Below are 72,089 nucleotides of genomic sequence, written 5' to 3' on the forward strand. Positions count from 1 at the left end.
CCAAATCAGTGATCAATTAAGGCAAACATCAAACAAAGTGTAGAAGGAGTAGAAGAAGAATTAATCCAAGCATGCACACATCTATATCATATAAATGTCAGCTACACCTTAGGAAAACACACACATACATCACTGACGTCTCTATAAAACTGACACATACACACTCTATTTATAGGACCACTAGCCGCACACGTGTGTACAACCGCACACGTGTGTACAGCCGCACACGCGTGTATGGCCGCACATAGAGTGTGCAGCCGCACACACGTGTATAGCCGCATACAGAGTGTGCAGCCGCACACGTGTGTATGGCCGCACACACTCGCTAACATACTACAACCAACATAACAAACCCCAAGACCCTACCAAGACCTATACAAGATGAATGCCTAGCTCAAACCAAAAAATTATGACCTAACAAACTCAAAATAGCATTAACAGAATTGCCTACCATAACATCATCAATCTAAGGAGAAATTCTAACCATGTACTTGGCAGCATCAAAGACGAATGTCGGCGTAGTATTGGTAGTTAGCAGGGAAGAAAAACAAATACATATATACTTTATCTGCCGCATATTATAGGGAGCGGAAATTAGATATTCAGATCTTGAAAAATTAGCATTGTCCCTAGTAAATGTTGGCAGATGACTAAGGAGGTATTTCTTAGCACATACTAAAGAAGTCCTTACGAATGTCCCATTACGACAAGTGCTACTAAAGCCATAAAAATCAGGACGATTAGCTAAATGGGCCATGGAATTAGAGGAACATGAAATCATTTTCCAACCCCAAAGCAGCATCAAGGCACTAGCACTAGCAGATTTTATAGTTGAAATTACTGGTCATGGGGAGGTATCAGTAGTAAGAGAAAGATAAACTAAAGATAAAGAAACAAAGCACACACAAAACGAGCAGTGGAAGTTACACACCGATGGATATTATTGTGTTGAAGGGGTAGGGGCCGACCTGATACTGACAAGCCCAACAGAAGAAGAAATAACATATGCACTAAGTTTTGACTTCCCAGCGTCGAATAACGAGTTAGAGTATGAAGCTCTTATCGCGGGACTACAGCTAGCTATCTAAGTTGGTTGCCAACACATGCATGCCTTTATCGACTCAATGGTTGTTGCTAGCCAGACTAACAATTCATACAGGATTAGAGGAAAAAATCTCACACAAACGCAGACAATGTAAAAGCATTAACAAAGCAGTTCATAAATTTCAAATTAGAACATATACTAAGATCGAAGAACAAAAGAGCGGACACATTATTTAAATTAACATCATCAACATTGTAACAATAGTCAAAATAGGTCAATAACAATCACATGTGATTATACCAATCATGTAATGTGATTTTGTTAAACTAGTACTGTAGTAAACTTACTATGTATTTCATTATAATTCTAATACAAATATGAACTTTCATACATACTTTATAGTATAAATAAAAGTATACGTCTATACAATACCAAAAGTATAGAGAACGTCTGAATCTGACTTCGCGTGAAGAAGTTATGATAAACCGAAAACTATAATTCTCTATAATAAGAGGAATTAAAAATAGACTTAGAATTAGCTATTCGAGTCTAAAAGAGAGTTGTAGTACTCGTAAATACCTACGCGTGGATATCAAGAACGTCAAAAAACGGAGTTCTTATACGAAAGTTACGACCTTCCGTAGATTCAGCTGTCAGAAACCATAATTTGACTAAACTCACGATGTGAGCATAGAAACTCATGACGTGAGGATTCATTTTGACACATTTTGGATCTAGAAGGTGCGTGACGAGGATACTAAGTGATAAGATCCAACCTCACGACGTGAACAAGGATTTTTTCACGACGTGAGGAGTCATATGGCCACCTTCGGAAGCTAGAAGACGGATGGCAACTCTACGAAGAGATAAGTTCCAAAATCACGACGTGAGCAAGGAGTTTCTCACGTCGTGAGGGACAAAAATCTTACTATAAATAGCAAGTTCGACCCCAGCCATTCTTACACCTTTACTTCTTTCCTTTCTCTCATTTGCTGAAGCCCTCTTGCATCTCAAGCCCCGACGACCTCGTACCACCGACCGTTTATGCTTAAATTACATAAAATCATGATATTAAGGTGAGTTTGACGGCCTCACTTTCTAATATTTTCGGGGGAAAACGCATGCTAAATATTGTATACATGATAATATTATGTCTAAATGATAGTGTATTAATATCAACATAGGCAGTTATATTAACCGGGATATAGTTGTTCTAAATATAATATTTTGAATATACACAACTATTATCAACTTATTAGCATGTTATTATACAAATCTAGATCTTGAGTTATAATTAAGATTCTATATATATGTTGTGTGCGATATAGTTCCGAAGTTATATTCGGAAGTTCTATATGTTAATTTATAAAGTATGATGTTATTGTTAGTTTTATGACAAGATAAAACCTGGTATGTTATATGTTGTAGTTGTTATTGGTTTTATGTCAAGATAAAACCTGGTTTTACTTCAAGTTATAGCTGTTATACTGCCTAAATGTTATGAAGTTAGGAGTACTGTTTAAAAGCATAGTCTAGTAACTTAGGGTTTTAGACATGAAAATGCTTTTGTTGTTAGGACTATAGAACGCCGTCAAAGTCTACATGAGCTACCTCATTCATCAACTAAGATTGGGGATCTTATAAGAAGTCCTCTGACCTATAACCGTTAATCCCATGTGAGCGAGGAAGTCGTGTATAATTAATATACGGATTGACCACCCCACTTGTTATTGTTAGCTACAGTCAACCATAAGCGAATGTCGAACTTCCCTTTTACTTGTTATTGTTCCGGCGTAGATGAAGCGTGCGGTGTTCCTCATGGTAATCATGAGTGGGTTGTCCTCATGGAAATCATGAGTCGGTTTTCTCAGAGGTATTATGTCATAGCAACGGTTACAGACTCACGGTAGCAACTTGTTAGAAACATTATACTTCGTCGTTATACAAGTATTAATGTTAAGTATAAGTTTCCCCCTACTTATACTCTAGGTACTACTTATATTAAGTAGATAATTATGCCTAGCACACATACTCGAATAGAATTAAAATAGATTTATACATATCATATTTACTCGTATAGAATTGGAATAAGATTTATAAGTAGCAACGTTCGTTTGTATGGAATTCCAAACACTTATATTCATAGTATATGAGACTTATAGGTAAACTACTTATTTGGTAAGTGAACCATTATACATAATATATATACTAAATGTTGGAGAGTAAAAATGATACTTTCAAAACTATACTTTTGAACTTGAGAAAAAGTATTATTTTTATATGGAGTTAAAACCTGTGAACTCACCAACTTTATGCTGACGTATTTTTAAATGCATGTGTTTTCAGGAAGTTGATAACTATGATACGAGAAATGACGTTACAGTGCTCGGTGTTTCCGCTAACAGCCGGGGTGTGACAAACATTTCCTCATATGGCCAAGAAAGTGTTAGTGGAAATAGTCCAAGTTAAAGCAATAGAGGAAACATTGACGATATCAATGATAGAAAAGTCGAGTGATTGGAGGAAACCAATAATGGAATATTTTTTGAAAGGAAAAATTACCAAAAGATGAAAAACAAGCAAAAGTTGAGAATCAAGGCACCATCTTTTGTGGTGCATAATGGAGTCTTATACAAACGGGGATACTTAGCACCTCGTCTACATTGTGTGAATGGAAAGGAGACAAAATACCTCATAAGAGATATGCGTGAAGATGTCGTACGAGTACATAAGGTTACAAGAACAATAGTATGGAAAATAGGAAGGGTGGAGTAATATTAGCCGACCATGTACCAAGATACAGAAGACATAATCTATAAATGTGAAAATTGCCAAAAGCATGCGTCGATACAAAGAAAATCAACCACACCCATGATCAGCATTAGTAGCCCATGACCTTTTGCTCAATAGGGAATAGATATAGTGGGGTCCTTCCCGAAAGCACAATGGAAAGTGAAATTCCTATTGGTATAAATAGACTACTTCACAAAATGGGTAGAGGCCAAGCCGCTAGTCACGGGAACCAGACAAAATATTATAAAATGCTTTTGGGAACAAATCATTTTCTGATTCGAGATACCTTACATACTCATTTTAGATAATGGCACCCAATTCAAAAATAATCCTTTCAGAGAAAGGTGTGAAGAGCTTAGGATAAATCTGAGATTAGCTCTATGGAACATTTAGAACAAATGGTCAAACAAAGGTCACAAACAGAACTATAGTACATGACCTGGTAACAAGATTAGACACAACTAAGGGATGACAAGTCGACGAATTTCCAAGTGTGCTATGGGCATACCAGACCACATCACATACTACGAAAAAGGAAACACACTTCATCTTAGTTTATGGATAAAAATCGAAGCTACCACTAGAATTAATCGTCTTAACAAATCAAACAACAAATTTTGAAATGACAAACAATAACGAGGATATGCGAACAAACGTGGAAGTATCCATGGAACGTAGGGAGATAGAAACAATACAGAAAGATCATTATAAGAAGTAGACAAAAAGCCATTATAATCAATGTGCTAAGGGTATATCTTTCAAGAAAAGTGAGCAAGTACTAAGAAACAACGAAGCAAGCAGACAAGAGCCGCAAGGTAAACTAAGACCAATATGGGAAGCCCCATACAAAATTCAAGAGGCGAATAGAGACGGATCATACATTTTATAGATAATGGAGGGAGAGACAGTACCAAGGTCGTTACATGTAAAAAACTTAAGAAATTTCTACGTTTGAACAAATAAGGAAATGAAGGAAAGGTAGAATGATATAGGTTGATGGGAAAAGGGCAACATTTACGACCACAATCTTTACTTACGACTAAATAAAATTAGGGCAATTAACAAATTCCAAGAATACACTTATTATTCAAAACCATGTAGCTTCGTCAGCTGACTACACTTATATAAAGGTGGGTACTATACTATGACCTAGGCTACATGCTTAGCCGAAGAATACACTTATTCTTCAAAACCATGTAGCTCGGTCAACTGACTACACTCACATAATGGTCGTATACTATACTCTGACCTAGGTTACCTGCTTAGCCCAAGAATACACTTATTCTTCAAAACCATGTAGCTCAATCAGCCGACTACACTTACATAAAGGTTGAGTACAATACTCCAACCTAGGCTACCTGCTTAGCCCATGAATACACATATTCCTCAAAACCATGTAGCTCGGCTAACAGACTACACTCACATAAAGGTCAAGTATTATATTCCGAACTACACTACATGCTTAGCCCAAGAATACACTTATTCCTTAAAACAATGTAGCTAGGTTAGCCGACTACACTCACATAAAGGTCGAGTACTATACTCTGACCTAGGCTACATGCTTATCCGAAGAATACACTTATTCCTTAAACCATGTAGCTCGGTCAGCCGACTACATTCACATAAAGGTCAAGTACTATGTTTCTGACCTAGGCTACCCGTTTAGCCAAGGAATAGGGTTATTCCTTAAACACGGTAACACGACCAGCTGACTACGTGACAACCCATTATTTTCAAGTCTGTAAAAAGTCAACCAAAGTCAACAAAAGTCAAAACTTATTAAATAAAAGTCAAATTAGTTGATTTATTAATTTATTAAAAGCTTATCCAATGTTTTAATATAACTAAATCTTTTATTTGATAAATGTTGCAAAATGGAGAACCAAATGTGATGACCGAGAACCCTCGCATAAGTCAAAACTTTCGGACCGAAAACGGTTCTTGGCTTAGACCACAAACCCTTGCAAATTTCCACTTGTCTTGGATCGAAATTGGATTTCGATCTACACCGAAATCTCGCAAGTTCTATCCATCTTCACGCAAATCAAGAGATGAAAAGCTGCACCGAAAACTCTTCCTCATTACTACACCTCTTGACTGAAATCACCCTTTTTCTCTCAAGAACAAAACCGAGACTCTCATCCTTCTTATCTCAAGTACCATTCGAAATCACCATCTTTTCTTTCAAGTATCAACCGAAAAACCTTGAATCTTCACATGATGATGCCCTAAATCTTCATGTGCTCTTAAATATTTGCATAATTCACCATCCAATCTTCATATCTTCAACCAAAAACACACGAATCTCCTTAAGGAACACCAAGAACATCAAGAACACCAAGAACACTTTCAAATATTCTAAGAAATTATTGTAAGTATTCCCTTACATGATTTAGTGTTGTCTAACACTTAAAATAATATCATCATTATTAATTTAAATGCAATATCGTGTATAAATATTATTAGGATATGGTTGCTTTTACGTATTCTAACCAGAGGATCATACGCTTGCACTTCGCTACCCAAACAAGCACTCACATTCGAGGTGAGTTCATACCCCTATGTTTCATTGTTTTTCAATGTTTTAAGGGGGGGGGGGGATACAAGTAAAACACAAGATATTCTTGTGTTATCATCCAATTGATTTCAAACTGTGTTTAACGGAATCAAACTGTTTTTAAATTGTTCAAACTATTCTGATTACTTAATACTGTTGGTTTTCCCTATATATATATATATATATATATATATATATATATATATATATATATATATATATATATATATATAATTGAGATTTAATAGGCTTAGGATTAGTGCTTACGCCTTAAATCTCGTCTGATTGTGGACTTAAGGAAGAACCACTTGTCCGACTGCCTTTTTAATCTAAATTATATATGCTAGATATGCATATAAGTATAAAATGAATTTAAAATAAATCTTTAACCCTTTTGTATTACGTTGAGCAAAAGGGTATCTTTCTCAAATATTATATTAATGTTTATACAAATTGTGAGATTACAAAGGTTTTCATTACAGACAGAACATACATATAAAATATAATAGGTATAGTTTAGGGAGCTTACATATTGTTTTACTAAATCGGATAACAATACAAGAACGAACATATAAACTATTATAAGAATAGTTTATGGAGCACCCATACAAGGTTATTCCTATGAAAAGGTTAATACGAAACGAAACTAAACACTCTCGTACAATTACTTTACACTACGATTATACTAGAAAAGGAACATACTTTTAGTTCATTTATTTCAAAATGACTTTTCTTTATTCTACAGGTAACCGTCAATATAGCTTTGTGAGATTTACCTTCAAGTACTTATCTAAGTGCCAACGAAAGCACTGAGTTTATAACCACAGTCTCCTGGAGGGAGAGCATGAGTTTGTGTATAGATATATATGGGACTAACAATCCCCCACCCTGACTGTTAGCTACAGTTGGAACGGAAGTTTTGGGGTGATGAATGTCATAACGATTCTGACGCCTGAAGAACGTCGTATCAGGCCATCCTGGTCATTAGCATGGTTATAATAACTCACAATTTGGTATTAACAATACGTAGTGTATGAATACATAAACAACTTGACATAGTTTTAATCAATAGCAAAACTACAAATTCATAGAAGTGTAGTATACTATTTTCTAACATTGAAACTTACATTTATGGAGGAACAATTATCCAGGCATATACATACAAACGAACTACTTTCAGATACAACTACAATACATTACGTAACTAGTAAAGTAAAAACTACATTTCTAAAAAGATATATTTTTGGTAATTCTGGGACTACCCAGTGAATACGTTGGAGTCATATATAATGAAGGCCCGATAGGCATTGGAATGTGTGATTTCCGTCTCATTTCCTGTTCCTTGTTTGGTTATAGGCTTAGGGCAGATCCACACATTCGACTGTCCTTTCGATATTGATTATATATAACTTGTATTTGCTAAGTGCTCGTAGAAGGAACTTATAGGGTCACATTATTTACGTTTCATTTACTAAGAAAATATTGGATTTTTTGGAGGTTCACACTAACTCTTTTCAAGGAACAAGAACATACTCTTTCATATAAAAATGCTTATGAACTCACCAACTTAAATGTTGATACATTTTCAAAACCACTTGTATTCTCAGGGAACTAGTAAACAGGTATACTCACACAAGTTTTAGAGAAGATGGGAGCATTATAGCGTTAAGTCTAAATTTTTGCTATTTACTTTTGGAGTAAATCATATGTGATTCGAATACAATGTAAACACTATTATTAATACTATGGTTGTTATTGTTTGGTTTACTATTTTGCATTGTTATGATACTGTACATGACGTCCTCCGCCCCGGAACGTGTCCGTCGTTCCGGTTTGGGGATGTGACAGATTGGTATCAGAGCATTGTTTATAGTGAACTCAGTATATCAACCCATAAAAGATATACAACTATAAATACAATAGGACAAAGGCACTTTGACCAAGAGTTGTACTTTTAAAATATAATAATATTTTTATGAGAGTATACATACATGCATACATAATAGAACAGTATCACAAGAAAAACAATATTTAACCAAGAGGTGATTAGCATATGCCTAGGAATGGTCGTGGTGATGCAACATGCCTAAAACTTACCTAACTATATATACAAAGGGTCTCTAGAACAAAACATACAATTAAAATACAATAGGAGTATTTTAAGATACTATAAGATAACCATAGGTCTAAAAACTTACCAAGTTCATATATCAAGAAGCTCTAGAATCAAACATATAATTAAAATACTATAGGAGTATTTTAGGCAATATAAATAACTTATGTGAAAATTAAAAGACCCTTACTGGTAGGTCTATAATTGCAAAGTGTATACTCCCAGGGTTTTATATAATTGAGATCTTATAGACCTAGAATTTGTGATCTTCGCTCTACTTCCTGTTCCTTGTTTGGTTGTGGTCATAGAGTAGGATCACTTATTCGAAGGTCTATCCGATCTTGGTTATATACAACTTGTATACACTGTGTGATTATAAGAGGACCCGGTAAGGTTAACCCCAAGAAAATAGAAATGTTTTATTTATCTCATAGATTCTTTCGACACTCCAATTTTTGTGCGAACAACATAGATAGATGTAACCACTCCACTACAACAGTCAACAGAGGAGTCAAGGAAGAAAGAGAAGAGGTTCATGAGGAGGATCCCGAGAATGGATCAGCTGAAGAGAAAGGCACCAGAGTGATCATTATTGAACCTTACCCTAGCAAGAGCAGACATAAGAGGCTTTCCCGAACACTCGGAGTCAGAATCTCCATCACGAAGTAATGGAGATCAGTGACAAATCCCGAATCATGAAGAAGCAAAGATTCCACACACCTACGAAGAACAAGAACACTATGTGGATGTCCAAAGACAACAAATCTTTACAGCTGAAACTAGGGGAATCATAGGAAGGACACAGAGCAGAGGAAACCACTTACCAGACATGTGAAGAGGCCAAGAACCTTATTCGTCATGCTAATAATTGAAAAATAATATAACCTAGGGAGTTAATGATTACACTAATCACACTATGTGTTAGGCTTGTTGCCTCTTTCCTTACAACTAGTAACAATAAACCAGGTCACAAAATTTCATTTAAAGGTGGTCACTAGTAAAAATTCGTAAGTTTATTTTACATACACCTCTGTTATGAATTGTTTATCAAACACTATATAAGTCGGAAAATGATATGCACAGAACAATGATATTTTAGTTCGATTAAGACTCGACTTACAATCACCATAAAAGACTTACCACCAATTCATTTTTTTAAACCGTATAACAGAGAGATGCCGCCCCATAGATATATCAGGCGTGTCGTCAACACAACAACAAATCCACCACCGAATCCACCACCACTGTACGACCATGCTGTGTTCCAGACTGCTGTAACAGCCGCAGTAACTTCCGCTATAACTCAAATCCACGCGACTGTTACCAGTAGATATGGTAGCGGTGCCCATCCACCTAACAATGGAAACAGTCACGGACACTCTAAGGAATGTGTCTACAAAGACTTCACCAACTACAAACCCAAATCCTTTAATGGAAGCGGGGGAGTCATTGCTTTAATGCAATGGTTTAAGAAAATAGAATCAATTTTCGAGATATGCACATGCCCAGAAGGGAGAAAAGTGAAGTTTGCTACCTGCACCCTTTTTGACAGAGCCCTAAGATGGTGGAATGGCCATGTCAAGTCACTGGCCCTCATAATGGCTAACTCGATGGGCTGGGAGAATTTAAAGGAGATGACGACGGAAGAGTACTGCCCGAGGGGTGAAGTATAAAATTTGGAGCAAGAGCTATGGGACCTCACCATGGTGGACTCTGACATAGTAACCTATACCAATAGGTTCAGCGACCTAGCAGCATTATGCCCTGGGATGGTCACCGCGGATAATAAAAGTTAGAAAGGTACATTTGGGGATTATCCCCTCAGATTCAGGGGAATGTAATGGCTTCCAACCCAATTACCTTCGATAGCGCCAAACGCTTGGCCCAAAGACTCGTAGATTATGGAGTCTGCCAAGGCGTGATAGCCCCCACTCTGTCACAACTAGAAATTTTGTGTCTTGTAATCACTACACTCAAGTAAAATGTAGAATCAAAAACTCAAAGAGCATGTATGATGCTTACTCTATGACAACAGAATTTCAATCAAATACACCATACAAGTGCTACAAATAGTCAATAAGCAATTGGAAACCCTAGAAGTTCTTGTTTAGGTCCATTTTCGACTAGGACTTCCTTATTGGACTCAATAGGCCAATAAGCTTCCAATTTGACCATCATGGGATTAGAACCTTTAAATGGGCTCTAATTGGACCCACATTTATTTATTTCAACATTTTGGGCCATATTGGGCCTAGAATGAAATAAATTAAATATTATGAATCATAATTAACTCAAACTAGCCCAACAAAGTGTAAAAATCATATTATATTTTTATTTGGGCCAAAAATCATCCAACCTAACTCTAATATTAGGCTTAGGGGCATTAAAGCCCAATACTCTCTTTTTTCTTTCCAAAATTCGGCCTAAGACAAGCCCAAGAAGAAAGGAGTTGACTTCTTCATGCCACCTCATTTATGTCCACCATACTTCCATGCATGGATCAACATACATCTATGTATGTCAACTCAACCCTCTCTTCTTCTTCCCCTCTCTCATTCTCGACCGAACACCCTCCTACACTCACCAAAAAAAAATTCATTCCAAACCTCTCTAAGTCTTGAAGAGCATTCCTCCCTCCCTCTCCTAAAATTTTCGAGATTTAAAGGCATTCCAAGCAGATTTTTCACCAAAAATCACCCTCCAAGGTAAGGTTATACTAAATTCTATGATCTAGGTTCCTTGATCTATCAAAAATATCTTCTTAACTCATGAGAAATCATGATCTTGTATCTTAGAAACACCTCAAGGCCGAGATCTTCATCAAGGGGTGCTAGGGCCGAAAATCACCAAACTTTCTTCCATTTCACCTCCAAAAACCGAAACCACACCCTAAGGTGAGCTTCATACCCCCCTTATTTTTGGTTTTTAAAAGTTTTGTGGGGGGGGGGGGGGGGGGGAGAATACAAGCAAATGTGTAGATCTATCATTATGTGTATGCCTTGTATGATTTCTATGTTTATTTACATACTTTTGTGTGTTTATGGTGTTGAAACTAGTCAAAAGGACCTAAAAATCGGGATTTGTGTTATGATGCATGAAACAAGTGCTAAAACATATCATTATACATAAGTCATTACTAGAAAAATAACCAAGTTGGTTTAGATGAACACCTTGGGCTAAAAATTACATTTTTAGACTTAAAATGCTAAGAATATGAAGTTTAAGGGCCCAAAATGTCAAAATACAAATTCTGGAGGTTAAGAAGTGTCAAAACAGTTTCATAAAGGAATTTTTCCAGAAATATACACTTTAGAATGTTTAAAATGTAAATTTCTAAACTTAATGGGCTAAAAATGAACTTTTCGGCCCAATAGGGCCCAATATGCGAAATTTTCCAATCTGAGGGGCTGAAACTGTGTTTTTCCGTAAAACAGTGGACTACTAGTGTTCCAAGTCCTTTTCAAAGGTTAAAAATGCTTTTCATAATTAAAAAGGACCAAAGTTGCAAAAATTTTCCAATTTGGGCCAAAAGTGTAAAAATTGCAAAAAAGAGAGGTTACAGCCGAGAAAACTGTATTTTGAGGGACTAAAACTGTTTTCAACTAAAAATGTGCTGAAAAATATCAATTTCAATAAGTTTGGTGTTAGAATGCCAAGAAAAATGGTTTAAGGACTAAACCGAAAATTAATTTATTCAAAGTGTTGAAAAAGTAAATTTACAAAATAAAGAGGGGCTGTAAATAGAAAAATTTCAATGTTAATTCAATACATCCGATGTGATCAAATATTGACACTGCGACTACCGACGAATTACAATACACTACAACACCAAAAATCGTTATCAAACGAATTGATTCGGTCTCGAATCAATAACAAATCCGAAACTACTAACACGACGACAACTCGATTCATACACAGAAAATTTGGGAATTCAATACACACGTGAGAGTGCACAGATGTCGATACACCATATTTGGGCCCAAAAGTGTAAAATCTTGTTTGTTGGGCCTAGCTAGCCCAATGACCTGATCTTTAGGCCCGAAGACATCAACCTTACGAGTTGTTGGGTCTTACATGATCCAACACAGCGTAAAAGGACTTTCAATGGCAACGTGCTGCTGGTCCCCAAGGGTCCTTCAGTACTGCTAGCAAAGTCGAGAATTCACCAATGCGAGTTGGGCTAAGGGCCCTTCGCATTAACTATAGCCTTGAACGACGTAGGGAATTACCTGGGGCTTCGCACTCACTGTTTCCCCTCGGTCGTGGGGCTACATGAGTCCGGGTGGTTGGGTTAAGTGAATAGTGCGAGCGACGCCTAAGGGAATCGTTTGTACGGTTGTCAACTGGTCATTTTCATTAATGTACATTTACAACAATTCACAATCCACAATTAATCCAACATCCCCGGAGCTCAACGAATACACCTGTCGTAACAAAATAACGAAACATAAAATTATTTAATGCAAAGTAATGGGAAAACATCGGGTTTTCCTAGGATTTTCAATTATTACACCTACGAATTACATACCGAGTTTTACAAATCGTACTCTTACATTTATAGAAACAAACAAACATACTTTCGGATCTTCACACCTTTTATACTATACAATTTTCAGAAAATATTGGATTTTCTGGTGGTTTTCAAAACGATACAAAACATTCGATTTCAAACATTACTTATGAACTCACCAACATTTCATATGTTGACGTTTTTCAAAATACTTGTATTCTCAGGTAACAGATAAAGTGAAGGAAGAATTGTACTCTATGACGTTTTGCTGTTGTTTAATTAATATCGAATAATTTACTTTTGGGAATGTAATATTTTGAAACTATGTACTGAATGTAAACGCTACCAGTTGTAATATTCCAATGCTTGGCATTGCATGGTGTTATGTTTCATGTATATTCATTGTGATGGTATTCAATTGAGTCACGACAGCCCCCGGACGTTTCCGCCGTCTAGTTCGGGGGTGTGACAGGTTGGTATCAGAGCTCTGTTTATAGTGAACTAGCATATCGAACCATACATTGATATGCAACTATAAACCAAAAAGGGACTAACATAACTCTGAACAAAACAAGTAAAAATACAACAACAAAACATGTTTGCTTGCATTAGGAACAAGGAACATAACGCCGAACCAAACAAGATAATGCTAGTATCTCGGTTAATTCAGGACTGTTCTTAGTGGTACCAAGGAGTGGATCTAGCCTGATCAACTACATTCTCTCCAAAGTATAACTAACACACGTTCTGATGAGATCGGGATAGCTAGGGAACCTAAAACTATACCCTTTTATCACCAAAAAGAGAACGTCTATTTAGTATATATCATAGACGTGGGAGTGACGATAGTTTATACTTTCCCCCAGTCATCATGGAGGGAGATCAGCTGGGTATCCAGTTCCATCAAGTTCTAGTGGCTCACGGGATGCTTGAAGATGAACCAGAAGGGAATCCAGAGGAAGCACACGACGTCGGACCTGACGAATACATAAACACCGACTACAAATTTGGAGAGACCGACGACGACGTCGAGGAAGGCCAAGACGGGGACAAGGACCACATCCCGCCATGTGAGAACGAGGCACAACCAGACCACCCCGCTCCACCAGTGAACCCTCCAAGGGAGAACCGTTCCCCCGAAGCTGAGATCGCCGCACTGCGACAACAGCTGTATGCTATAGAGGCTCGGGCAGTGCGAGCTGAGCATGAGAGGGATGAGGTTATTGGAGACATGATGGAGATGGCTCAGTTACTGGCGCAACATTTCGGCATATGACCCCGCCAATACGTAGGACGCAGATCGTCGTGGTTAGGGATAGACATATCTTAGTAGGTCGTTAGGAACTATGCTATGTACCCCCGACTCTATGTTTAAGTGACTACACTACTCATAGAGCCGTTATGCTGTCGAACTAGTGTCACTCATGTATGCTCTTATGAGCAAATTTTTCATATATCAAATGCGGATAATATTATTAAACTATTACGTGCTTTGTTATGATATTACAAATTGCTATGTGTTGAGAATCTATGATTGTATGTTGAATGGTAGGAATGTTTTAGTACGTACATTGCACCTAGTCAGTAGGGTCACAACCTTCCAGAAACCCCAAACACTCAACATCTTTCCGTTTCATGACAGAAAGATGCCTTGCCGACCTACTCGCGGAAAACCTGGACCAACCCCACCCGAAGTTGACTCCACTACATTCCAGGCAGCCGTGTCTGCTGCGGTCACCGCAGCTATGGCACAACTCCACCAAGGGAATAACGGAGGAGGCAACAGGCAAGGGGCAGGGAGTTCGAACAACGGGATGAATCAAGGACCTACTAAAACATGTACCTACAAGGACTTTACAAATGCCAAACCACGAACTTTTAACGACACTGGAGGAGTGATCACTCTAAAGCGATGGATCGAGAAGGTGGAGTCGGTATTCGAGATATGCGATTGTTCTGAGCAGATGAAAGTGAAGTTCGCGGCCTGCACTTTTGTCGATCAAGCGCTCACCTGGTGGAACGGACATGTGGAAGCCATGACACTTCCTGTAGCCAACTCTATGCCGTGGGCGGAGATGAAAGAAATGATGATGGCTGAATACTGCCCACGAGGTGAGATTCAGAAAATGGAGCAAGAGCTGTGGAACCTCACTGTGGAGAATGCGAATATCGATGCCTACATATCGAGATTTAGTGAACTATCTCTGTTGTGCCCGGGTATGATCACCTCGAAAGGAAAGAAGATTGAGCGATTTATCTGGGGACTAACATCACCAATTCAAGGAAATGTGATAGCTGCAAACCCCGAAAAATATGACAGTGCAAAAAGATTGGCAAAGAAGCTGTATGACCATAACAACAAAAAGGGTGAGAAGCCAGCGGAGGCTGAAGGAAAGAAGGAAGGTGATGGCAAGAAGGGGAAGAACAATAAGAGGAAGGGGCGCCAGGGCCCCGAGACCTCTAAAAAGAAGCAGACAGTGGCGGTTAACGCTGTCACCGCACCGGTTCCAGCCGCACCACATGCTCCAGCCTCAGCTGCTTCAAATGCTTCAAGACCTTATTCCGGTAATCTTCCCAAGTGCAACAAGTGCAGTTTCCATCACCATGGAGAATGCAAGGAGTTACAGTGCACTAGTTGCAACCGAAGGGGACACACGGCGAAGTACTGCAGGGCTTACCCTCCCCATAACCAACAACAGGGAAACAACAACCACAACAACAATCACAACAACAACAACGTCACCACCGGCAGCAATAATGCAGGGTCTAGCCACACCTGCTATGGGTGTGGAAGGACTGGGCATTTCCGCCGAGACTGCCCTAGCAACAACAATCCAGGAAACGGAGGAACAGGAAGGATGCTGACCATGGGTCAGGGAGAGGCGATTCAGGACCCCGCTGTTGTTACCGGTACGTTTCCCCTAAATCACACTTATGCATGCATCCTATTTGACACCGGAGCTGAGCAAAGTTTCGTAAGCAATAAGTTTAAGCATTTATTAAAACAACAGCCCCAGAAGCTAAATGAAACCTTTATGGTGGAAATGGCTAATGGGAAAACCGAATCTACCAGGGAAATCTACATCGGATGTACCCTAACCCTCAATCAACACGTCTTTCGAATAGACTTGATGCCTGTATCAATTAGGAGTTTCGATGTGATTATTGGCATGGACTAGTTAAGCCCCCACCATGCTGAAATTATGTGTCACGAGAAGGCCGTTCGCCTTCGCCTTCGCCTTCCCAATCACGAAACCCTAGTAATTTATGGAGACAAACCTAGCATGAACCTTCGCCTCATCTCGTGCATCAAGGCACAAAAACATCTACGAAAGAACAACTTGGCGTTCCTGGCTCACATAGTTGATAAGACCAAGGAAGAGGTTAACGTTCAAGACATTCCGATAGCATGTGAGTTCCCAGACGTGTTTCTTGAAGATCTTCCAGGAGTACCCCCGGAGAGACAAGTGGAATTTCGAATCGACCTCGTTCCAGGAGTAACTCCTCTCGCTAAATCACCCTATCGGTTAGCTCCTGCTGAGATGCAAGAATTATCCAGCCAACTCAGCGAACTCTTGGACAAGGGATTCATCCGCCCTAGTTACTCGCCATGGGGAGCTCCAGTCCTCTTTGTCAAAAAGAAGGATGGATCTTTTAGAATGTGCATCGATTACAGAGAGTTAAATAAACTCACTGTTAAAAATCGCTACCCACTCCCACGAATCGATGATCTATTTGACCAGCTCCAAGGAGCTAGTTATTTTTCTAAGATAGATCTACGGTCTGGAGACCACCAAATCAAAGTCCGGGAAGAGGATGTTCCAAAAACTGCTTTCCGAACTCGCTACAGACATTATGAATTTGTCGTAATGCCCTTCGGTCTGACAAATGCCCCTGCTGCATTTATGGATCTAATGAACCGAATCTGTCGACCATTCCTCGACAACTTTGTCATTGTTTTCATCGACGACATCCTCGTCTATTCCCGAAGCGAAGAAGAGCATGGCCAACATCTCCGACAAATCCTAGAAATGCTGCGATCGGAGAAGCTATACGCAAAACTCTCCTAGTGTGAGTTCTGGCTCCGGAGTGTGAACTTCCTAGGTCATGTAGTTAGCCAAGATGGAATTCATGTGGATCCCTCTAAAGTCAAAGCGGTTGAAGGATGGGCAATCCCGACAACACCTACGGAAATCCGTCAGTTCTTGGGTTTAGCAGGCTACTACAGGAGATTCATTCAAAACTTCTCTAAGATCGCCAAGCCACTTACCTCGCTTACACAAAAGGGCGTACCATTCAAATAGACGGACAAAAAAGAAGCCGCATTCCGAACCCTGAAACAAGCTCTCTATAGCGCCCCGGTACTATCGCTACCGGAGGGAACGGAAGATTTCTTGGTCTACTATGACGCGTCGAATCAGGGCTTAGGTTGCGTTCTCATGCAGCGTGGAAGGGTGATAGCTTACGCATCTCGCCAACTAAAGACGCACGAAGTAAATTATACGACCCATGACCTGGAATTGGGAGCCGTGGTCTTCGCTCTGAAAATTTGGAGGCACTACCTGTATGGTACGAAGTGCACCATCTTCACGGACCACAAAAGTCTCCAACACATCTTGAACCAGAAAGAGTTGAACATGAGGCAACGAAGATGGGTTGAATTATTAAACAATTACGAGTGTGAGATCAAGTACCACCCAGGCAAGGCCAACGTGGTAGCCGACGCATTAAGTCGGAAGGAGTACTCAAATCGTCGTAAGAAAACTCTATCTATAACCATTCAATCTCACCTAGTCACTCAAATTGCGGTAGCCTAGTCGGAGGCCATGAAAGCAGAAAACAGGGCAAGCAAAGCATTGCGCGGGATGGAGAAGAACCTAGAGGCAAAGGAGAATGGAGTATACTACTTCATGAACCGTATTTGGGTCCCTAAAATCGGAGGATTTAGGGGGGTAGTTATGAAGGAAGCCCATAAGACGCGATACTCCGTTCATCCTGGTTCAGACAAGATGTATTTGGATATTAAACAACACTACTGGTGGCCTAACATGAAGGCAGAAATTGCTACCTATGTTAGTAAGTGCCTTACATGTGCCAAGGTAAAGGTGGAATATCAGAAGCCCTCAGGGTTATTACAGCAACCGGTAATTCCTGAGTGGAAATGGAAGGGGATTTCTATGGATTTCGTGACCAAGCTACCCAAAACGTCGGATGGACTAGACACCATATGGGTAATAATCGACCGACTGACGAAGTCTGCCCATTTCCTGCCAATCAAAGAATCCTACAAGATGGAGAGATTGACGCGTTTATACATTCGAGAAATCGTGAGACTCCACGGAGTACCAGTGTCTATTATCTCGGATAGGGACAGTAGGTTCACGTCACGTTTTTGGCAATCACTCCATAAGGCAATGGGAACTCATCTCGACATGAGCACCGCTTATCATCCGCAAACGGATGGTCAAAGCGAACGAACCATCCAAACGCTCGAAGACATGCTCCGCACATGCGTGATAGACTTTGGGAAGTCTTCGGATACCCACTTACCTTTAATCGAATTCTCGTATAACAATAGTTATCATTCGAGCATCAAGGTCGCTCCTTTCGAAGCACTATACGGGCGTAAGTGTAGATCACCGTTATGTTGGTCTGAGGTAGGTGATACCCAACTAGCAAAAATGCATACATCAGACAAGGCACTAACAGGACCGGAGATCATTCGTGAAACCACGGAAAAGATCGTCCAAATCAGAGCTCGATTACAAGCATCGCGCGACCGACAAAAGAGCTACGCCGATAAACGACGAAAGCCCTTAGACTTTCAGGTCGGGGATCGAGTACTGTTGAAAGTCTCACCCTGGAAAGGGGTTATTCGTTTCGGAAAACGGGGAAAACTGAACCCACGATACATTGGACCTTTTGAGATCGTCGCCCGAATAGGTTCAGTGGCGTATAAGCTGCAGCTACCCGCAGAGCTAAACAGTGTTCACCCTGTGTTCCATGTCTCTAATCTAAATAAGTGCCTATCGGATGAAACACTCGTTATTCCCCTTGACGAGATCGAAATCAATGAGAATCTCCTGTTCGTTGAAGAGCCGGTTGAAATCATGGACAGGGAGGTGAAGCGTACTAAGCAAAGTCGCATCCCGATCGTGAAAGTACGGTGGAACGCGAAGTGTGGGCCAGAATTCACGTGGGAACGCGAGGATCAAATGAAGCAAAAGTACCCTCACCTATTTTAGCATTCTCAAATCTAGTTTTCAAACAGAATTTCGGGACGAAATTCCCTCTAACGGGGGGATGATGTCACAACTAGAAATTTTGTGTCTTGTAATCACTACACTCAAGTAAAATGTAGAATCAAAAACTCAAAGAGCATGTATGATGCTTACTCTATGACAACAGAATTTCAATCAAATACACCATACAAGTGCTACAAATAGTCAATAAGCAATTGGAAACCCTAGAAGTTCTTGTTTAGGTCCATTTTCGACTAGGACTTCCTTATTGGACTCAATGGGCCAATAAGCTTCCAATTTGACTATCATGGGATTAGAACCTTTAAATGGTCTCTAATTGGACCCACATTTATTTATTTCAACATTTTGGGCCATATTGGGCCTAGAATGAAATAAATTAAATATTATGAATCATAATTAACTCAAACTAGCCCAACAAAGTGTAAAAATCATATTATATTTTTATTTGGGCCAAAAATCATCCAACCTAACTCTAATATTAGGCTTAGGGGCATTAAAGCCCAATACTCTCTTTTTTCTTTCCAAAATTCGGCCCAAGACAAGCCCAAGAAGAAAGGAGTTGACTTCTTCATGCCACCTCATTTATGTCCACCATACTTCCATGCATGGACCAACATACATCTATGTATGTCAACTCAACCCTCTCTTCTTCTTCCCCTCTCTCATTCTCGGCCGAACACCCTCCTAGACTCACCAAAAAAAAATTCATTCCAAACCTCTCTAAGTCTTGAAGAGCATTCCTCCCTCCCTCTCCTAAAATTTTCGAGATTTAAAGGCATTCTAAGGAGATTTTTCACCAAAAATCACCCTCCAAGGTAAGGTTATACTAAATTCTATGATCTAGGTTCCTTGATCTATCAAAAATCTCTTCTTAACTCATGAGAAATCATGATCTTGTATCTTAGAAACACCTCAAGGCCGAGATCTTCATCAAGGGGTGATAAGGCCGAAAATCACCAAACTTTCTTCCATTTCACCTCCAAAAACCGAAACCACACCCTAAGGTGAGCTTCATACCCCCTTATTTTCGGTTTTTATAAGTTTCATGGGGGGAGGGGAATATAAGCAACTGTGTAGATCTATCATTATGTGTATGCCTTGTATGATTTCTATGCTTATTTACATACTTTTGTGTGTTTATGGTGTTGAAACTAGTCAAAAGGACCTAAAAATCGAGATTTGTGTTATGATGCATGAAACAAGTGCTAAAACATATCATTATACATAAGTCATTACTAGAAAAATAACCAAGTTGGTTTAGATGAACACCTTGGGCTAAAAATCACATTTTTAAACTTAAAATGCTAAGAATATGAAGTTTAAGGGCCCAAAATGTTAAAATAAAAATTCTGGAGCTTAAGAAGTGTCAAAACAGTTTCATAAAGGAATTTTTCCAGAAATATACACTTTAGAATGTTTAAAATGTAAATTTCTAAACTTAATGGGCTAAAAATGAACTTTTCAGCCCAATAGGGCCTAATATGTGAAAATTTTCCAATCTGAGGGGCTGAAACTGTGTTTTTCCGTAAAACAGTGGACTACTAGTGTTCCAAGTCCTTTTCAAAGGTTAAAAATCCTTTTCATAATTAAAAAGGACCAAAGTTGCAAAAATTTTCCAATTTGGGCCAAAAGTGTAAAAATTGCGAAAAAGAGAGCTTACAGCCGAGAAAATTGTATTTTGAGGGACTAAAACTGTTTTCAACTAAAAATGTGCTGAAAAATATCAATTTCAATAAGTTTGGTGTTAGAATGCCAAGAAAAATGGTTTAAGGACTAAACCGGAAATTAATTTATTCAAAGGGTTGAAAAAGTAAATTTACAAAATAAAGAGGGGCTGTAAACAGAAAAATTTCAATGTTAATTCAATACATCCGTTGTGATCAAATATTGACACTGCGACTACCGACGAATTACAATACACAACAACACCAAAAATCGTTATCAAACGAATTGATTCGGTCTCGAATCAATAACAAATCTGAAACTACTAACACGACGACAACTCGATTCATACACGGAAAATTTGGGAATTCAATACACACGTGAGAGTGCACAGACGTCGATACACCATCTTTGGGCCCAAAAGTGTAAAATCTTGTTTGTTGGGCCTAGCTAGCCCAATGACCTGATCTTTAGGCCCGAAGACATCAACCTTACGAGTTGTTGGGTCTTACATGATCCAACACAGCGTAAAAGGACTTTCAATGGCAACGTGCTGCTGGTCCCCAAGGGTCCTTCGGTACTGCTAGCAAAGTCGAGAATTCACCAATGCAAGTTGGGCTAAGGGCCCTTCGCATTCACTATAGCCTTGAACGACGTAGGGAATTACCTGGGGCTTCACACTCACTGTTTCCCCTCGGTCGTGGGGCTACATGAGTCTGGGTGGTTGGGTTAAGTGAATAGTGCGAGCGACGCCTAAGGGAATCGTTTATACGGTTGTCAACTGGTCATTTTCATTAATGTACGTTTACAACAATTCACAATCCACAATTAATCTAACGTCCTCGGAGCTCAACGAATACACCTGTCGTAACGAAATAACAAAACATAAAATTATTTAATGCAAAGTAATGGGAAAACGTCGGGTTTTCCTAGGATTTTCAATTATTACACCTACGAATTACATACCGAGTTATACAAATCGTACTCTTACATTTATAGAAACAAACAAGCATACTTTCGGATCTTCACACCTTTTATACTATACAATTTTCAGAAAATATCAGATTTTCTGGTGGTTTTCAAAACGATACAATACATTGGATTTCAAACATTACTTATGAACTCACCAACATTTCATATGTTGACGTTTTTCAAAATACTTGTATTCTCAGGTAACAGATAAAGTGAAGGAAGAATTGTACTCTATGACGTTTTGCTGTTGTTTAATTAATATCGAACAATTTACTTTTGGGAAATGTAATATTTTGAAACTATGTATTGAATGTAAACGCTACCAGTTGTAATATTCCAATGTTTGGTATTGCATGATGTTATGTTTCATGTATATTCATTGTGATGGTATTCAATTGAGTCACGACAGCCCCCAGACGTTTCCACCGTCTGGTTCGGGGGTGTGACAGGCTCCTAAACCAACAAAAGGAGGTGATTATAAGTGAAAGTCATGGAGGAAGAAGAAGGAACAACCAACACAAGAGCCCTTGAAGGAATAGCAGATTGTTGCTATCCATGCAGCCATAACACCTACCACTCTGACACTCGTCAGTCGTTATGTTGGAACCCTTCCAAAGTGTAACAAGTGTAACTTTTGTCACACCGGAGCTTGCTGAGTGATGCAATGCAGAAATTGCAACAGAAAGGGGCACACTGCCTATTTCTATCGGGCACCAGCACAACCACTCAGCCAAGTGCCTGGCGTTGGAATAAACCCATCTTGTTACGACTTCGTTGAGACGGGACACTTCAAGAGAGATTGTCCAAGGCAAGGAATGCCAGTGGTGATGGAAGGGTGTTGATGATCACCGTAGGAGAGGCTGTCCCAGAACCACCTGTTGATAACGATGTGTTTCCTAAAAAAAATATCGAAAGCTTAAACTTTTTAAACTAGTGCGAAATTAAATCATAATCATGAATTGCTCCCTCTTTCGAGCAAATCACATCATTCATTTGAGAATTAAGGATCGTTGCGGGTGAGCTATGATGGTTTAGTGTAAACATTGGGGTCATATATAATTAAGATTTTGTAGGATAAGAGTGAGTGATTCCGCCTTATTTCTTGTTCCTTTTCTGGTTGTGGATTTAGGGCAGGGTCACTCAGTCGAATGTCTTCTCGATCTTAATTATATACAACTTGTTTGCACCAAGCGATCATAGTGGGACCTAGTAGGGATCATATTATGAGATTTCATCACTACTTATCGGAGCACTTTTATTGCTAGTACTCACTTAATGTGGTAGCATTGATTCGCAGTAGTAATAACAAGGATAAAACAAATATCACTAGGAACATACACATACAATACATTATTACACTAACAATCACTTCTTACAAATCGACTTAACATTTATTACAATAAGGTGTTTTGACAACCTCATTCGACATGGACTGGCGTAGTCCTCACTTTACCAATTTCACATATGAAAAAAAGACCTTTCGTTATAACCGAACGACTAACGAAACCCTTTTAAATCGTCTCTCTCTTCAAAACCCAGAAGTACTCATGCGAGGAGTACTTCACTCCCGTAACCTTCCCGAAGCATCTTCAACAAGACCTCTCAGGGATATCACTCATACCGCAAGTCAAGTTCATAAATAAAGAATAAGGACATAGGCTAACCTATCACTACTAAGTGTATATGCCAGGGTGGTATATAATTAAGATTCTACGGACTTAGGATGTGTGATTTTGCCTTACCTCTTGTTCCTTGTTTGGTTGTGGACTTGGGGTAGAGTCACCCATCCGACCGTCTTTTCGATCTTAATTATATACAAATTGTATACACGAAGCGATGATACATGAACCAGGTATGAGTCTCACCTTGAACTTTAGGACAAGCTGCCTAAGATTACGAGTGGACATGCTACTATTCAAGTAAACGTAAACAAGTAAACCAAACCCACACTTTCTCCCAACTTAAGTACAACTTACCATCCCTACACAGACAGTCAAATGAAACAAAAATACCCTTGTCTTTTCCCTAGTCCGTGAGTAGTCTTTAGAATTAATTTCGGGACGAAATTCCCTATAACGGGGGAATGATGTGACAACCCGTTATTTTTAAGTCTGTAAAAGTCAACCAAAGTCAACAAAATCAAAACTTGTTAAATAAAAGTCAAATTTCTTGATTTATTAATTTATTAAAAGCTTATCCAATGTTTTAATATAACTAAATCTTTTATTTGATAAGTGTTGTGATGAACCAAATGCGAGGACCGAGAACCCTCGCATAAGTCAAAACTTTCGGACCGAAAACGATTCTCGGCTTGGACCACAAACCCTCGCAAATGCCCACTTGTCTCGGAGCGAAATCGGATTTCGGTCTACACTTTAATCTCGCAAGTTCTATCCATCTTCACACAAATCAAGAGATGAAACACAATTTTCAATGCAAACATCACATCATATTTCTTCCTTATTTATAAGTTAGACCGAAAGCTCTTCCTCACTATTACACCTCTTGACCGAAATCACCGGTTTTCTCTCAAGAACACAACCAAGGTTCTCATCCTTTTTCTGTCAAGTACCATCCGAAATCATCATCTTTTCTTTCAAGTATCAACCGAAAAATCTTGAATCTTCACATGATGATGCCCGAAATCTTCATGCATTCTTAAAGATTTGCATAATTCACCATCCAATCTTCATATCTTCAATGGAAAACACACAAATCTCCTTAAGGAACACCAAGAACACCAAGAATACCAAGAACACTTTCAACTATTCTAATAAATTATTATAAGTATTCCCTTACATGATTTAGTGTCATCTAACGCTTAAAATAATATCATTATTATTAATTTAAATGTAATATCATGTATAAATATTATTAGGATATGGCTGGTTTTACGTATTCTAACCTGATCATCATACGCTAGCACTTTGCTACCCAAACAAGCACTCACATTCGAGGTGAGTTCATACCCCTATGTTTCACTGTTTTTCAATGTTTTAGGGGGGGGGGGGAGTAAAACACAAGGAAATCTTGTAATATCATCCAAGTGATTTCAAACTGTTTTTAACGGAATCAAACTGTTTTTAAATTGTTCAAACTATTTTGATTACTTTATATTGTTGTTTTTCCCTATATATATACAAATTGAGATTTAACAGACTTAGGACTAATGCATCCGCTATAACTCCTATTCCTCGTCTGGTTGTGGACTTAAGGAAGAACCAATTGTCCGACTGCCTTTTTAATCTAAATTATATATGCTAGATATGGATATAAGTATAACATGAATTTAAAATAAATCTTTAACGCTTTTGTATTACGTTGAGCAAAAGGGTATCTTTCTCAAATATTATATTAATGTTTATACAAATTGTGAGATTACAAAGGTTTTCATTACAGACAGAAGATACATATAAAATATAATAGGTATAGTTTAGGGAGCTTACATATTGTTTTACTAAATCGGATAACAATACAAGAACGAACATATAAACTATTATAAGAATAGTTTATGGAGCACCCATACAAGGTTATTACTATGAAAAGGTTAATACAAAACGAAACTAAACACTCTCGTACAATTACTTTACACTACGATTATACTAGAAAAGGAACATACTTTCAGTTCATTTATTTCAAAATGACTTTTCTTTATTCTACACGTAACCGTCAATATAGCTTTGTGAGATTTACCTTCAAGTACTTATCTAAGTGCCAACGAAAGCGCTGAGTTTATAACCACTACTAGAAAAACAACCTTTTACGACGCCCATTACACGTCGTAAAAGGCTCAGACGACGCGCAAATGCGCGTCAAGGAAGGACCTGTCATAAAGAGAGACGATGCGCATTTACGACGCTCGTTTACGACACACAGTTACGACGCGCGTTTACGACACGCAATGTGTATCAAGGAAGACCATGTCATAAAGGAAGATGACACGCATTCGCATGTCGTAACCTTACGACGCGCGTGTTAATGACACGCAATGCGTATCAAGAAATCCCCTGTCAAGAAAGGTCATGTCATAAATGAAGATGACACACATTTTTGTGTATCGTAAATTTAAATGTTTTAAAAAAATATTTTTATATTTATTAAATTTTAAATTAAAATTTATTTAATGTCTCATAATAGAAATAAAATACCATATACAAAAAATACAATCCATTGCATAAAATTTAATGTCATACATTTCTATTTCTTACAATATATAAATTTATATTAATCTAATATACTATGTGTTTCGTACTAACAATTGAAATGAAGAACGCAACTCTTGCATTTGCAGCATCTTATCTCTTTCAGCTTGAGCTTTCTTTCCTCTTCTAATTCAAGAGCTATTCGCTATCATCTACCCTGTAAGCACAACACAAGAAATAATGATATGATTTCCTTCAATGTGGAGACATCCTTACATGCTCCTTCCTCCAAATCTATACCAACTTTGACATTCTCAGCTAATGTTTTTGGTATCATTTCAAAGCTCTCTGTAAATTTTCCAATTACATATTGATCTAATCTGCATCATATCAATCATCAATCAAAAAAAAAATTTAGTAAAACAAAAACTAATCATTCAGATTACCTACCCTGTCTCTGAGAAAGAAAACTCCTTCAGTTTTCTTGCTAATTCAATTTCAGTGGCTGCAGCTCCAGGCACAATTCTAGTATCCTTGCATAACACGTAAAAAATACAAGGAATAAAAATATAATTTATCCAAAAATTAATGCATTTTATCTTGTTACTAAATGCAAAAACAAGAAGCAACAAAATTATTAACTCTGACTTTAGGTTTTTCCTAAAAAAATTCCTTTCATTTCCCAAACTACCCTCTCATTGTTTTTGGTGAAAGAAAAAAAGAAGGTCCAGATTACCTTGTAAGTGTTTACACCATCATCAACAGCCCTTACCAGATCATCAAGTATGCTATCTGTACTTCCACATAGCAAAACCGTTGGCACAGAGTTCCCACCTTGTTTTTTTCTTACAACAGTCACCTACACAACAAACAACAGGGGCATTTTTGCCTTTATAAAAAATGTAATTTTTGTCCTCTTGACATCAATCTCAGTCACCAAACCAAACAAACGAGAAATGATGTTTCATAATCATACATACCCTAGCACCACCAATTTCCTCTATAGAAATGGAGTCAACATATATATCCAAGATCATCAGGATTCACAGCACCAAGCTTCAACTGCAATTATATAAATTATTAGCAATTATATATATATATATATATATATATGTATATATATATATATGTATATATATATATATGTATATATATATATATATATATATATATATATAAAGTTTAAACAAACACAAAAACATTATGCTTACAAGAAAGTTCAAGAAGAAGCACTCACCTTTGCCTTGTCTATTTTCTTTATACTTCCTACAGTAATACCCTTTAAGACCATTCCTCTAACTGTTGTGCAGTTATGTAGACCTCCCCCTACAAGTTTTGCAACTCTGACATTGTCAACATTGAAAATCACAGGGTTCTTTGGGCAAACTTGTATGTGGGGTAGGTGTTGAAATAAGAAACATACAAGTATTTATTCATGTCAATAATATATATATATATATATATATATATATATATATATATATATATAATATAGAAGCAATGGCACATAAAGACTTGCCATACCATGCGAAGGGAAGCTGCAACAGCAGCAGCATTGTCTGCCATTGACATAAAAGGTGAAACACCTCCACCTCCACCTACAACCACCTGCATACTAAAAGGTGATGCGGTATCAGTAGGAGCACCAGTTTTCTCCACGCCTTCTGGACTAATATTTGATGTGACAGCCAAGTCAGCATCTTGAGCAGCCTGAAAAACACATAACCAAGTATTATCTTTTCCGTCATCAGATGTCTGTTTCGACTTATCTAAAGATCCCACATCATGCTCATATATCTACATGTGATTAGATATGAACAATTATGTTAGGATTTAGAAATCCTAAGTTATGATTCATTTGAATCATTTGAATTGATGGTCTAAACAATATAGAGAAATTCTAGGAGCATCTTATTAGTGCAGAGGAGTTAGGGGCATTTTGGGCATTTAATATTACTAGTTTGTTATGTTAGATAGTTAGGGGCATTTTGGGCATTTCATAATAAATTGCTCATTGAAGAAGCTGGAGAAAAACACATTGTACTTGGTACCAAAGAACATAATGTAAGCATTACATAATACTCAAATACAAACAGGCCCTGAATCCATTAAGTGTGGTCTGAACTCCAGTGAATAGACTCTTCTCATTCCAATTGCTGTTAAGTAACTGGGTCTAGGTAGACTAACAGGTGAAGTTCTAAAAGTCAAAGGCGGATGACCTAAAAAAAGATAAACTTTTTACTAAAAAAGAAAAGGAGAATGAAAAAAGATAAGGAATTAAGAGACTACTGACCTCAAGATATACAACATATACAAATTTTAGACCTTCTTTGGTTGCAAAACAAGCTTCTTCCCCTCAAACTCCTTCAACTGACCATCCTGCTTCTGTTTCTCATCTTCACTCTCATCAAGTTTTAGATCTCAATTGCCATTGTTCCACTCGCATCTGTTGTAAAATGTACCTTTGGAAGATGTCTGAGTTGAATTTCCTTAATGGCGTCACAAGGGTGTAGGCGGTTTAGGGTAATTTTAGCTCTGGTCAGCCTTCGTTAATGCTGACACAAAGAAATATTGTTGCTTTAGCCTTAACTCCTTCCCCTGAGATAACGAATATGAGTAAATGACCATTATACCCTTGTGTATCGAAATTATGGTCAATAACAAAATGCTTTTAATGAAGTTATTAATTCTTTATTAACCATCAGCTATTTTACTTTAACAAATATGTGCATATTAATGTAATGTCTTTATTCACCAATTAGAACATTACAGAAATTGATTACAAAAGTGGTACTGTTGGTTCAGGATTTACATCAAACACTTGGTAGGCTTTATAATTTCTCAAATATTTGAACACTGTAGCTACTACCAACTCTCCAGCTATTGTGCTAATAACATCTTTTTAAAGGATGTACAAACATCAGAAACACAAGGGCAATTTAGGGATTTAGTTTAAATGTCACAAATAAGAAAACCTGCATCAAAGGTAGTTAGTTACCTGTGCCTTGTGTAGGCCATCCACAACTTCAATTGTCATTCTCCTATCCAAACAAATGATTTCCTCAGACTCCAAGCATTTGTTGTAGTAGTATAATGCATCATCTACCTCTTCTAGAAGTAAACGACAACTGGAAATAGGATATAAAAAGAAAATTAGATTATGATTTTTCCTATGTAATAAGTAATATGTAACAATAACTAAAAGATAGAAATCTTATTTTGCGGATATTAAGTTGACCTTCATGAAATTGGGATCTAATGCAGCAGCCATTCAACAGTCTTTTAGACCTTCCCATGTAGCTACACAATTGCTATAACACAAAAGAAGAGGGTGTATACAAAATGTCTCCTTTATCTACCAAGTTTCAACTGTTGATGAACAGATCCCAAGGACAAAACATGTATCGCCTGAAAGTTCATACACACAGAGATATTAAAAAGATCATTATAACCATAACTCAATCCAAGCTGAACCATTTTCAATATTAGTAAACATGTTTCAATCCTTATTTCCATTCTTTTCAAACTAATCGTTAAAAAGTATTTCAATTTATATACTTACAGGTGAAGATTTTGCATCCGGTTCACACAACCGATTTCGTCTTGCTTCCCACAGGCCCCAGAACCGGTCGTGATCCTTAATTAGATTACTTTCGTACCCATGTTTCTTGTCAATGTTGAAGAAGAAAGCTTGAGAATCTGCTTGAGTGTTTTTTTGGTCAATCATTCTTCTTTCAGAGGCTGCAAAATATTTAAAATTTCACCAATCAAAGTTACAATAAAATCCTAAATAACAAATCGATTAACCAAAACTTCAGAAAAAACCAGTTGGGGAATTTCATCAAACACATGGAGGGCCATATCAGCTACTTAACACAGGTCCTTTCACATACTCAGATAAACATATTCCAGATTAGAAGGTCAAAAAAACCGAAAGCCCTTTCCTTTGAACTGGATTTGATTTCACCCCAATATTACTCTCAATGAACAAAAATAGAGATTTCAAATTATGAATCTTTACCTGGTTAGTGGCCAAACGATCATTTAAATGACCGCAATAACTCAATAGTTTTTCAGAGATTATCAGGGAGGAGTAGTTGAATGATATACATACAGTTGAGCTTAAGGGACTAAAACGGAATCGATCGCCCTAAAATTACGTCAACTTCCTCAAGTTGCTATGTGTTTCCTATCACAAATGTTACCAGAGGTAACTTCACCAAACCACTCACCGCCACCAACTGCGTCGCCAACATTTTCTTGCTCTTTTACTCCTCTATTCAATGACAGAACAGATACATGTATAGGAGAGAATATGTAGCTTTAGTAGCCAAAGATGGTTACTGGAGTAGGAAATTGGCGACAACACTTTAGGGGATCGAGAAATGAAGGACAAGAAAATGTTGAGAGAGAAAAAAGTCTGAGAACCATTTGAAGAAGTTAACGAATTCAGATGAGAAATTAGGGCTCATATGAAGCTGTATCTCTTCTGTCGAGAACCCCTGTGGGTTTGATCTGTTCAAAAGACGGGATCATATTGCGATTTTGTTGTGGAAAAAAAGAGTATTGGTGATGTTATTAGGTTTTTTTGGGTATTAGAGTGAGAGAGATAGAGATAGAGAGAGAGAGAGAGAGAGAGAAAGAAAGAGAAAAAGAAGAACGATGGAAATAAGACAGAGGGTAACAATGGCGGCCTTTCAAACTTTTGGGATTTTCGTTTCCCCCCTGCAAAAGAAGAGAACGCACCTTTCGTTAAAAAATATAAAGCGACATTTCAAGATGACACTCGTTTTTAAATAAGTACCCTCTGTGTTTTTTTTTAGACATTAATCTTAGGGCACGCATAAAAGCGTGTCCACTATCCTTCAAATTTTAGAAGAGACAACATTATTTTTAGGGCACACGTTATTGCGTATCGTAAATCACTGCGTGTCATTGTTTGCGCGTCATTAAAGGGCCTTTTTCTAGTAGTGAACCACAGTCTCCTGGAGGGAGAGCGTGAGTTTGTGTATAGATATATATGGGACTACCAATCCCCCACCCTAACTGTTAGCTACAGTTGGAACGGAAGTTTTGGGGTGATGAATGTCATAACGATTATGACGCCTGAAGAACGTCGTATCAGGCAATCCTGGTCATTAGCATGGTTATAATAACTCACAATTTGGTATTAACAATATGATTACTGTATGAATACATAAACAACTTGACATAGTTTTAATCAATAGCAAAACTACAAATTCATACAAGTGTAGTATACTATTTTCTAACATTGAAACTTACATTTATGGAGGAACAATTATCCATACATATACATACAAATGAACTACTTTCAAATACAACTACAATACATTACGTAACTAGTAAAGTAAAAACTACATTTCTTAAAAGATATATTTTTGGTAATTCTGGGACTACCCAGTGAATACGTTGGAGTCATATATAATGAAGGCCCGATAGGCATTGGAATGTGTGATTTCCGTCTCATTTCCTGTTCCTTGTTTGGTTATAGGCTTAGGGCAGATCCACACATTCGACTGTCTATTCGATATTGATTATATATAAATTGTATTTGCTAAGAAAATATTGGATTTTTTGGACGTTCACACTAACTATTTGCAACGAACAAGAACATACTCTTTCATAAAAAAAATGCTTATGAACTCACAAACTTAAATGATGATACACTTTCAAAACCACTTGTATTCTCAGGGAACTAGTAGACAGGTATACTCGCACAAGTTTTGGAGAAGACAGAGCATTATAGCGTTAAGTATAAATTTTTGCTATTTACTTTTGGAGTAAATCATATGTGATTCGAATACAATGTAAACACTATTATTAATACTATGGTGGTTGTTCTTGGATTACTACTTTACGTTGTTATGATACTATACATGACGTCCTCCGCCCCCGAACGTTTTTGCTGTTCCGGTTTGGGGGTGTGGCAGACTATAATTATAACAAAGACATCATCCCAACCTATGATGCTTGCTTAGTTCAAATATACAGTTTTCCTATAATATAACAAGTCTAGGCAATTATGTAGCTTCCACAACCACCACATTAAAACAACACACATATGTGGCAACACGGTTAAAATTTCTTTATGAGAAACCCCCGTCGCTAAGATATAATTTTGTCAAAACAAAAATACAAATCACAAGATTTAGATTATAAAGTTCCCTACAACAAAGACACATCGATAGAAAAAAAACAAAAATAAATAAAAATATTGTCAAAGGACAATATTATGACAAGAGATTTGGTTAGATGCACAAGAAAAGGAAAAACCATTGCTTGCAGCAAAAGAAGAGCATAACCAACCCAAATTTTGTGATTCACAAAGACTTGTTCGCAAGTTGAGCACCGAGCACGTCATTTTCTCAAAGACATGATTCATAATCTGTTTCCAAACGAGATCTTTGATTTTTCAACATCACAACCTTGTCAGCAATATCACGATACTGAACATATAATTTAACATGCATCTCCCCATCCTTGAACAACATTTCTTCACCTGCAAGTTTCATAGCCTCCATAACCAGTAAATTATCTTCATCAGACAAATACCGGTCCCACGAAGCTAACAACTCGTCAAAAAACATTGATTCGACACCAAGAACTATATATATGATACTTTTAGCACAATAAATAAAACGACACACTACACGAAATGCAGCCATTACTCCCACTTGCTTCCTCTTTCTGCTTCAATCTACTCTCATTTTGTTCCAACATTTTCTCCGACGATTCTCCTTTCCTCCAATGATTCTCCCTCATTTAACAACATATAGTAGAAGAGATACTACCGGCCACTGAAAACTTCCCCTCTCCAGCCACCGGCACTGTTGCTACTGTCGATTTCCTTCTCCCGGGTTCGTGTTTCCTTCGTCATCTCTTCCTTTCTTTCTACTTTAATGTCGATTTCCATAAGAGTTTGTGATTAATTGCATTTTTGTTTTCAAAAATCTCTTTTCCTCTCTGGTCACCATCACTATCGTCAGCAGTTGTTGTCACCTGCATCAACCACCACCACCATTGTTGCAGCACTGAAGACGCCAGTTTAAAGAGGGAAAAGTTTTGGTGCATTTTTTGTAATTTGTTTTATATGTGTGCATTTGTGTGTGTATTTTGTATATATGTGTGTATTTCATATATGTGTATGAAATATATTATATGTGTATGTATTTCATATATATGTGTGTGAAAATTGTGTGTATTTCATATATATGTGTGTAAAAAAATACGTATATGTGTATAATGTATGTATGTATTTGTATGCAATTTGGATTGTGTTCATAGTTGTTTTATGTGTATAAAAAGTATGTATATTTGTGTATAGTGTATGTATGTGTGTATTTATGTGCAATTTGGAGTGTGTTGATGGTTGTTTTATGTGTATAAAAACTATATATTTGTGTATAATGTATGTATGTGTGTATACCTATCAAATAAGAGTCCTACCGGAGATCAGGTGTCAAAGGTGTCTAGGATTTATCCCAAAAGTAAGTAGGATTGCTCTTCCATTCAATCCTTCAGCCTGACAGTCTATAGACCTTACCTCACAAATTTTTTCTCTTGGGATTGAGTTGCTATATCTGTAGTAGCATTCCTTCTAGCCACCTAGAAAAAGGAAAATTGCCAGTTTAGTTCCATCTCCTTGAGTTTCAATTGGAATGCTAGGTTAAGTCTTAAAGTCCTAAGTTCTTCCTTTCAATAAAAGTAGTAGGGCTAACGATATTTCTTTAGCTTAATGCTAGGCGTATAGATAGGTTTCTGGATCTCTTATGTGCAATTTTGAGTGTGTTAATGGTTGTTTTATGTGTATAAAAAGTATATATTTGTGTATAATGTATGTATGTTTGTATTTGAATGCAATTTGGAGTGTATTGTATACAATGTGTAAAGTACAATGTCATAATGGAAAAAAGAAACAAACAAGTAGGACGCTATTATTGAAAATGCTATTTAAAGTAAATTACTATAATAGTTCCTATGTAAAGTGTATTTGTAGATAAATTGGTAATTATTAGTTTGTTGGTTTGTTAGTTTGATTGTTGGTTTAACTTAAAAGGTTAATGTTAGTTAGGTGGTTTGTTAATTTGATAATTTTAAGTTTGGTTTAAGTTAATAGGTAGCGGGAACAACGATCCGGAGTCTACTGTGGAACTTATAGGAGGGAACAACGGTGGCGGGGATGATGACACGTCGTATTAGATTTATCTTTTATTAGAGATTGTAGTATGATATAAATTTATAAGAATTTTGTTATTTCTTTGGTGTATGTATGGTATTATAAAACTTGGATGTTATGTAATCATTTTTCTGCATTTAACGTATCGGTTTTTCTGCATTTAACGTTATTATGTATTGGTTTTTGGACAACCGAAAATGGCTGCTTTAAAAAAAAAGGCAATAGCGGAGACAATGGGCATTAGCGGCGACACATAGCATTAGCGCCGACATCATCATTAGCGGCGACAGTGAGCATTAGCGGTGACTTTTTGATAAATAGCGACAAGGCAGTAGCGGCGACTCAATAGTGGCGACGTGTCGCCGGTAAAGCTATTAGCGGCGACTTTTGTCGCCGCTAATACCCTTTTTTCATGTAGTGACATGCCTCATTCGGCTCCTCTTGGAATTGGATACACGAAGTGTAGCCATCTACACAAGAATACGAACTTATTACAATCATATTAACATCAAACACTATATATATATATATATATATATATATATATATATATATATACCAACAACGACAGGGAAGTATGATCCGGGGTGGAGGGGACACACAACGAGGACTTCCGAAACTTCAGGTAAAAAAATTTCAAACTGGTGAGGTGTTAGAGGTCGTTTGTGCTTACAAGTAAAAGGTGGAGCACCAGATGAACTTACATCCACATGACTAGTAGAATGAAGGTGGGTTGGAGCACCCCAAAGAAGGACAAGAAGCTCCCAATAGCTAACTAACAGAGAAAGCATCCGACCCGAACCTAAGGTAATCTCAAATGCAACCCGGGTATCACCACCACTGGGTCTAACTCATTATCCGAACATACACTTTCCAACATAACGGCTTCTGTGATATTTAATGAACTCAGAGAAAATGTACGAAGACAACATTTATATAAGGAGAACATATGAAAATGACGCAAGAAAAGCCTTGCTAAATCAATAAAAGGCATCATTAATCATCAACCTGCATGACGAATGACTAAAGCTAGCAGTTCACTTCGAGCCATACAAATGTGGCTCATATGACATAACTCATTTACAACCTCTGTCAAAAAGACATTTGTACCCAGAAACAGAAAAATAAAGGTATATATGCAAATAACTTGTTGGACAGGAATACTTAATGTAACGACCAAATTTTCACGTCCAAAAATTCATTTTTGATTAAGTGATTTGCAAAACATTTATAGCAAAATATCATCTGGTCATATCATTTAATAAAAACATGTCTTGTATCTGAAAATCGAATCATAAAACGTAATAATGTTAGAGTAAAAATCCCAGAATAACTCTTAGTGCGGAAAACAAAGAGTGTGTGTATGATGTGCCGCTACCGCGCCAACTCCTTCCCCTTCGCTAAAGAGGTACCTGAAACCAAAACTGTAAACTATAAGCACGAAGCTTAGTGAGTTCCCCCATCGTACCACATACCATACAATCACATAGCATACATACTGCCAGACAATTTTGAGGTGCCCGACCTACCCGGTACGACCATTCCGGGGTGCCGTCCTACCCATGCGGCCATTCTGGGGTGCCGTCCTACCCGTGTCAAGCCATTCTGGGGTGCTGACCTGCCTGTTGGTCCTAACAACCGACCCTCAGGGACTATTCCACCCCTACTGCTATTATCACATATATCATAACATAAACATATTATCAGACATATCTGGGGTGTCCGAACTACCCTTCGGTCCTAACAACCGAACTTGGGTACTATTCCCCTCCTACTACCACTATCACATATAACATATCATGCCAACATATAAACATAGCATCACATACTGTCAAACATATCTGGGGTGTCTGACCTACCCTTCGGTCCTAACAACCGAACTCTACTACTATCATATATAACATATCATGTCATCATATAACATATCAGGTAGTAGCAAACCTAGATGATATCACAAAGACAATCATCTAACATACGACTCCTACTGGTGGGCCGCCATTGTGGCCATAAACCCACCGCTACTGGAAGGTAACTCACCTCGTAGTTGCTGATATGCGCGGGAATCCTCTGACTGCTGTCGCTGCATCTCCGGGAATCCTCCAACTATAATTCCCATAAAACACTTAGTCATACACTGCACACTAATCTTAGGGTAAAATGACCATTTTACCCCTGACCAAGTCAAAGTCAAAGTCAACTTCCAATTGACCTGACTTGCCGAGTCCCTATCCTTCCATTTGTCCGCATACCCGTCTCTACTCGTCGAGTTAGGCGATGACTCGACGAGTTTTCCTTCTAAATGATCATCGACTGAATCCTCATCCGACTCGCTGAGTTGTATGAACAACTCGTCGAGTTCATCTTCACCTGATACATAGGTCCTTTCCTTGACTCGCCGAGTTGTATGAAAAACTCGTCGAGTTCATCTTCATCCTTAAGAAGATTGCCATGGACTCGTCGAGTCTGCTCATGCACTCGCCGAGTCCCATGATTTTTCAGAACAATGGCTTAGTCCAGAACGTTGGGTCACTCCCTGGGACCCCCTTAAAACCTTTCCACACTCAACTGGGTCCTTATAACCCTTAACTTATATGGGACAGAACCTTGGACTCGCCGAGTCCAAGAACGGACTCTTCGAGTTGGTCACATCAACTTACTGAATCTTCTATTTTTGACGTACAACCTTTGATCAAAAGATAGATCTATGCTTCTACAATCGATCTAGCACATAAAGTTACAACCTATGCTTTCATGGGACTTTGAGCTTAAAAGGTCCTTAAACAAGCCCTCTCAAAGCATGGGGCCTTCTTTGAGTGCAAGAGTAACTCCTTTCTGCCTTGTAACCCCTCTAAGGACCTAGATCCGAAACATCAACTCCAAACTATGCTTGCAATCATGGTTGGTGACCAAAATGGCTTAGAAAAGCCCTAAAACTTCACAACATGGGATCTAGCAAATGGAAGAGCAAGGTACAGACTTTTTACCTTCAATGAGCTGAAAATGGTGCACAAACTCGGATCCCTTTAGCTTCCTCTTGTTCCTTCAAGCTTTTCCTTCCCTCCTTAGATCACAAAAGCACTAAAGTCACTCCAAATGCCTTAAATTGCTTCAATAACAGCTAGGGTTTGCTATGGGGGTCTTCTGGGAGTAAATGGGACGAAGGAGGCCGAGTTAAAGTGTTTAAATAGGGTGCAAACCCTCAGATTAGGGTTTTTGTCCAAATAGGGTCTACTCGCCGAGTCTGGGACCCGACTTTCCGAGTCCATCGCTTAAGTCCCGTGTCCCTTCTCGCTTCTACTCGACGAGTTGGACCTTCAAGTCGCCGAGTCCAAGGCCAAAATGCAAAGTACTTAACAAAAGGATACGTACCAAGAACCAGGTGCTACAAATCTCCCAGACTTATTTTAGACTTCTTTCTCGAAGTCTGCTGCTCGATCTTGAAATAGCTCGAGGTAATGTTCCATCATCTCGTCCATCGGCTCCCAAGTCCACTTTGACCCCTTCCGGTGCTGCCATTGCACCTTCACGAGTTCCACTCTTTTTTTCCTCAGATCCTTCGACTTCCGTTCAAGGATCGCTACAGGTCACTCGATGTAATTCAGACTGTCATCAACTTGAATGTCCTCAAAAGGTACCACTACTGAGTCGTCTGCCGGGCACTTTCGCAGCCGAGAAACATGGAAAGTGTTGTGTATCTGACTGAGTTCGGCTGGCAAATCCAGCCTGTATGCCACCTTGCCCACCCAGGCTATAAACCTGAACGGGTCCAATGTACCTGGGCCCCAACTTGCCCCGCTTCCTGAATCGGATAACGCCTTTCCATGGCGACACCTTCAGAAGAACCATATCCCCGACCTGGAACTCCAGATCTGATCGACGCTTATCAACATATATTTTCTGCCAACTCTGAGCAGTCTAAAGCCTGCTCCGGACCTGCTGGATCTTCTTTCTCATCTTGAGCACTACCTCAGTGCTCCCCATTACCCTCTGGCCAACCTCACCCCAACATATCGGGGTCCTGCACTTCCTCCCATATGGCATCTCGAAGGGAGGACGATCAATGCTCGCATGATAACTATTGTTATAGGAGAACTCTACCAATGTAAGGTAGGTATCCCAACTACCTCCGAAGTCTAATACGCATGCTCGCAACATATCCTCCAGGGTCTGGATGGTCCGCTCGCACTGACCATCCGTCTGCGGGTGAAAGGCGGTGCTAAAATCCAGACGAGTACCCAACTCGTCATGAAACTTCCTCCAAAACCTAGAAGTGAACCGCACATCCCTGCCTGAGATTACAGAAACTGGCACACCGTGTCGCGCCACCACCTCCCGGATATAGACATCGGCCAGCTTCTTGGCCGAGATGCTCTCCTGAATCGGGATAAAATGGGCGCTCTTGGTCAATTGATCGACGATGACCCAAATCGAATCCACTCCTCTTGCGGTCCTGGGAAGCTTGGTGATAAAAATCTATCGTAATGTTTTTCCATTTCCACAGTGGAATATCTAACGGCTGCATCTTTCCGTGAGGTCTCTAATGCTCAGCCTTGACCTTCCTGCATGTCAAGCACCGCTCCATAAACCATGTCACATCCTGCTTTATGCAGGGCCACCAATAGTCCAGACGAAGATCCCTATACATCTTCGTCGCCCCGGGATGAATGGAAAACCGAGATTTATGCGCCTCCTCCATCAGAACCTCGTGCACACCCCCGTGGTATGGCACCCACACCCTACGGTGTAGTGTCAGTAATCCTTGGCTGTCATAGTCGAAGGAGGAAACCTGCCCCACGATCCACTCGCTCTTCTGATGTTCCTCCTTTATGGCCTCCTGTTGGGCCTCCCGAATCTGCTCCAACAACAGAGTTACCACTGTCATCCTCAGACAGATATCCCTGATTGGCGTTGCCTTGCGGCTAAGCGCGTCAGCCACCACATTGGCCTTACCCGGGTGATAAAGGATCTGGCAGGGCTAAGATTGGTGCCCAAACCTGAGATGGACGCATCACAGTACACAACAAAATCCTCCATGCCCTCTGGCAGGGCTAAGATTGGTGCCTCGCATAATCTCTGTCTCAGTGTCTCAAACGCGGCCTGCTGCTCAGGCCCCCAACGAAAGACCACGGTCTTCCTTGTTAGCCTGGTCAGAGGTAAGGCTATCTTGGAGAAATCCTGGATGAATCTCTGATAGTAGCCAGCTAATCCTAGGAAACTCCGAATCTCGGATGGAGACTTCAGAACCTCCCATGTCATCACGGCCTCCACTTTGGCCGGGTCCACCGAGATCCCGTTCTGGTTGATGAGATGCCCAAGGAACTGCAATTCGTGCAACCAGAACTCACACTTGGAGAACTTAGCATACAAGTTCTCCTTCCTCAAATCCTCTAGAACCTCTCCCAGATGCTCCTCGTGCTCCTCCTGTGTCTTGGAGTAAACCAAGATATCATCAATAAACACTATCACAGACTGGTCTAACATTAGTCTACACACGCGGTTCATGAGGTCCATGAATGCGGCAGGAGCATTGGTGAGCCCGAAGGGCATCACCACAAACTCGTAGTGGCCATAGCGCGTCCGAAACGCAGTCTTCTGCACATCCTCCTCTCTGACCCTCATCTGATGATATCCTGAACGCAGATCAATCTTGGAGAACCAAGATTCTCCCTGTAGTTGGTCAAAGAGGTCATCAATCCTCGAGAGTGGGTAACGGTTCTTCACCGTTACCTCGTTCATCTCCCGGTAATCTATACATATCCGGTGCGACCCGTCCTTCTTTCTCACAAACATAATTGGGGCTCCCTAGGGAGAGCTACTCGGTCTAATGAATCCCTTGTCTAACAGCTCCTGCAGCTGTATAGACAACTCCTGCATCTCAAGAGGAGCCAACCGATACGGTGCCTTGGCTATCGGAGCCGCACCAGGGACTAGGTCAATCCTGAACTCCACCTGCCTCTCCGGAGGTATCCCTGGCAACTCCTCGGGGAATACATCCGTAAAATCTCGCACTAGGGGCACATCGCCCACTGTCGCCTTTCCCGCCTCCCGGGTATCCATAACATAAGCAACATATCCTGCGCAACCCTGCTGAAGGTAACGCCTAGCTCTCATTGCTAAACATACTGCTGGTCCTTGTTGTGGCCTCTCGCCCTGAACTACCAACTCTCCCTCACTTGGGGTCCTGATCCGAAAAAGCTGTTGTGCGCAATCTATCACTGCCCCATTGGGGCTTAACCAATCCATTTCTATAATCACCTTGTTCCCTCTCAATGGAACAGGAACCAGGTCCACCAGATAATGCTCCTCGAAAAATCTCAACACACAGTCTCAGAATACCGTTGATGCTCACGCCGATCGTTCATCAGCAATCTCTACCTCTATAGGGCAGTCCAACATGCCCGAAGAGAGACAAATGATCGGGCAGCCCTTGAATCAAATAGTACCTAAACTGGGATACCGTTCACATGGAACGATCCTAAACAGAGCACATACATAGCATATCAAAATCACAGCAGTGCATCATAAAGCATAATGATAAGAAAGCATACCCATCACCACATCAGGTGCAGTGCGTGCCTCCTTGGTAGTCAACTGGAATGCCCGACTCCTCACCACTGGATCCTTTGCCTTTCCCTGCCGGCCATCAGCGATCCGTAGGGTAGCTGGAGCTGGCGCCTTCACTGGCGCTGATGCTACTATCAATTGGGGGCAGTTGGCCTTCTTGTGGCCCCTCTAGTTGTAGTGGAAACACAACAACTCAGACGTCTGAATAACCGGTGCAGGGGCAGTACAATCCCTGCTGAAGTTCCCCATCTTGCCGCACTTGTAGCAGCCCGACGATCCCAGTCTACGCGCCCCCTCATGTGGCCTGCCGCATTTCCTACAGCGGCCCGGTCCTGACTGGCCTTTCGGCCTACCATCTGATCTCTTGGGCTTCTTCCCCGAAGCCCCAGTCGTCTGACCCTCCTCAACCTTCCTCTTTTGTACATGCTCTAGATCGATCTCCCTCTCCCTTGCCCTAGCAATCATGGAATCCAGTGTAGGGCATGCTGAAAAACAAACATGCTCCCGAATGTCGGCCCGTAGCATGTTGTGGTAGCGGGTCCTCCTAATATCCTCATCTCCTGCATACTGGGGCACCAGCAATGCCCTCTCCCGGAACTTGGCGGTGATCTCCGCCACAGTCTCCTTAGTCTGTCTCATGTCCAAAAACTCCCTGGCCAGATGCTGAAGCTCTACAGCTGGTGCAAACTCTGCTCGGAACCGGTTCATGAAATCTGACCACGTCATAGCCTCAACAGCCGAGGCTCCCAGAGAGTCACCAACCGACTCCCACCAATCCTTAGCCCGGTCCCTCAAACACCCTGTTGCAAATCGTACCTTCGACCCCTCAGGGTAGAAGCTGGTCAGCTGTGCGGACTCAATGTCTGCAATCCATTGTCTGGCAGCAATGGGGTCCTTCGCCCCGTGGAAATCTGGTGCACCACTGCCCCTGAAGTCCTTAAAGGGCATTGTGCAAGATCCTGGCTGGTCAGATGCCATGTCACTCCTGAACGCCCTGAGGCGGTCCTCCATCAGCTCAACTATCCCTTCCTTGATCGACCCGAAAATGATGAGGGTCGACTCAAGGATGCCTCTGGTGATCATTGACACGATGAACTCACGTAGCCTCTCATCTACTGGCTCAGAACCTGATCCCGAACCCGATCCCTCTCCTGAACTGCCAACTGCTGGCCTCGGACGTAGTACCACCATTCTGCAATACATACAGGCACCCATTAGTGATACTGATACCTCTAAAGGGACCACATCTACTACAATTTCCCTGTTCTTGCCTCATCCCTCCTTAATTCGGGTATGGATCATCTGCTTTTAGTAGTACGGGCTCATACTACCTTCCACATCTATCTGTACGTTCCTCAAGGACAGCTTTGACTCCACCAGATCCCTTTCACCACTGCTGATCCTCTGTTATTCCCATCCTAGGCTTACCCTAGGTAAAATCTCTAACTCCACCCAAACCAGTCCTCTGCTGCTGAAGCCCTCCTTGTAATGCCAATTAGCCATTACCTGAATACCATCACATGTGATGAGGCTCATATAATCCTTCGAGTAACAGACTCTTCCCTACAACGGTTAGACTCAAACAAGAGCTGTGCAATAGGGCCAAATCCAGCACTCTGAGATTATTCAACCCTGATCACATGTGACGTGACGTATTCTGTAACGCCCATAGATCCGGGCTAGTTAATTTAGAGACAATAAGTGTCGAAAATGAACTTTTTGGCAAAAGATTATTTATAATGAATAGTCTTAACCAAGTTGTAGAATATGTCTCAAGGTTTCCATACGTATAAAGAACGCCGAAATCCGAGTTATAACGAATAAGTTATGGCTTGTCGAAGTTTTACGGCAAAACAGGCACGACACCGGGAAGCGTAAATAGTAAATTTATGATGGAGTGACTTTTAGCCTTAACAATCTAAACTAAAGTTGTAGTATATGTTAAGCCGAGAACATACAAAAAAAGAACGCCCAAATCTGACTTCGTATGAGGAAGTTATGAATTTTCTAAGATTTGGCTTAGTAGTGCACGACCCGAAACTCGAATTTTAGTTCGAGCGGTTTTTGTGCTTACGTGACCTAAATGAGATTTGAATATCTCATTAATAGGAACTCAACGGTAAAATATAGACGAAAACGGATTCCGTATGAAGAAATTACGAATTTTTCGCGGTCATTTAACAGTCTAAACGCCTCCTACAGTTAAATTTGAGATCGGTCGAGAATTAGCTGACGGAGTGTAGATAAAAGTTGTAGATCTTGGTTTTACCTACGCATTGAAAAAAGGAACGTCGAAAACGGAGCTCGTATGCGAGAGTTATGATTTTTCTATGTTTGAAGGCTGATACACGATAGAGGGTGATGTGGCACCACCAGAATTGGACACGTGCCACCACCAGAAGGCTGCCACATGCCCCAACTCGGCAAGTGGGTTCTCCTACTCGGCAATTCCATCAGGAATTCAACCTATAAATAGAGGTTCCGGGTTCCTCCATTTCCCGCACCTTTCCCCACTTCTTTCTCTCTCTAAACTCTCTCTCTCTCTCTAAGCCTCCCTAACCCCCCCCCCCCCAATGCCTAGGGTAACTCCCTAGCACGAGGTGGAAGCCTCGGAGCGCCCGTCGGCTCCGAGAAAAGAGCCTTTCGGTTTGGGAACGCTGCTTCAGCGAAGCCCGGTGTTGCGAAAAATCCGCTATAAGTGAGTTGTACCTATCCTATCTTTAGTATAGCTTATGTTTCAATATATTAATGCTATTAGGACATTATAAGGAGTATTTGGGCTCTTATTATGGGATATATAAGTATTTTTTAACGCTTATATAATAATAATAAAATCTAGACTATTAAATTAGTCTTGTCAAACGTTAGACTAAACTCTAGTGGTAATGATACTAGGTTTCGTCAAGGGATAATTATTTTAAGAGTAACGAAGTGTTGTCCGAGTGCCGAGTCACCACCTTCCCAGGTGAGTGCATAGTCCCTTTCATCTTACACATAGATATGAAGTATTTTAATATAAATTATGTGCTATGTGTGCATATTTTCTGAATACTTGTTGTCTATGCTGGTGAAAGATTTTCATACATGTTTTAAATGATGTAAACTGTATAAAGTATTTTATATCTACAAAATATGTTGGGTAAAACATGGGTAGATGAATGATGAGGGATAAAAGCAGAAATAGATGAACATTAGTAGTACGGACCTAGTGCCCTATAGGTATACATTGGCAGCAGTGGACCTAGTACCCTATAGATGAGCACTGGCAGTTGCGCCACAACCCGTAGATGATTTAGATCTACAGTAAACGTTCTAGCAGCTGCACTCTAAGGACAGTATCGACAGTTGCGCCTAATAGGGAGCCTTATGACCATGACAGTAGCGTTTAAAGGTCAATACTTGCAGTAGCGCCTCATAGAAAATGTCCCAATTCTGGAAGCTGCGCCTAAGTGATAATATTTGCAGCTACGCTTGACTAATGTGTCATTGACAACAATGGACTTCATGTTGTTTCCTTAGGATGATACTTAGGAATGAATGAATGAGAAATAGTTGATTCTTAGGGTAGATCCTTAAGAATAAAGAAGATAATGGGGATGGGTAATTGGTTTGATTGTTTGATTGTTTAAACATAATAATTATATTATTGTGGGTTGAAAACCCTATGTACTCACCAGGTTTCCCAACCTGACCCACTAAGTTTATTTATATCACAGGTGTTCATATGAAGTCACATTACATTGAGAGATTTAAAAGAGATGTACATCACTGAATGTAAGTTTTATTTATGCTTATTTTTCCGTATTGACGATGACATCCCAAATGTTTTAAAAGTGAATAAAAATATATTTTTGTAGAAATGCTTTGATAACGCGATTATCATGTTTTTCTGGGAACAAATTCCACAACATTTTTATTAAAAGAGATACTCTGGTTTTTATAAAGCATAAACAAAATAGGTCTTTTCTGGCCGTGAAAATGGGGATGTCACAGTTGGTATCAGAGCATTAGTTTAAGCGAACTAGGAATTTATAGGATTTCTAGACTTAAACTTAGAAAACTAAGCGATGACTGTGAGATATGAGCACCATCTTATTTTAGGAATTGTGTCTAAAAGTGATTTTATGTGCTAAATGCTTTGTGCTTGATATGTTGTTGTTTGTTCGAATCTATGGTCTATTGCCCACCAGATCTAGAAACTTTATGTGTACAGGTATCTAAACGTTTAATTACGGTATTAGAACTGGCATATAACTTTTCAGAGTAATAAGGAGATTTATACGTCTATCATAAATAAAATCTTTCCTTTCTTAAATTCTCGTCTCGGTACACCGAACGTCTGCTTGGGTGTACAAAACAAAAGGAAGATGACAACATGAGCCTAAGAATGTGATGGGTCATGCATCGGTCGTTGCGCCTGCACCCGAACCTATCACAATGGCAGAAGTTCAGGAAGTGATGCAAACCATGATAAACTAAGAAAATAGAGGAAATGAGATGGCTTACGATAGTGAATGATACCTATCGGAAGATATCATAAGAGAGGTATCTTGCCTTTAGAATACATCGGATAAAATAGCAATACGTCTAGAGAAGTACGGTACATCTGAATGTACACATTTGATTGGCGGGAGGATAGAACGATTGGTGTAATTCCTAAACTTTTCCTATCATCTGGAATTTCCATCGCCAACCGAGTTGAAGCAGAATTGATGATTGAAGATACGCATGGAAGAAGTCCTAGTAGAGTTTAGGGAAATTTTTATGATTGTTTGGACACACTCGTATGTGTTAAATTGTTTTGTGATTTTAGAACTTGGGGACTGCGAGACAATACTTGGGACGAGTATGAGTAGGTGTGAGTGGTAGTAGAGGCCTATACTACCGGAAGCACAGGACTCATTCTTGGATTAGGGAAAGTCACAAGGTTACCAAGAAGCTAGTAATTAATACCGTTTTATTGAAATATGTCGTTACCATCGTTTCGGTAATGACTAAGAGGATGATTGTTATTCCAACCCTAGTGGTCATATCAAAGTGATTTCGACTACGATAAGTATGTTACGTGGTTCAGAGAACCAAGTTTGATGTAGCATCTGACTTAAGCCGAAAGATTGAAATAAAAGATAATCAAAGCAATCGGTAGAGGTATCGCGATAGTTGCTTGTAGCTAGAAATGCTACCTTTTTAATATGTGATTTAGAACATGAAGGAAGGTATAGTCTGTTCTGGAATTTGACTCTAAGCGACCTGAGTCCAAGCTTTGCAATATGCGATGATAGGTCATTAGAATATGGCACATCGATCCATGGTAGTAATAGAAGAATCTTATCTTAAGTTTGTTAACAATAAGAAGGAGTATCTGATAAAGAGCAAATTTGTTACATGAAGGTCATGATTGAAAGTATAACAAGACATAGAGAACGTGTGCAAGATCAAGCACCGCTTGCAGTCAAGAAGACTAGGAGTTAGATACGCATTCGAAGAAACATAGAAAGTTAAGACTATTACCTAGGATAAAGAGATAACGTATGGAGTCATCATGTGAGCCCTGTTTCGTTGATGATTCCGGGACGTAATCATCCTAAGGGGGAGATAATTGTAACGCCCGTAGATCCGGGCTAGTCAATTTAGAGACAATAAATGTCGAAAATGACTTTTAGGCAAAAGATTATTTATAACAAATAGTCTTAACCAAGTTTTAGAATATGTCTCAAGGTTTCCGTACATATAAAGAATGCCGAAATCCGAGTTACAACGAAGAAGTTATGGCCCGTCGAAGTTTTACGGCAAAACCGGCACGACACCGGGAAGCGTAAAGAGTAAATTTATGATGGAGCGAATTTTAGCCTTAGCAATCTAGAAGAAAGTTGTAGTATATGTTAAATCGAGAACATACAAAAAAAGAACGCCCAAATCTGACTTCGTATGAGGAAGTTATGAATTTTCTAAGATTTGGCTTAGCAGTGCACGACCCGAAACTCGAATTTTAGTTCGAGTGGTTTTTGGCTTACACGACCTAAATGAGATATGAATATCTCATTAATAGGAACTCAACGGTAAAAAGATAGACGAAAACAGATTCCGTATGAAGAAATTACGAATTCTTCGCGGTCATTTAACAGTCTAAACGCCTCTTACTGTTAAATTTGATATCGGTCGAGAATTAGCCAACGGAGTCTAAATGAAAGTTGTAGATCTTGATTTTACCTACGTGTTGAAAAAAAGAACATAAAAAACGGAGCTCATATGCGAGAGTTATGATTTTTCTAAGTTTGAAGGCTGATACGCGATAGGGTGTGACATGGCACCACCAGAATTGGACACGTGGCACCACCAGAAGGTTGCCACATGCCCCAACTCGGCGAGTCGGTCCTCCTACTCGGCGAGTCCAGGAGGAATTCATCCTATAAATAGAGGTTCCAGGTTCCTCCATTTCCCACACCTTTCCCCACTTCTTTCTCTCTCTAAACTCTTGATCTTTAATCCTCCCTAACCCCCCAAAGCCTAGGGTAACTCCCTAGCACGAGGCGGAAGCCCCGGAGCGCCCGATGGCTCCAAGAAAAGAGCATTTCGGCTCAGGAACGCTGCTCCAGCGAAGCCCGGTTTTGCAAAAAACCCGCTGTAAGTGAGCTGTACCTATCCTATCTTTAGTATAGCTTATGTTTCAATATGGTAATGTTATTAGGACCTTATAAGGAGTATTTGGGCTATTATTATGGGATATATAAGTATTGTTTAATGCTTATATAATAATAATAAAATCTAGACAATTAAATTAGTCTCATCAAACGTTAGACTAAACTCTAGTGGTAATGATACTAGGTTTCGTCAAGGGATAATTATTTTAAGAGTAACGAAGTGTTGTCCGAGTGCCGAGTCACCACCTTCCCAGGTGAGTGCATAGTCCCTTTCATCTTACACATAGATATGAAGTATTTTAATATAAATTATGTGCTATGTGTGCATATTTTCTAAATACTTGCTGTCTATGCTGGTGAAAGATTTTTATACATGTTTTAAATGATGTAAACTGTATAAAGTATTTTATATCTACAAAATATGTTGGGTAAAACATGGGTAGATGAATGATGAGGGATAAAAGCGGAAATAGATGAACATTAGTAGTACGGACCTAGTGCCCTATAGGTATACATTGGCAGCAGTGGACCTAGTACCCTATAGATGAGCACTGGCAGTTGCACCACAACCCGTAGATGATTTAGATCTAAAGTAAACGTCCTAGCAGCTGCGCTCTAAGGACAGTATCGGCAGTTGCGCCTAATAGGGAGCCTTATGACCATGACAGTAGCGTTTAAAGGTCAATACTTGCAGTAGCGCCTCATAGAAAATGTCCCAATTCTAGCAACTGCGCCTAAGTGATAATATTAGCAGCTGCGCTTGACCAATGTGTCATTGACAACAATGGACTTCATGTTGTTTCCGTAGGATGATACTTAGGAATGAATGAATGATAAATAGTTGATTCTTAGGGTAGATCTTTAAGAATAAAGAAGATAATAGGGATGGGTAATTGGGTTGATTGTTTGATTTTTTAAACATAATAATTATATTATTGTGGGTTGAAAACCCTATGTACTCACCAGGTCTCCCAACCTGACCCACTCAGTTTATTTATATCACAGGTGTTGATATGAAGTCACATTACATTGAGAAATTTAAAAGAGATGTAGATCACTAGTTTAAATGAATGTAAGTTTTATTTATGCTTATTTTTCCGTATGGATGATGACATCCCAAATGTTTTAAAAGTGAATAAAAATATATTTCTTTAGAAATGCTTTGATAACGCGACATTTTTATTAAAAGAGATACTCTGATTTTTATAAAGCATAAACAAAATCGGTCTTTTCTGGCTGTGAAAATGGGGATGTCACATATGCACCTAATGACTAACTCCCATCACTTAGAGTCCCACAAAGCACAAAGCAAGCGGCATTCAGACACAAGAAAACTACTCAAGCAAATCTGTCCTCATAATGAGAAGCTGAACTAGCATATAATGCTAAGCTCATACTACCAGACATAACCTAAACAGGCTATCCTACTACTGTCTACTTAATACTAGCATGCAATTCTCATAAGCTGAAGCACATAAAGCAGGCACAGAAGGCATCATTCCTAGATCCTTAGTCCTATTCTAGCATGATGGTCTTCTGAAAACTGATAAACATAAGATAACTGGTATGGGTGTTGTGGGGAATACTTACTTGAGCTCGGCCGGTTGGGCACATCACACACTTTTTCCTTCTCCAAAACTCTTTTATTTTAGCTTTTAGAAAGTCATTTTCCTTGTAAAAATCTTTTAATCCCTCGGTTTGAGTCCAGACGCCCCCGAAGGTGTGTCCGAATCCCTCAAACTAGGGCTCTGATACCAACTTGTAACGACCAAATTTTCACGTCCAAAAATTTCATTTTTGATTAAGTGATTTGCAAAACATTTATAGCAAAATATCATCCGGTCATATCATTTAATGAAAACATGTCTCGTATCTGAAAACCGAATCATAAAATGTAATAATGTCAAAGTACAAATCCCAGAACAACTCTTAGTGCGGAAAACAAAGAGTGTGTGTATGATGTGCCGCTACCACGCCATCTCCTTCCCCTTCGCTAAAGAGGTACCTAAAACCAAAACTGTAAACTATAAGCACGAAGCTTAGTGAGTTCCCCCATCGTACCACGTACCATACAATCACATAGCATACATACTGCCAGGAAATTATGGGGTGCCCGACCTACCCGGTACGGCCATTCTGGGGTGCCGACCTACCCATGTGGCCATTCTGGGGTGCCGTCCTACCCATGCAGCCATTCTGGGGTGCCGTCCTACCCGTGTCAAGCCATTCTCGGGTGCTGACCAGCCTGTCGGTCCTAACAACCGACCCTCGAGGACTATTCCATCTCTTACTGCTACTATCACATATATCATAACATAAACATATTATCAGACATATCTGGGGTGTCCGAACTACCCTTCGGTCCTAACAACCGAACTTGGGGACTATTCCCCTCCTACTACCACTATCACATATAACATATCATGCCAGCATATAAACATAGCATCACATACTGTCAAACATATCTGGGGTGTCTGACCTACCCTTCGGTCGTAACAACCGAACTCTACTACTATCACACATAACATATCATGCCAGCATATAACATATCAGGTAGTAGCAAACCTAGATGATATCACAAAGACAATCATCTAACATACGACTCCTACTGGTGGGCCGGCATTGTGGCCGTAGACCCACCGCTACTGGAAGGTAACTCACGTCATAGCTGCTGATCTGCGCGGGAATCCTCTGATTGCTGCCGCTGTGTCTCTGGAAATCCTCCGGCTATAATTCCCACAAAACACTTAGTCATACACTGCTCACTAATCCTAGGTTAAAATGACCATTTTAACCCTGACCAAGTCAAATTCAAAGTCAACTTTCAGTTGACCTGACTCGCCGAGTTGGCTTGCCAACTCGCCGAGTCCCTATCCTTCCATTTGTCCGCATACCCGTCTCTACTCGTCGAGTTAGGCGATGACTCGACGAGTTTTCCTTCTAAATGATCATCGACTGAATCCTCATCCGACTCACCGAGTTGTATGAACAACTCGTCGAGTTCATCTTCAACTGCTACATAGGTCCTGTCCTTGACTCACCGAGTTGTATGAACAACTCGTCGAGTTCATCTTCATCCTTAAGAAGATTGCCTTGGACTCGCCGAGTCTGTTCATGCACTCGCCGAGTCCCATGAATTTTCAGAACAATGGCCTAGTCCAGAACATTGGGTCACTCCCTGGGACCCCCTTAAAACCTTTCCACACTCAACTGGGTCCTTATGACCCTCAACTGATATAGGACAGAACCTTGGACTCGCCGAGTCCATGAACGGACTCGTCGAGTTGGTCACATCCACTTACTGAATCTTCAATTTCTGACATACAACCTTTGATCAAAAGATAGATCTATGCTTCTACAATCGATCTAGCACGTAAAGTTACAACCTTTACGTGCTTTCATGGGACTCTGAGCTTAAAAGGTCCTTAAACAAGCCCTCTAAAAGCATGGGGCCTTCTTTGAGTGCAAGAGCCACTCCTTTCTGCCTTGTAACCCCTCTAAGGACCTAGATTCGAAACATCAACTCCAAACCATGCTTGCAATCATGGTTGGTGACCAAAATGGCTTAGAAAAACCCTAAAACTTCACAAAATGGGATCTAGCAAATGGAAGAGAAAGGTACAGACTTTTTACCTTCAATGAGCTGAAAATGGTGCACAAACTCGGATCCCTTTAACCTCCTCTTGTTCCTTCAAGCTTTTCCTTCCCTCCTTGGATCACAAAAGCACCAAAGACACTCTAAATTCCTTAGATTACTTCAATAACGGCTAGGGTTTGCTATGGGGGTCTTCTGGGAGCAAATGGGATGAAGGAGGCCGAGTTAAAGTGTTTAAATAGGGTGCAAACCCTCAGATTAGGGTTTTTGTCCAAACAGGGTCTAGTCGCCGAGTCCATCGGTTAAGTCTCATATCCCTTCTCGCTTCTACTCGGCGGGTTGGACCTTCAACTTGCTGAGTCCAAGGCCAAAATGCAAAGTATTTAACAAAAGGATACGTACCAAGAATTAGGTGCTACACTTAATCTTCTACAAGAGGCACGTGACCAGGTGCGAAGGAAGGCAAAAACTATGAATGTCTACCCAACAAAACTTTCTCTTTCTCCCTCCATTTGTACTAGATAAATCAGGATAAAGTGGAAATGATGATTATTGAAGGAGTAATAGTCGATGTATCTCATCAAATGATAGAAGTAACACAATAACACAACATTCATAGGAATATGGCGAGACACACAAAAATCTTCAAAAGTCAGAACCTTCGATACAACATTTGGAAAAAGTTGCACTGGGTGAACCTTATAAAAACATAACACTTCCAGAAATAAAGAGGAAGGAGGTAATCTTAAACTACACTAAAAACTTAGCACTACCAGAAATAAAGAGGAAGAAGGTAATCTTAAACCACACACCAAGTGCTTAAGATACAACCGTACCTTGCCAACTGGAGCATCAAGAATGTACGAAGATGGGGATGGAAGTTCAACACCATCAACATAGACAAATGATACTCGTATATCACTACAAGAATAACCGGCAATAGCAGCGACGCCTTCAGCGGCGACGGCGACTTTTAACGGCGACAAAACCAAACGGGTTATTTGTCGCCGCTAAAAGTCCCTGTTGCTACTAAAGGTGTCGCTGCTAAAGGCTTATTTTGGCGATCCGCGTCATTTTAATCTCATCCGTCGATTTAAGAGATGATCCTACGACTAGGATGACATAAAAAAATCCCGCGTTGTTTTCCCTCCAGTGTGTCGCCGCTACAGATTGTGCGTTGCCGCTAAAGTATTGTTTTGGTGATCCATGTCATTTCAATCCCATCCATTGATTTAAGAGATGATCCAACGACGTAGAAAACCCTGTGTTGTTTTCCCTCCCATGTGTCGCCGCCAATGAGTACATGTCGCCGCTAAAGGCTGTCGACAATAAAACCCCTCTCTGCTCCATTTTTCTGTGCTCTCCTTTCTTGCTCACCATTGTTGCCGACCTCATCGGAATTTCATAAAGAACTTCGCAATTTCACCCATCTTTGCTCCATTTTTCTCCTTTTCCTTTTCCTTTTCCTTTTCACTTATCCTTACTAAATTTCTAGCATTGATGTGTATTTATATGTGTATTTTGTGTTTGTAGATATGGATGTGTATTTGTATGTATATGTGTATTTTGAATGTATTTTTATGTATGTATATGTGTTTTTGTATGTACAATCCTATGTATATATGTATTTTTATGTATATGTATGTGTATTATGTATGTGTATGTATTTTCATATGTATATGTGTATTATGTATGTGTATGTATTTTTGTATGTATATATGAATTTTGTATGTGTATTATGTATGTATATGTGTATTTGTATGAATAGAAATACATATTAATAGCAGCGACGCCTTTAGTGGCGACGGAGAGCATTAGCGGCGATGCAACTTTGGCAGCGACGAATGGAGCATCAGCAGCGACAAATAGAGCATCAACGACGAGCCAACAATGATGACCCTTTAGTGGCGACATGTCGGACTTTTATCGACGACGCTTGTCGCTGGTAATAGTCTTATTTCTTGTAGTGTATGTAGCAGTATAGCATAAAGATACCCACCTCAGAAAACATAGTCGACATGTCACAAGCCACGACAACCATGATGTAAAAGAAGAAGGAAGATAAAAGAATAGAAGTTTCTAACACGTTAGAATTATTTGTTAATTAATGAGAGTGGACGGTTAAGCATTAATTAAGCCAATCCAATCAAAATTAGGAGACATGAATTACCAATGGCGCAAGCATTCAATGCAAACCCGCACACACCATGCGTTAGACGTTTCGCTGATCGATGAAGATTTTAAAGTCTGAACGAAAAAAACATCGCGCCATTCTTTCACCCTTCGGATTGGGTGGCTTAATGGTGTACCTGGGTCGATAATTAGAGCAAGCCCAATACCGCCATATTTCCAACAGGTTGGCCTACAGAACTGGAAACTACAATTACAATTCATAATGAACGAATATCGGCCCGAGTGATCATACACAAATTCCTGGACCAACAAGGGACAAGTGGGTCACAACTAGACCCGCGAGACATTACTAATATCATAAGGATAAAAGATGGCATAGGAAACATATCCCAAGGTTCATGCAAAAGTAAGATCTGAAGCAATAAATTAATAAAAGAAGGATAAAGGGTGTAACTCCCAATTAATCGTACAATAAAGAAAAACTGGATACAATCCTATACCAAGAGATCCCGGGAGGCCTATAAATATCCTAGGAGGAACGATAGCAATGTATGAAAAAAGGACACAATATCATAAACAATTTAGCAATTTACCTATTCATCATTTGAGTTAGGCATTAGAGAGCAATACTGGGGTTCAACCCTCGGTATAGCTTTTAAACCTATTAATTTCTCATCTTATGCAGTTTGACTTCTTAGATGCTCATTAGACGGAGTTCCCCCAGACGAAAGCTACATATGCACCTGGAAATCACCGTAACAACAGTTTCATGTTTTCTCTATGCAATGCAGGATCGTGGGGACAAAGATAAATTGTCCAAGAAAAACGATAAACCATCAGGATGGATAAATAATTCTTAGTGGTGTGCTTACCATGGATATTTTTGAACATCTACCAAGGATTGGTTCGTCCTAAGAAAGGTAATCAGCAACCTGTTGAGGAAAGGATACTAAAAGAAACTCTTGGGAAGAAGGAAAGACAAGATCAACCAGAAGGCCCAAGATCCATAAATTCTTCCTAAAAGAATAGCATCTCCACCCTTAGATGCCAAGATAATTAACTTTATCTATAGTGGTTATGACATCTGTGGAACTTCTTATTTTGTATCCAAAAGACATGCACAGAGTTACAACATGGAAAAAAGAAAGGCCAAGAAAGAATGCTTTCTTGACCAACATAAATGAGATATCTTTTGATGAAGATGACATGGATTACATGTTAGATCCACACCATGATCATCTAGTCCTAACACTATGTGCGGCCAATCATTTTGTCCAGAAATCTTGATAGATAGTGGTAGTTTGGTCAACATCATTCTTTTAGAGACACTCTACAAGATGAACATTTTGGATTGTGAGATAGTCCTAAGAGCTTTGATCCTAGTAGGATTCAATGGCGAGACCAAGAACACCATTGGAGAAATTAAGTTTCCATTATATATAGAGGGAGTTAATTCTTTTCAACATTTTCGTTTTTTTGATTTTTTGTCTTGCTATAATATTATCTTTAGAAGGCCTTGGATCCATAACATAGATGTTGTCCCCTCAACTTACCATAAATGTGTGAAGATACCAACACCGTGGAGAGTGGTCAAGATTAATTCTAACCAAAAAGAAGCCAAGAATTTCTATACCCCTACGATGAAAAACTCACTTGTTCCGAAGCAAGAATATCAATTAAAGGAAAAGGCATGAGATGTTCTGGAGGCCAAAAGAGAGTGAAGTAACAGAAGTCCTACCAGCTCATGAACATCCTAACATTAAAGTGCCACTACGTGTTGATCTTAACCCAAAGCTTGAACAAGATCTTATCAAGTTCTGAAAAGATAGAAAATTGACTTTTTCTTGGAAACATGCAGATATGATAGGTATATCCAAGATACATGAACTCGTAAATTGAACATTAACCCAAGTTTCAGGCTAATCCATCAAAAAAGAAGAAAATTTCCACCTAAAAAAACTTGATTATCCAAGAAGATGTTGAAATATTGCTCAAGGACAAGATGATGAGAGGAGTAAAATTCACAAGATAGATGGCTAACATGGTGGCAGTCGAGAAGAAAAATGGAAATTGGATAGTTTATGTAGATTTCACATATCTTCACAAAGCTTTTCCCAAAGATCTATTCCCTTTTCCACACATAGATCCTTTGGTTAATGTCACTAAAGCTCGCCAAATCATTATTTTCATGGATTCTTCATTTGAATTCTAGCAAATCCAGATGGAAGCACCGGACCAGGAAGATACAACTTTCATAACCCCAACAAGTATATATTGTTATATGTTAATGCCTTTTGGTATAAAGAATGAATGTGTTACATATCAAAGACTAGTTAACAAAATGCTCAAAGAGAAACTTGGTAAGACCAAGGAAGTCTATATAAACAACATAGTTGTAAATTCCAAGAAAATCGAGAACCATATCCAAGATTTTGAAAAGGCATTCAATATCTTGGACAAGTTCAACATGAAACTTAACCATTCCAAAATCATTTTGGCGTAAAGGTAGGAAAATTATTAGGCTATTTGGTCACAAAAAGAGGGATTAAATCTAGCCTTCAACAAATTAAATCCATATAAAAACTTTAATCCTCAATTTCGACCAAACATATCCAACGATTAATAGGTATAATTGTAACCCTAAAGAAGTGTATCTCTAAGGCATCTGAAAGATGCAAACCTTTTTATGATATCTTAAGAAAGAAAAAAAGTTTTGAAGGGGAAATGAAGCATGAACAAGAATTTTAAGAGCTGAAGACTTACTTATCTTCAACACCATTATTAGCCAACCTTGAAGATAGAGAACCATTGTTCGTATATATGGTTGTATCCAGGAATACATCAAGCATAATCTTGGTAAAAGAAAACGATCTTTCTCAGCATTCAGTATATTATGCAATTAAGAGTTTATTGGATGCTGAGACCAGGTACTCACATGTTGAAAAGCTAATCTTATCTCTTGTTTGTGCTTCAACTAAATTACATCGTTATTTTGAAACTCATCATATTTATGTAAAAACTAACTATCCAATTAAGAATGTGATGAGAAAGCCTAAAAGTCCAGGAAGGGTGGCCAATTGTTCTGTACAATTAAGCAGTTATGACCTGAGATATGAGCCAAGATCTACCATAAAATCACAAGCATTAGCTTAGAAAGAAGTTTGATGCCTTCAAGAAAAAAAGGAACCCAAGAAATGGACCCTCTTTATATATGGGTCTTCTAATTCTAAAGGATTAGGTCTCGGATCCATACTAAAATCACCAAGGGGGCATTACACTCCAAGCAGTAAGTTTTGATTTTAAAGCAACCAACAACGAGACAGAATAAGATGCACTAATCTTAGGCTTTCGAATTGCTGAAGATCTTGGGATTAAAGATCTTCAGGTGCATGTTGATTCATTATTAGTTAATAACCAATTCTCTAGAGCATATAAAGTTCTAAAAGGAAAGACCAGCTTCATACTTGAATATAGTAAAAAACTTGACATTCAATTTTCAAAATTTTGATATAAAACAGGTACCTAGAGAAATTAACATAGAAGAGGATGTGCTAGCCAATCTTAGCTTTTCCTTCAAGATTCACCCGAACATCAAGACACCAATATCTTATGTCATAAAGCTTGCATTATAAGACATCTAAGAATAAGTGGCACACATACAATATCTTGGATCCAAAGATCTTGAACTCGAAGATATCAATTCTAAGGATATCAGGATTGATTATCGTGGGCTCGAAGGATTAGTACCTTCTATCACATCTTGGATCTTACCCATCTTTCAGTATTTTAAAGATAGATCCATTCCTGAAACTAAAAAATACCCAAAGAAATTTTAGAATAAAAGCTTCTAAGTTCAACATAATTGAAGATATATTGTTCAGAAAATCAACAGTATGTCAATATCTTAATTGTCTTGAAAATGAATAAGCCAAGATAATCCTTAAAGAAATCCATGACAAAGAATGCAGTAACCGTGCAGGGGCAGGGCACTCTTCTTCAAGATCCTAAGAACCAATTACTATTATCCAACAATGAAGAAAGATCCAATAAAGTATGCCCAAAAATATGATCCATGCCAACGACATAGCAAGATCTTGCACCAACCAGCTTAACCTATACATCCAATTATATATCTATCGACATTCATGAGATGAGCATGGATATTGTTGGTAAGCTCCCACATCACCAGGTTTTAGAGTCTTCATGTTAGCAATGTCCGAGTATTTCTACAAGTGGATAGAATTTGAAGCCTTTGTTTAAGTTAGATAAAATTAAGTGATTTCCTTTATCAAATGTAACATCATGACCAGGTTTCGCATCCCATCTGAGATTATTTGTGATAATAGATCTCAGTTTATAAGTAAAAGTACACAAACATTTATACAAACTGGGGAATCGAGATGTTCAACTCTAAACCTGTGCATCCTCAAGCCAATGGATAAGATGAATCAAGTAATAAAATCATCATCAAGAACTTATAGAAAAGATTCACATATAGAAGGGGAAGATGGGCTGAAGAATTACCCCTAGTTCTTTGGGAAGATAGGACAACAACCAAGAATACTACAAGTCAGACCACATACTCTTTGGTATTTGGAACGGAGGTCGTGATTCCCCTAAAAATTATGTTCCTTACAATCAGGAAAAGATTTCGTAATCAAGAAGAAAATGACAAGATCTTGGCCAAAGGTCTTGACACAGTGGACAAACTTAGGGATCTTGCCATGCTAAGGATATCAGCATACCAACAAAGGATTACTAAATCCTACAACAAGAATATCAGGATAAGAAGATTCCAGGTAGGAGATCTTATCTTTAGAAACATTTTTCAAATTATCACAAAACTTAGTGCAGGTAAACTTGCCCCAAAATGGAAAGGTCATACCTGATAGATTCAAAAGATGGCAAAGGGAAATATTGTATATGAACCCTAGACGGTCAAGTACTCTCGGGATCATGGAACGTTATTCATCTTAAAAATTATTTTACATAGACCCAATATATTCATGTATGTTTTCTTTTCCAATTCTAATTATCTTTATATATCTTCATCCCGAATACTAACTTAAGCATCAGAGTGGTGTTTCCCAAGCTAACACCCACCCTTTACCCAAGATCCTTTTTTTTGTAGAAATTGAATATCTTGACCAAGTTATTAGGGAATAATCATCCTTCTTATGATCTAAGGTACCAAGATACCTTGTAAGGTGTAAATATTAACATCTTTCAATGAGATTTGGTTTAAACACGTTGTTTCGATGCATAATTTCTATCTATAGTCACAAGATAAGGGGATCATATTATGCTTTAGTAAATGGCAAACCTCTTATTACTAGCTATATGTTAGACATTAAGCTAAATCTAATGGAGTGACATAGACATGTCACACTGAGAAATTACATCCACAAATTTAACATAATAATGTTAACCAAAACAAAAGGAATACCCTAAGAATCAAACATGTTCATGTTGACTTAAGGTTTGGACATTATCATGTTCACAAAGTTAACCTTGGAATACCCACACTTTAAACAAAAGTATTACAAAATATTTAAAGAAAATATATTATTCAAAAGTTGAACGTATTAATGTTCATCAAAACCAAAGAATTACAAAGTATTGGAAACCAAGATGTTATTCAGAGATTGAAAATATTACATGGTCCTTCGTCATTTACCCTTAAGAAAACATTTTCAAACTTATTTTCTTCATATATTGTTCCAATTTAAAAACATTCATCTTCTTAATTTTCTTGGAAAAACCTTGATTGATAATCAAGGATTCGCTTTTTCAAAAATTAGTATAAACCAAAAAAAATCAAAGATGCAACCATTCATATACATAGTAGAATTAAGAGAATAATGCTTCCACCCACATCGAAAAGCCTAAGATAAACTATTAAAAATCCAAATGTTGTCTCAAAATATAACCACACCTAACATATTCAAGTTCTAAAAATAGATATCACCCTCATTGGGCAGCTCCCTCAAATTCCTTAGGGTGTTCTGATGGGTTTTAGCCATAAGAACTTTCCTATGTGCGCATGCAAAACCCTAATGCTTGGATCTAGGCTTTCTAATAAACATGCATTGAATCCAAGTCTTCTAATGACTAATTAGGTTAAATAACAACATTGAAACAGATCTAGAATCATACCTTTGAGTTCCTTGTTGATCTTGAGGTCTTGGAGCTTCTAGAGTCACAAGTGTCACTCCTCTAATGGCTTACAAACACCAATAGCAATAAGAATGATTTAGGAGAGAGGAGAGGGGAGGAATTCGACCAGAGGTTCCTTGCTTTAGGTCAAGTGTCGAATTCCATCAGCCATAGGGTCTATTTATACTTGTAGACTCCTTAAGGGTTACAACCTAAACCCTAATTGGATAATCTTCTCTTAAGGCTATCCAAATCCATTCCTAAGATAATCATATGGACGATTTTAGCTATCCTAAACCTCTTAGAATTCGTCCATACCATATCCTAATGGATTTACAGTCTAAAGCTTAACTATCAAACAATTGACAGTTTATACCCCTTTAATTAATCTCTTTAAGTCACCAAAATAATTCTAATTAATTCTATGACTTATATTAATCAAATAACAATATATTATTCATTATATTATTCACATATTATATTAATAATATTTACTCTCTCTTAATAAATCATCCTATCAAGTTGCTATGGTGAAGGCAACCCAAAAGGACCATGCACAACCGGATCAAATACTTGCCTAATATAGTTGCAGCCTTAGACACTATTCCAACAGTTTCCCACTTGGATAAGTCTAGTAACTATACAAGTACAATTCGGTTTGCAATCATAGCTCTCAAAGACGCTGTCAACTCTGATCTAATCAATCTTGTCCTTTAGATAAGGGAACGTACAGTCCTCTGTTAGATATCATGCTGACAATCCTATGGAATGGTTAGTCATGCATTTAGGTTTCTCGATCTCTGATTTATTTGACATAGAACTTAATCGAACACATCAATTCAGTTCTGACCGGGCCCGGCACATAAGTCAAATCAAATCATCGAGCGGCCAAGATATCGCTTTTACCTTCTTAGATAAAAGTTACAGATAAACTTCGACTTATATGCATTTACTTATTCATTAACCAACTATACACAACAATACGTTTTATAACACCAAGTTACTGATGCGTTTTCGTATTATCAATGTACAATCAATTAACAAATAATAAACCATATATCTAGGTTTTAAGACTATATGATATTATCGTCTTGCGATCACCTTTTATATCGTATTCCATAAGGTGATTCCAGCAAGCGTGGGTTTATTCCAATGCTCAAAACTAGTTCATAAGCACTCATGAACGTTGCAGCAATCCTTTGCTATGTCTAACACCATTTAGACATTCTACACACCAATTCATGACAATCTTCTTTCATATCTACTCCCAACATATGAACGATTGTGGACCATTTGAATAATTCGATTATTCCTAATAAACTCAATTATTCTGGAAGTCAAAACATGCAAAAGTGAAACAATAGGTAAACAATTAACATAAGATAGTATCATTACTCATAAATAAAACTCCTTTATTTAATCATCAAATGTCAATTACATTTTATCTATTACACGTTTCTAATACTATCTAATCTATGCTAATATCATCCTTTAGCCCAATACTCCTAGCATGCTGCAAGTGCTTAACCCTACTCGGCCCCTTCGTAAGCGGATCTGCTGGGTTATCTTCTGATGATATCCTCTTCACTACGAGTTGTCCTTCTTCTACATGATGTCTGATGAAGTGATATTTTCTGTCGATATGTCTTGATCTACCATGATCCCTCGGTTCCTTGGTTAAGGCAACCGCACCTTCGTTATCACAGAAAATCTCCATGGGCTCCTTTATGGCAGGTACGACTCCAAGATCACCGATGAAGTTCTTTAGCCATATTGCCTCCTTCGACGCTTCGCTCGCTGCAATGTACTCTGATTCGCACGTTGAATCAGCTACGGTCTCTTGCTTGGAACTCTTCCAGGTCACTGCTCCTCCATTTAGGGTAAAGACCCAGCCCGACTGCGAATGGTAGTTGTCCCTGTCGGTCTGAAAACTGGCGTCACTATACCCTCGCACCTTCAAGTCATCACTCCCTCCGAGGACTAAGAACCATTCCTTTGTCCTCCGAAGGTACTTAAGGATATTCTTCACCGCAATCCAATGTGCTTTGCCAGGATTCCCTTGATATCTGCTAACCATGCTCAAAGCGAAGGCTACATCAGGGCGAGTACAAGTCATAGCGTACATGATTGAGCCAACTGCGGAAGCGTATGGTACTCGGCTCATTTCCGCTATTTCAGCTTCGGTACTCGGACTTTGAGTCTTACTCAATTTGGCATTACTTTGTATCGGTAGTTCTCCCTTCTTTGAGTTTTCCATATTAAAGCGTTTTAGTACTTTCTCTAAGTAAGTATTCTGACTAAGTCCAATTAGTCTCTTACTTCTTTCTCTTACTATCCTTATTCCCAAAATGTAAGAAGCTTCTCCGAGGTCCTTCATAGCGAAGCACTTCCCGAGCCAGGACTTAACTTCCTGCAGAGTCGGGATGTCGTTTCCTATGAGCAATATGTCATCGACATATAGGACGAGAAAGCTTACTATACTCCCACTGGCTTTGACATATACACAAGATTCGTCTTCGCTTCGTACAAATCCAAACTCTTTGACTTTCTCATCGAAGCAAAGATTCCATCTGCGAGACGCTTGCTTAAGTCCATAAATGGACTTCTCAAGCTTACACACTGTATCCGGATGCTTCATATCCACAAACCCCTCTGGCTGAGCCATGTAAACATCCTCAGCCAACTTTCCATTTAGGAAGGCGGTCTTGACATCCATTTGCCAAATCTCATAATCATGAAATGCGGCAATAGCTAGCATCACTCTAATAGATTTAATCTTCGCAACTGGTGAGAATGTCTCATCATAGTCAACTTCGGGAGTTTGAGTAAAGCCCTTCGCAACCAATCGCGCTTTATATGTGTGCACGTTTCCATCCACGTCGGTCTTCTTCTTGAAGATCCATTTGCACCCAACGGTCTTACGTCCGGGCACATAATCAACCAAATTCCAAACTTGGTTATCATACATGGATTGGATCTCGCTATCCATTGCCTCTTTCCATTTTGCAGACTCCGGGCCTGCCATGGCTTCCTTATAGCTATTAGGTTCATCAAGGTTTACTAGTGTACCATCACTAATATACGTGTCCCCTTCGGTAGTAATATGAGAACCATAAAACTGGGGTAGAACTCTAACTCTATCGGAACGTCTAAGAGGTAACGATTCGTCAATCGATTCAACCGGAGTTTCCTCCTCGGGTTGAGTGCCAGCGGTAGAGGTTCCTTCATCTATCGACTCTTGAATCTATTCAAGCTCAATTTGCCTCCCACTGTCTCCTTGGCTTATGAGTTCTCGCTCTCGGAAAACTCCTCTCCTCGCAACGAAGACAACATTGTCCTTCGGTCTATAGAAGAGATATCCAAAGGATGTCTGTGGGTAGCCGATGAAAATACATCGCTCACTTCGAGGTTCAAGCTTGTCGTGAGTATCTCGTCTTACGAAAACCTCGCAACCCCAAACCTTGATATGTGCCAACGAGGGAGCTTTCCCTGTCCACATCTCGTGAGGTGTTTTGGCAACCTTCTTGGTAGGGACTCGGTTAAGGATATGGGCGACAGTCTCTAAGGTATACCCCCAAAAAGAGATTGGTAGCGAAGCACGACTCATCATGGAGCGAACCATATCCAATAAGGTTCGATTACGCCTTTCTGCCACACCATTCAACTGCGGTGTCCTAGGAGGCGTCAATTGTGAAACTATTCCACACTCCTTGATATAATCGTGGAATTCAAGACTTAGGTACTCTCCTCCTCGATCGGATCGAAGCATCTTGATTTTCCTGCCCAATTGATTCTCCACTTCATTCTTGAACTCTTTGAACTTTTCAAAGGTGTCTGACTTTTGCTTGATTAAGTAGATATACCCATATCTACTATAGTCATCGATAAAAGTCACATAGAAGCGGTTCCCTTCCTTCGTGGTTGATCTAAACGGTCCACACACATCGGTATGTATTAGGTCCAATAGACCCTCGCCCCTTTCACATGTACTCGTGAAGGGCGACTTAGTCATCTTTCCAAGCAAACAAGACTCGCATGTGTCATCTTCCCTAAGGTCGAATGACTCCAACACTCCATCCTTTTGGAGTTGGGCTATGCGTTTCTTGTTGACATGTCCAAGACGACAATGCCACAAGGATGCTTTATCCATACTAGTGGAAGAATCAATATTCAAAACATCATTTCCTAAGTTATCAACAATCATAACGGTTTCATATATTCCATTACATGGTATAGCTTCAAAGTAAAAGACACCATTTAGATAAGCCAAAATAGAACCATTCTCATTATTAAAAGAAAATCTAAATCCTTGTCTATATAAACCATGAAATGAAATGATGTTTCTTGCCATTTCTGGCGAATAGCAACAATTGTTCAAATCTAAAACTAAACTATTCCTAAGCACTAAGGAATACACTCCAATCTTGGTCACAGGCGACGATCTTCTGTTCCCCTTGATTAGATTGATCCTTCCTTGCTCCACATCCCTACTTCTTCTTAGTCCCTGCACATTAGAACAAATGTGATAACCACAACCGGTATCAAGAACCCAAGAAATAGCATGATTAGAATCGTTAGATTTGATTGTATATATACCTGCGAAAGATGGCTTGATCTTTCCTTCTTTGATTGCTTGCAGGTAATCCGGGCAGCTTCTCTTCCAATGTCCTATCTTGTGGCAGTGGTGGCACTCTGCCTCCTTCGGGTTAGAGCAGGGCTTAGCGGGATCAACTTTTGTCCCACTAGAAGAGGCACCATCTCGGGCTTTCGCATTGCGATAGTTCTTCGATGAAGCTTTCCTCTTCTTTCCCTTCCCTTGTCCAATAGCCAAGACAGGAGCAGCGGGCGGATTGGGAGTGGGTGCAACAGACTTGTCTTTGAAGTTGCTCTCAGCAACCCTCAAGAGACCTTGGAGCTTACTTAGGGTGACCTCTTCTTTGTTCATGTGGTAGGTCATCCTAAATTGATTGTACATCGGAGGCAAAGAGTGAAGCACCATGTCGATCGCCAAGTCTTCACCGAAGTCAACATTTAACTTGCGGAGGCGGTCAACATACCTTTGCATCTTTTGCAAGTGCACGGTAAGAGATTCTCCATGACCCATCTTCGCGGAAATCATGTTAGTGAAAATCTCGTACCTCTCTTGTCTCGCGTTTTGGTGGTACCTCTCCAATAAGTCTTGATGCATCTCGTACGGGTACATGTCCTCGTAGGACTTTTGGAATTCGGAGTTCATGGTGGCAATCATGATGCAATGTACCTTCGTTGCATCTCGCTCATGAGTTTCAAAGGCGGTGATTTCGGCGGGAGTAGCGATTTCGGGGTTGATTTTCTCGAGCTTCTCATCGAGGACATACTCCTTATCCTCATAGCGAGCAATGGTGCGAATGTATCTTATCCATTCGCTAAAGTTCGTTCCATCGAAGGTGACCTTTTGGCAAAGGCTCATCAACGTGAAAGAACTAGCAGCAGCGTTGTTTGCGTTCGACATCTACAATTAGAAAAAGGACAAAGATAGATTAGAATAAGAATCCCTAATTATCACCCAATAAGAAAATTAGGGCTAGGATCCAACAATAACATTTACATACTAGAAAAGGGATGCCGTAATCTAACATGCAAATAAATTGAAGGTAAGTGAATGACGATTCACTAATTCTCCATCATAAAACTTACACTATTAGTCCTAAGTGTTTTTTTTTTTTGAGAATTCCTAGGTTCGGATGAGATTCATTGAAACTATTCAATGGCATGTTTAAATCTCGATATGCCCCTCTCGTTTGTGACTGGGATGCCGAGGATCACAAAGCGGGTGTGAATTACCATGCAAATTCACATGGTGCCTTCATTGTAACAAACACCTATTCGATGTGCCGGTAAACCACACACGCTCCATCGAACTATGATAAACAATGAATCACCCTTTGCCACCTTCGCTTAGAACCAATTAGTGTGCCGGTAAACCACACACGCTCCACTAACATCTTAGCAAGGTGCAAAGTGTAATTTCATGGGGTTGCATCAATTCACTTTTCCTAAAGTAACTAGGATTGGGAAATTTTTAAAATATATGTAGTTACTTTATATTTCTTATTATACTTTTAATGAGAGATTGAGGTTGCCCTATCCTACCCGTTCGGCTAACGACCCTCCACCAATCAAGCAAGCGGTGGGTGTGAGTGTACACCCATTAAGTGCCATTTTATAGGCCGCAACCTTATACCCACCTTATAGATCGGCTTCGTGAATGAGGCCTACTAACGGTAAGACTAGCATTTAGTTATACATATATATATATATATATATATATATATATATATATATATATATATATATTATTCTAGTAATATCATATTTGTATAGTGTTGTATTTTAAAACTTTTAAAATCTAGGGTTTGAAATTTAAGTTGTCTAAATTAAAGCTTTTAATCTCAAAAGTAAATTTCAAAACATGAGGGTAGGTTTTAAACATTTAAAACATGGACGATCAAATAACAAATAATTCCAATTAACAATTAATATCCTAATTATCTATATTTGATTTATTCAAGATTTCTTTGAAAGATAATTACCAAAATAGTTTAATAATTAATTAATTATCATATAAGGAAATTAAATATTTAATTAGTTGATAAATATCCTTTTCTAGATCAAGATAATAGTCATATATATCATAAAATCGGATTTAGGTTGATCTATTATGATTAAGGTAAGTTTCCATAAGATAAACACAAAGAAATCCCGAATCTGGTCATTCCTGACGCCTGGACTCGCTGAGTGCACAAGGGGACTCGCCGAGTCCACCTTGGGACTCGCCGAGTCAGTGACACAGAAACCAAAAAATCGAATTTTGCAGGTTTGTTTCAGTTAATCAAGCAACAATTTAAAGAAAACCAAGCTAGTCTCTGATACCACTGATGGGTTTTAGCCATAAGAACTTTCCTATGTGCGCATGCAAAACCCTAATGCTTGGATCTAGGCTTTCTAATAAACATGCATTGAATCCAAGTCTTCTAATGACTAATTAGGTTAAATAACAACATTGAAACAGATCTAGAATCATACCTTTGAGTTCCTTGTTGATCTTGAGGTCTTGGAGCTTCTAGAGTCACAAGTGTCACTCCTCTAATGGCTTACAAACACCAATAGCAATAAGAATGATTTAGGAGAGAGGAGAGGGGAGGAATTCGACCAGAGGTTCCTTGCTTTAGGTCAAGTGTCGAATTCCATCAGCCATAGGGTCTATTTATACTTGTAGACTCCTTAAGGGTTACAACCTAAACCCTAATTGGATAATCTTCTCTTAAGGCTATCCAAATCCATTCCTAAGATAATCATATGGACGATTTTAGCTATCCTAAACCTCTTAGAATTCGTCCATACCATATCCTAATGGATTTACAGTCTAAAGCTTAACTATCAAACAATTGACAGTTTATACCCCTTTAATTAATCTCTTTAAGTCACCAAATTAATTCTAATTAATTCTATGACTTATATTAATCAAATAACAATATATTATTCATTATATTATTCACATAATATATTAATAATATTTACTCTCTCTTAATAAATCATCCTATCAAGTTGCTATGGTGAAGGCAACCCAAAAGGACCATGCACAACCGGATCAAATACTTGCCTAATATAGTTGCAGCCTTAGACACTATTCCAACATGTTCAACATCATGGTCGTCAATCTCCTATCCTCCTACACTCTCATTAACCTTCTCTCTACCCTAGTACCCTTTCTCCACCCTTTAACTTACTCAATGCTTGTTCCCACTTAACTTTATCCCAAGCATCTGCCTTTTTCTCTTGAACATCCTCCACCATATTTATCCTGAACTCCAACACTGAAATAACCATGAACCTCTATGCCTTTTTCTCGATGTTTTCCAGCTGGTCCTTCAGATCATCTTGCTCCACCATCAACATTTCTAGTTTTTCCTTATTTCCACTCAACTGAACACCCTTAGCTGGTAACTCCTTTATCTTTAACGTAAGCTCTTAGTCCTTTCGTTTTAACTCCTCATCGACATGTTTCTTTGTAGCCTCTAAGTCCCTCTTGAGCTCCTCAACACTTTTTATCATTAAAGTCGTAGCCTAGATCCAAACCCAATATGAGTACCAAACCCCAATATTAAAATGAAAATAAGAAATAAAACTTACAGATTGAGCCAACATGATCATGTTTTGCTTAATTTCGAAAGGATTCAACACCATGAAGATCTCCTTACCCATCTCCAAAGTAATCTTTCTTTTCTTAGGCTCAGAAATTTTTGGTTTGGACTCCAACTTTCATGCACCTGAGGCAGGAGGCTTCTCAACTTTAACAATGGGACCAAATATGAGAAATCTTCGACATTAAAAAAGGGCTAAAAGGAAAATCTACTCGAGTAAGACTTTACCCTAGATAAAATGATTCCATCAATGCAAGAGTACCCATAGGTTTGAAGATTATAGATACTTGTTATCTTAGGAAGCCCAAGATCTATGCCTTCAGACTCTTTCGGGAATGTTATCAAGAAAAAAATGCCATGTGACCGACATGACTTAAGCGTAAGCGAACCCAATAACTTTGAAATTTTTTGAAATTGGTAAGGGGAAAAGGGAATGACAAGTCAGTGAGAAAGGGAAACTCATATAAACGAGTCCAAATTGAAGAAAGAAAGTTTGGCCTTAACCTTGAACCTTGAACAATAAAGATGGTGTTTTATGGAAATTTGCTTAATGATCGAAGTGATTCAATATCAACTTTCGAGTACCTAATGATGTATTATCATCACCATGCAACATTCCCGAATTGAAAAAATCCTCAATCGCAGGTGCATTATATCTCTCCCTAGACCTAGTAAGCTTCTTGCTCGTGATCGAAACAACAAAAACAAGAGCAAACAAGATAAAGGAAATAAACAACGACCTAGAGGAATGGAAGAAAAAAACCATGTGATAGCAAACTGAATGGAGAATGATAAATTCCTTGGGTTTATAAAAGGGTTTAAATATGAAAATCTCGGCCATTAAAACTAAAATTCCTAGAATAATTGATGGATTAGATCAATCCTAGATAAAAGAGGCACGTCGCACCATCATTTAAACAACTTGTTCTCAAAGTCTAGAAATCTCCAACGCCCAATATCATGGATTGAAGATATTTGGGGGCAATTGTTATAGTTAGAATTTTAACTTTCAATACCTTTAACTTATGTTAACATCCCCTGTATTACAAAGATCTTGTATTTATTCAGTCACTTGGGACTTTCATCGTGTTTTTTGTTATCTGTTATATAGGACTTGAAGACTTGATCAAAAATGGATAGAATAGGTCAAAGGGCATGTGGTCAAAGTGAATTAAATGTTGAAGTCCATGTAAAACACTGGGAAAAGCATGGATCAAGGAGTATCCCGATATATTAGGACAATTAGTTTTAAAATCCTTGTATGAATAAGACTAGCTGATAATTTAGACGGACACGTTCTCACTTTTGCTCTCTTCATGTCAGATACACTCGAAAGCATGAAATATACACGCATTTGATCAGCTAGCACTTGAAATCATTTTTAGTTAATAAAAACTCTAAAGGAAGTGTGACTTTCGTCACCTCCCGATGTTTTATGCCAAAGATCCAAAAGGATTAAGGAATATCCTCGTACATCTTTGTGTTATTGCATTTACTTTATTTACAAATTTCCAAATTGCTCAAATCACGACATTTACATACTTTATTTCAGTCATTTATTTACACACATATAAGGATTTTACAATAAGTCTCAAAATATCTTATAATATCTTGGCCCTTTTTTCGTTAATCTTGAGGTTAATCACTTTACTCAACAATTTTACAACTTTAACACTATTTTTCGTCCCAACTCTCACAAGTATACCTATGAAAAATTTCTAAATATATAAACATTTTTCAACAAATTTTTCGAATACTACTGTTTTATTCCAATAATCTTGGACTTGACCAAGATCTACAACATATTTCATGATCTTAGTTATTTCATAATTCAATGTTTTATCTTAAAAATGATATCACACTTATTAATTTTGTTATAAAATTAGCTTATTAATTTTTGACCAAAACAAACCCATCATAGTCTTTCATACAATTTCTATGGTCTCACCATAGTCTTTCATACAAGTGTTATGAACCCACCATAGTCTTTCATACAGAAGTCACAAAGGGTGTGTTTGGTAGGGAGCGTTTAGGAGCTTCTAGCTTCTAGCGTTTGACAAAACGCTCCGTTTTGAACAAAAAAAAACTCATTTGGACCTACACGCTTTTAACATTTAGTTTATACAAAATGGTCCAAATCTAAAAGTTATCTTATATGGTGTTTAACAAAACGCTACCGGCTACCAGCTACCAGCTACCCCTTACCAACTAGTTTTGCCGAACACACCTAAAGACTATCTCTCAAATTCAAGACACCTAGTGTAATGAGAAAGCTCACCTGATGCTAATGGTTCTAGACTCATAGCCGCAGAGAAATAAACAACTGACACGAACCACCTACAATCTAACAAAGGTCCAACCTCAAACTATAACTTAAATCCACCATGTTTAACCAAAACTCAAATTGTTTAAAAAGTCAACGGTCAACGGCCAAGTGCGTAGTGACCTTGACTTGATGTGTCACACCCACTACACGATAAAACAGTTATGAAATCTCAATAAGAATGACATGATACCCAATAGGCGTGTCACGCTCTATGACTTAACAACTTCCTTATTAAGCACTTAATCCTTCAATTCAAAAGCTCCAAATCTCATATATGAAGCTCATTAGTGTCCAACTGGATAAAATTTCCAACTTTATTCATTTCAATGCTTCCAACCAACAAGATCTCAAACCCTAGCTCCTTGAAACTTCTAAAATGTCACAATATTGTGCATGTACCATAGAAAACACATGTATGGCCTTTTTATCCGATTATAGAGGTCCAAATACATAGAAATGGTGTTTTAAAGTTATAAATATGATCTTTACACTTACAAAAGGTCCAAAAGAAGATTAAGTTGTTGGATCTTCTTTAAATCAAGCTACAAATCACAACCATGCTCTATCTTTACCTGTAAGGTTCAAAAACGAAGAAAAAGAGCTCAAGAACATAATGGAGAGAGGTTAGGGTTTGCAAGGAGATTGTGCTATTAAATAGGCCGCACCATGCTTACCATGTCATGCGCACTACACACTTTATTTAAGGTTGCACCATGCCTACCATGTGGAAAGAGCGCCATGACATAAGAAGACACATCATGCCCCAAAAAAATCTCCAAATTATTCAAAAATTAGGATACATAAGTGAATAAATTACATACTGAGAAATTAATTGTTATAACTCTCCCCCACTTGAATTAGATTTTGTCCCCAAAATCTGCTGCCACAAAAAACTCAGGGTAGTGCTTGTAAATCTCCTCATCAGGCTCTTATATCCAGTCTAATCCCCTTCAGAGTTGCCACTACACATTCACCTTACCAATTGCCTTTTTACATAAGGTCTTCGTTTTATTATCCAAAATCATGATTGTCCTCTATACATAATTCAAGCGCTCATCCACATGAATATCATCCAATGTAACCACTACAAACTCATCAGCTAAGCACTACCTAAACTGAGAAACAATGACATGTTATGGATCTAACTGAGCCCATCAGGTAGATCCAATCGTTAGGTAACCTTGCCCACCCACACATCTACTCTAGAATGCCTAATATATATAGGGAACAACTTGCCCTACTTCTGGAACTAGATAACACCCTTCAAAGGTGAAACCTTTAGAAGCACAAAATCTCCAACCTGAAACTCAAGATCAGACCGTGCAGTGACTTTGCATAGTCTACAGTCTCCAACGTGTCTGTTGAGTAAGCTCGGTAGTCTTGAGAACAACATCAGTGCTTCCCATAACCCTCTAACCAAACTCTCCCCAAAAAATCGTCGTCCAATACTTCCTCTTATAAAGCATCTCGAATAAATGCATACCAATACTTAAGTGGAAACTTTGTTGTAGGAGAATTCTACCAACAGTAAATATGAATCCCATCTCCCACCAAAATCCATAACACAAGCCCTTAGCATATCCTCTAAGGTATGAATCGTCCTCTATCTACTCATCTATTTCAACGTGGTAAGTTGTGTTCAAATGTAGCTATGTGCCAAAATCATCATGAAATATCTTCATAAACCTAGAAGTAGACCTGACATCCCAGTTGGAAACCGATGAAACCAGTACACCATGGCAGGGAACCACCTCCCGAACATAGATATATACCAGCTTCTTTGTTGAGGAGCTTTCCTGAATGGCAATTAAGTGGGCAATCTAGGTTAATCGGTCCACAATAACCTAAATAGTATCCTACGCACACAAAGTCCTTGGAAAATTGGTGATGAAATCCATAGTGATCTGATCCGATGTCCATAACGGAATATCTAAAGGTTGCAGCTTTTTTTTAGGCTTCTAATTCTCATCCTTGACTTTGCTACAATTCAAAACACTTCTTGACATACCAAGCTATGTCCCTCTTCATGCAAGCCCATCAATAATCATGTCTTGGATCCCTGTACATCTTTGTCATCCCTAGATGATTTGAAAACGTCCATATATATGCCTCCTCTATCAATTTTTGTCGGTCTCCATCTGAATATGGAAACCAAATCCCCCCATGAAAAGTCTATAAACCATGGCTATCTATATTGAACGCGGAAATCGAATTCATAATCTTCTCGCTCTTTCGGT

General features: G+C 38.9%; 1 protein-coding gene across 1 annotated transcript; it reads right to left on the reverse strand.

Annotated features, from left to right (window-relative positions):
* Nucleotides 1–26,265: 26,265 nt before the first annotated feature.
* LOC128126785 (T-complex protein 1 subunit epsilon-like) lies at nt 26,266–52,968 on the reverse strand. Its single transcript, XM_052764900.1, has 10 exons — nt 52,829–52,968; nt 30,263–30,333; nt 29,620–29,798; nt 29,510–29,525; nt 29,417–29,465; nt 29,056–29,185; nt 27,582–27,854; nt 26,794–26,916; nt 26,508–26,590; nt 26,266–26,437 (listed from the first exon to the last, which is right to left on the reverse strand). Exons 1-10 carry the CDS (start codon nt 52,966–52,968, stop codon nt 26,266–26,268), a joined length of 1,236 nt encoding a protein of 411 aa, XP_052620860.1.
* Nucleotides 52,969–72,089: the final 19,121 nt, after the last annotated feature.

Source organism: Lactuca sativa, chromosome 6 (assembly GCF_002870075.4).
Source record: "Lactuca sativa cultivar Salinas chromosome 6, Lsat_Salinas_v11, whole genome shotgun sequence".
In the NCBI taxonomy this organism is placed as follows: domain Eukaryota; kingdom Viridiplantae; phylum Streptophyta; class Magnoliopsida; order Asterales; family Asteraceae; genus Lactuca; species Lactuca sativa.

Coding starts and splice junctions, on each gene's coding strand:
- LOC128126785 (XM_052764900.1), bottom strand. CDS start 52,968: ATGTCGCCACTAAAGGGTCATCATTGTTGGCTCGTCGTTGATGCTCTA. Junction 29,799..30,262: donor GTTTGGTGAAGTTACCTCTG/GTAACATTTGTG, acceptor AATATTTTGCAG/CCTCTGAAAGAAGAATGATT. Junction 26,438..26,507: donor TTTTCTTTCTCAGAGACAGG/GTAGGTAATCTG, acceptor GATATGATGCAG/ATTAGATCAATATGTAATTG.